Source organism: Dipteris shenzhenensis, chromosome 15, assembly GCF_047967505.1.
Source record: "Dipteris shenzhenensis isolate YYH24624 ecotype China chromosome 15, Dip_SZ_1.0, whole genome shotgun sequence".
Lineage (NCBI taxonomy): Eukaryota > Viridiplantae > Streptophyta > Polypodiopsida > Gleicheniales > Dipteridaceae > Dipteris > Dipteris shenzhenensis.
In genome coordinates, this window is record NC_141610.1 from 16,693,353 (window position 1) to 16,748,731 (window position 55,379).

Below are 55,379 nucleotides of genomic sequence, written 5' to 3' on the forward strand. Positions count from 1 at the left end.
TAGATATAATAAGATGTTATTTATACGCACTTTTATATTTCCATAGTCGTAATTTTTTGGAATCTTGCAAAGGCAAAAATTGTAACTACAACTGCTCGAAGATGTGTGAAGATGATTACCTTGATGGTTTGAACATCTTTGATCGTTGGATTGTGTACAGCTTTTGTGCTTGAATTTATCATCTTTAGGAAATTGCACATATGCTAACCAACATATCCAAACATGCAGAACATGAGGAATGCATATTGACTAATCATGATTGTTTTTCAGATTCCAACATTCTAGCAAAGAAATAGGCGACTTCTCGTCGAGCTGTTGACGTCACAAAGGATACTCCACGTAAGTAGAATGTATGGTCATTTCAATTCTGAAATGTTTCCGCACTGTCTGTTGCTCTGGTCCGCATTAATGCGCTACACCTCCAACACTGGAGGTGACTATTCGAAACGGGGGGATGGCACGTTCCCCTATGATATATAATTTTTGGAGAGACATGTGCCGGCTCTCCACCATACATTATGTATGGTTTTTTTTTTAAAACACCTCATCTTGAGCACGCACACTTCTTCGCACATTTTGTTTCCGCAAGGGAACATGACATTTGCTTGGTTCGACCAACATACTAATCATGTCTGCAACACTTCTGTTTTCGAGATGTTTGCAGCCTCCAAACGAGTGTCTTCTCCTAAAGGTACGCACAACAAAATGTATTTGCTTGATTCAAGTTATTTTATCAATTCTTTCACCTTCTAAAGATAGAGGTTCAGTCCATTTTGTTTTTCCTTTTGCATTTAGACAAAACCACGTGAGTGAAATTGTAGCAAAGTTTCGGATGGTTTTTATTATTAATCCCTGTAGGTGTTTAAACCCAAACATAAGACATCGGTTCATGTCACGATGTAGAAATGACCATCGGAAACTCCTTCGAACATGACCATTCGTCAACGCTCAGAGCAGCCAAAGGTCGAGCTATTCAACTTGATATAACATCAAGAAAGATGTCCTTGAGGCCAGCTACGTCATCGTGGTTGACCATCGCAGATAGATACAAGCAATGGGTTAGTAATTGCACGGCTATTTTCTCTAGGCTTCAAATCTGCAGTGTCTGTGGCATAACCACGCTACTGTCTGCAAACCAAAGGATCATTTCTTCGCAAGGCATAGGCATCTCGAGCCACAGCGCTGCACTCGGAAACATGATACTTTTGGATGCCTGCGAGAATATGGGCATGCAAGTGACATACTGGAAATGCCAAAGCTGCACACGAGATGCCCAGTGGAGCAGATACATTGTGCGGTTGATGCCACAGTACTCTCGGCAGTTGCTTAAAACAAACCACCTCCACACGCAACTGCTAAGCATCATAGATATATCCATTTCAGTTACCACGACTGCAAATGCGATTGCTCGTGGCACACTCGATCGAAGGTCACTTCTAGACAATCCTCTGATATCTTGGCGAAATGTCCCACTAAGCTTAGCTCAAGAAATCGTGACGAACGAGCTGTCAGGTGTGCTCGCATACAACATCGAGAACAATCCAATATTGCGCAAGTACAATTCTTTAGCAGAGCATGCGAACATCGAGATGGGTATGTGCATCTTGAGTCCTCAAACCATTGCAGGTATCTTGGAACTACACGATGAGACAGCTCCCTTCGAGTTAATGTCAATAGTAGAATCTCAGCCTGAGCTCCTACTTTTGCAAAACATGGTGGAACCCGCGAACCGTCGCGCCTTTGATGCAAGGGACAAGCATGAGTTTGCCTCCATATAGCTACGGGGTACAGAAATGCTTTCAGAGAGGGTCGCTTCATTCCACGTCGACGGAGTAGCAGCAGCTGGCAGTGCGTGCGTTGACATAACCATGGAGTCAGCAGTGTTCCCCTTCCTATTCCCTTTCGAACGGGGCTACTATGATGGCTGCATACAGTTCAGCAACTATGTGAAAATGAGAATATGCACCTTATTCTCTATCTACATGCTCTACAAGCCGTACTTGTTGATCATGTTCCAGTTAAAACAAGCAGTGATGATTGCCAATTCAAGCAACTCTACATGCTTGCAACGAGACATCGACCAATATAGGAAAGCCAACCCTGCCACGACCGATGAAGACGCAATGAGACACGTGCTTCGCTATAGCATGCCATCAACAATGCCGGGGTCCCCATCGTTGCATCGATGGCAACTGAAGGACCTCATAACGATGGTCGATGCTTGGGGCCTCCCAGATTTCTTTCTGACATTCACTACAGACGAGGTCATCGATACACGGTGGCAAGAAATTAATGTGATCGAGAGCATCGCAACACATTATAATGCGCAATTCACTTGGAAGGACTGTCCTATTGAATGCATGGCACTTTTCCACGCACGCTTCCACATGTTCATGCGCAAGCATTTGCTTTCATCCGATGGTCTGCTTGGCCGAATACAATACCATGTCGTTCGTTATGAGATAGAAAACAGGGGCTCCCTACACGCCCATGTCATATTGTGGGTCCACCATGATGACCGTCAGCGAATTGCAAATGAGATTGCGGCTTACGTCCCCAGGGACGAGGCCCTGGATCCTCAAAACACAAGGCTGCGAGAACTAGTTCTCAGGAAGCAGTTGCACGTATGCAGAAAAGCATGCTACGTCGGACCGTCACACCACAGTTGCAAGCACGGCTTGCCTTTCGTAACACAACCAGAATATGAACCCATCCTCGACCCTCTGACGCAACGTTGGTTGTATTACCGGCCGGGACATGAGCACCGAAACGTCGTCCCTTACCACCCTTCCGTGTTACTGTTGTGGGGTGCACACATGAACATACAGCGGGTGACAAACTCTTCAATCTCTCACTACCTCCTCAAGTACGCGATGAAATCTGAACCAATGGGCAAACTGAACATCCGTTCAGAAGACGCCTCGCGTTTGGGGTTGCAACATCTCGACGAAGTAAAGCTGAAACTCATCGCCGCGAGCCTCCTATCAAAACCAACCTCTCCAACAGAGGCCGCGCTAAATGCATGCAGATACCAACAATCACAAGGAGCGAGACCGTTCACTATGTCGACTCCTCGCCACCATCTCTAAGACAACGCATCATCTCGCGAAACAACAACGTCACCCTGCACCCGGTCGACATATACTGCGGGAGACCGAGCGTCATTGAAGATAGCACGTTCTACGATTACCATAGGCAATATGTGATCCGAAAGCCCAAGGAAACGCAACGTGGAACGGTCGGTCTTGACCTCTTAGGCAACAGGATCGCAAAATGTGAGCGAGTAGTCAGATTCACTGACTACCACCCTGGACATCAACCAGAGGGGTACTTCTACAACGTGCTCTTGCGAAAACTCAGCTTCAGGAATGAAACGGAGCTCATATCACCTGCCAACACAGCTGGATCCTACTTTGTCGAATGCCAAATGCACGGCCTCATATTGAGCAACGAGGACCTCGAAATGTATGTGACCGAATACACGCAAAGGAACTTGCTAGCGACTAACCACACAGACCAATTGATCAATATGATATTGCAAAAGGTTGCAATCATCCGAGACTGCCCGATGGAAGCGCCTAACATCAACCAGCAAACCGTCGAAGGGCCAACACGCGCGAGGATGTTGGAAAAAATGGCCGAGTTTCGCACCGTCGCCAATGCCGCATTGACAGTAGAACAACAAAGAGTCTTCGAAAGCTTAGCTTCAACAAGCTCGGGGCTGCACGTTGTCTGTGGAACACCAGGTAGCGGCAAAAGCTTCTTGATACGGTACTATGTTTCGCATCTGGTAGCGCAAAACAAAACGGCAATACTCTGTGCATCAACAGGGGCGGCTACGATGTGGCTGAGCGGGATTGCAACCACTGTTGTACACTACCAATTCAAGATCCCTGTGTGCAGCAGTCAGTACCCACTAAACATCCATGAGACGGATGAGCGACACCTCGCAATCAAGGAAGCCAACGCGATCATCATTGACAAGATGTCCATGCTAACAAGGATGACTTTCGATCTTGTGGTAAGACAAATCGTCAAGATTGGATGCTCCAAAGTGCTTACAAGATCCAAATTTGTGCACCTATCCAACCCCTCTTCTGTGTAACCTAAGTTACTACTCTCCCAAGCAGAGAGTGGCCCCAATACTTCATCTTCTCTCAAATTTTTAATATATTGAATGTCAATCAATAATAAATATTCTCTGTTTTCAATCAAAATATATAGAAGGGTTTGCATCAAAACCTCATTTGTCATACCTTCTTCCTCCTCTTTTTGTTCTCCTTCCTCCTCCTCCTCTTCTGGTTGTCCTGTGGGGGATAATGTCCTGCCTGCTTTAGGAACCATAACCAACTCTGTCATCTGCTTTATTTCTGCTGTGCTTTCCCTTTTCCAAAGTTGCTGCACTAGACCAATCTAGAGCAACGGCGGCTTCCACAACCACATCAGGATTCTCCTCAATGTCCACATCTTGCCCTGCTACTGCTAGAAGAAGAGGTGGCTCTACATTGATGAATGGAGGTGCATCTGTGTCCTCCATTTCCAAAAGAATTACACAATAGGCTATTTCCAGGGATACAAAACGAGTTCCTATAGGACCCGCTTTCAAATCCAACTCTTCATCCTTGGAGATCCTTTTCGACTAAGGGATTTGCAAATTCTTTGCATTAGGCGTCCGGAACGCTAATGGCACATTGCATGAGCCGTTCAGACACAAAATGCTCATAATTTTTGGTGACCTGGCGCAATTACCGCCAGTCTGCAAACACCGCGAGGATCTCTGCGAGCCGTGCCACATCACGTCCTCCGCGCACTGGGCTCAAGTGAAAATGTACCACATGCAATTCTCGATGCGACATGCACGAGACATGCCGTTCCTGGCATTCTTGCATACCATAAGACTCAGGACGCCCACAACTGACGAGATTTCTGACTGTTTGGGGCAGTGCATTGTCGACAAGGAAGGTGCATGCCACTTCATCGATGCCGAAACAACCATCATTTGCATGCACAGAGTCGATGTCGCTACCTTCAACGATGAGCTTGTGGAGAAATTCAACACTCCCGAGATGATTGTGCATGTTCAAATACACAGTAACGCCACGAGCGAACCAGCTCTCAAAGAATGGTTGGAGGACAAAAGCTTCAACGAGATAGGAAAAATTTGCGTGGGGGCGAAGGCAATGATAACGGAAAACATCGACCTTGCAATAGGTGCCGCAAATGGAGCAATGTGCAAAATCAAGAGCATCAATGCAACTAGCAGGGGAGAAATCAACGGTATCACTGTCATCGTGGACACAACAACGGCCGTGCTCACATTACGACGCTCGAAGCATCAGCGAAAGGCAATAAATGGAAAATGGTTCCACAAGTCCACATTTCCACTAACCCTAGCATACGCTATCATGGGACACAAATCCCAAGGCGCAACCATATCCAACAAAGCGCTGCTCATATTTCGAGGAGTGTTTGCCCTTGGCCTAGCATACGTGATGTTGTCCAGAGTGACTGAGAGAACGAGGTTGCGCATACTACATTGCCCACATCCAGACATATTCAGACCAATTCCACGAGAGTTCTCACAGCCGACAACACAACCACGCGCATAAAGGTATTCACTACCAGAGATTGAAAAAGGCAGAGACAAGTCATGAATATGTTACATCAAACATGCGTGCAAGGAAAATGGTTTTAATATCTTGTCTGTTGTCGAGAACAGGTGCAGAGAATCAGAAAGATCGGGACATTGCAGCATAAGTCATGGACGCAGACAAGGTAAATTCCACCAACATGAAACAATCTTTTTTTCTTGAAGATTTAAAAAGACAGCTCATTTGAAAAGATGGTGTAATAAGTCGTGCTTGCAAGCAGCTATTTGAGCTATACAAAAGCAACGCGAAGACAGCAAAACCTCCACCAGCAAAGAGGAGGTTCTTCCTAACCACAAAGCAATTCCGGCTAGCAAACAATGCAGGAGAATGTCCGGGAGCTTACATCAACGGCTTCAACATGTATGCGGAACTACGCGACTTCATTGACAACTGCAATAGGCGTTTGCCAGCTAAAAGAGAGCCGGGAGGCTTGAGATTCGCAAATGGTACGTAATGCTTCCGAAAATTTAAAAAAACCGCAACAATTGAGAAAAACAATTAACGAGTTGCAAGAACAACAAACTCATCATGGATTGCACTTCTCCTGCAGGACTCCTCAATCCTTGTCGAGCTTGACATTGAGTTCGATGAGACCGATAGGATGATGGAAAGTTTGGAGGGGCAGAAGCTACTAGACACGAAGACGAAAGGGATCACAGCGTATGCGTGCGAGCTGCTGCATTACAGGTACAATGTATCCTTGGAGTTGTTGAGGGACACGACGCGCGATCAAGGAACGGCTATACTTGAACAATTCATGGAACAATTTGGAGGGACGCACGACGCGACGCACCCGGTGACGACAATGGAGAAGCTTACGTATATTTTCGACAGGGACTTATACGAGGAGCGCTTCGGTATTGGAAACGATCCTTTAACGCCAACAGAGAAAAACCAGGGCAAGTAAATAAATGCATTCTATTATGGATGTTAAACGGAAAAAAAAAGACCGAAAACCTCGATGACTAACGTAATTGTCAATGTTTACGCAGGTACGACATTGAAAGACGCGAGCCTCCAGATGAAGGAGGAGCCTCCACTGAAGCGCCCGCGCAAGGGAATCATGCGAGCCTCGTCGTCTACTGCATCACGTGCAAGCCCAACAACAGAAAATACATAGGGAGCACGACAGACCTGCCGCGGAGGATCAAACAGCACAATAAAAAACCACTGGCGAAAATGAAAGAGGACTTGCAACGTTACAAGCCCTTCAAAGAAAATTTCAAAATCAAAGTTTTGGAAACAACAGACACTGTAGACAAAGCACGAACTTTAGAGCAGTGCTACATAAGGAGCCACAACACAGTAGGTCCATTAGGTTACAACACGCTTGAGGGCCATCCGGCTAGAGCGTGGAAGTACTATTTCCTAAAGCGTAGGAACATAATTTGACCCAAAAAATAAACATTTGTGCCTTTGAAAAAAGGGATCCAATGAAGTTGCAAATGGTGTTGGAACTTTTGTCATACATGCAATGCAGCTTTGGGTTTGGATTATTCCTATCATAGTTGCATGCTTCTGTCTCAATTTGGTTTTGATTTATTATTTATACATTTCTGAAATACATCTCCCCGTCGTTCGCTCGAAGTGGAATGACAATAGATTTGCTTACAGTGCAAAGAATAGGAATTTGTCTTCCTCCGAAAAAAAGAAAAACTACGTTTTACTGTCGACATGAACAACATCAAGTGCAAGCAGGACTGGATGATAACAAAATCTCTACAAAAGGTTGCATGCAATTGAACATCAATCTTCTGCATCATTTCTGACAATGTGACTCATGTGAACCTCAACAAGATAGCAAAAGAGAGAAGTATTCATCAAGAGCCCAGCTGGCCAAGCAATCTAGTTGAATGACTCTTGCAATGCTAGGGCATTATCAATGGAGAAGCTGCATTCATTAATGAGAGAGTCTTCCAACCTTGTAAGAACCTTGTAAGAAACAGTGCACGTTCACATCACCGTGTTTAATTAAAGGAAAGAAGATGGCGAGTTTGTCCTCCTCGCCCCCTCACCTCGCCCCCTACCCCCCTTTCTCCTCGCCTGCCCTCCTCCCACACAATCACACTGTCGTTCATAGACACATGGGGCACATTTGCTAATGGCCTAAAGTCATAGGCAGCAGGGGGCGTCGAAAGGGAATGGAATGCAGGAAGCCGGCTTAAGAGGCCAATTGTTTTTTTTAAAATAAAAATGTGTGTGTGTGTGTGTTGTAAGCGGCAACAACGCCCCCAATAAGAGAGAGAGAGAATGAATGCAAAGGAGAAAACACGAGGATCTCGCCATCTCATCTCATCTCATCTCATCTCATCTCTTTCAATGCACACGACAAAGTCCAAAATTGGAGCTCTCAATCAATGCTTCCCTGCTTACCATTTCACCTCCCAACATCGCTGCTTTTGTCACTCTCAGTAACAATTCTTTAGATGGTTTTTGAGATCTGAGCTTGCTCGATCCATCGCCGCAGTCACCCCAGGAGCTTTCCCTTGCTCCGAGTCTGCCCAGCATCCCATTGCCATCAAACATCTTTCGACATTGTTGCGCCTTGGCTTCCTCCGTGGAAGCTCGCCTGCCTGCACTCATGGTATGGTAATGAGAAGACGAAGCGGATCGCCATGTCGATTGCTCTCGGAGTGCCTGTGCTGGAATGCGTGTACCTGCTCGCCTGTGCCCGCTGGGCCTGGAAGAGGATCGTGCATTCCGGCTCTCAGGACAGTGAGCGGTGGGGTTTGGCTGCGCCGGAGGAAGTTGAACCTGTTCCACGCATGTGCCGACTGGTGCTGGCTGTCTACGAGGAAGACTTGAGAAATCCGCGATGGGCTCCTCCCGGAGGGTACAGGATTGACATCGACTGTGTCGTGAAGAGGGCGGACTACAGCTATACTCAAGGACGGGCTCCTCCATATCTTATCTACGTAGATCACGAGGAACAAGATATTGTGGTAGCCATCCGAGGCTTAAATCTGGGACGCGAGAGCGATTATGCTGTGCTGTTGGATAACAAACTCGGGCAGGAGCTCTTCGATGGCGGCTACGTGCACCACGGTCTGCTGGAGTCAGCTGGCTGGCTGTTGAAAAAGGAATCGGAGACGCTAAGGAATTTAATTCTGAAGTATCCTTCGTACACATTGACCTTTGCCGGACACTCCTTAGGCTCTGGTGTGGCAGCCATGATTACGATGGTTGTGGCAAAGCATAGGGACAAACTGGGCGATATATCGAGGGACAGAATCCGTTGTTATGCAATCGCTCCTGCTCGGTGCATGTCTTTGAACCTAGCAGTTCGGTATGCCGACATTATCAATTCGGTCGTGCTGCAGGTACATTATTGCACTCTCTTATTTCCCTCGGCGTGACTTCATCAAGCGTTGTGACAGTCCAGCTCAACCATATACAAGTCTTTGTGATCCTCGCTGTCTATGTACAAGGTGAATTGAAAAGGCCTCTAACGAGACTCCCTGATTGCAGGATGATTTTTTACCTCGCACTGCAACACCCTTAGAGGATATTTTCAAATGTATCTGCTGGTGAGGTAGTTATCTATTGATAGTGAACATGCATTCTCCTCTCTCTGGATACATTTCTGTCTCCATATGCCATCCTCATAGTAAAATACTTTTGTTCTTTCTTGCCCTATGCGCTGCTGGTGTAGAGTTTTACTGGGTTCCAAGTCTCACAATATAGGTTCTTGGTGTCGAGAGCGAGGCAGTTCCTCTAATTAAAAGAACGGTCAATTAGCTTGTAGTTCTATAATTGAGTACAGTTCTTTGTTCTTTTTGGACAGTTTGCCATGCCTGTTGTGCGTCAGATGTATGAAGGACACGTGCATTTCGGAAGAAAGGATGCTGAAGGATCCAAGAAGGCTGTACACACCTGGGCGCTTATACCACATAGTAGAAAGGAAGCTTTGCAGGTATGTAGGAATCCAAGGTGTAATCTGTTTCCGAAAATGGCAATTTTGTTGAAGTTTGTGAGAAGTATGTCAATGTCTTTGTTACAGGTGTGGGCGCTATCCTCCAGTTGTCAAAACTGCAGTTCCAGTAGAGGGCCGATTTGAACACATTGTCCTCTCTTGCAACGCTACTACGGATCATTCAATTGTATGGATTGAGAGGGAATCCCAGAAAGCATTAGAGGTATGGTCAAGGCTTTAATGCCATTGTGGAACGTGACATCTTAAATCTTTTAGCTATGAAATGATCCGAAAAGTAAAGGATGCTTGCTGCCTTCTTCCTGGCTGAAGTTTGGTTTGTTAATTTTTGGTCAGATTCATACAGATGATCTAAATCAGCTGATGAGGATGTATTACAGCACATCATATGCGAAATTCATTTGGTAGTGTTTATTGTCGAATTTCTAGCTTAGAGGTCAACCCCTACACACCATTAGGAAATGCTGTTCTGGAATGAATGTTCTACCTCACAGCAGTCTGATAGTCTCTACTCAACTCGTTCAGGATTTGGATGTCCTTGATCCATTTCTGGGGTTTGCCAGTGAAAATGAATTTGTAAAGTTCCATTTATTCATATGGCAGGTACACATGATGTCATTTTCAGCCCTGTGGGATAAAGGAATTATGCCGACTGCACGTTTAAGTTGATACTTTAAAAGGCATCACGTGTTCGTCTTTCTGGCTCAGGTTAGTATGTGCATGTTCATGTAAGTCTTGCCCTAGTCTGTGGGAGGGGGCTTACTCTATAGGAAAGCCATTTTCCTTTTCTTTGACGTTGCTGAGCTTATCTCAGGCATTCTAAGTGTCTCAATCTTGGTCCAACCTACAAGCTAGAAAATGTGTTACACAGTTCCCACTCTTTGCACTTGTTCCTTCATGCCAATTTATGACAGTTTGGAATTTTTGTGCAGACCAGATTTTGACTTTTGTACATATAGACTGGTGTAGAATGTGTACAGCATGTACATGTTGATTCACGAATCACAGTACAACCATGAATGACATTTTTGTCACTCCATACAGTTCTGCTCTTACATCACAGGTTGGTGGGTAGAGGGGCTCAAAGTACAGACAGCATTCCAATTCCTCACAGCATTCAACAGTCCACACGGCAGGGATTTGGATTTCTGCGAGTAAGTTGCCTGCTAGTTTTGTGAATAGAGTCATGGGTCCAATATATTGAGGTCCATGTGGCTGCTCCTTCATAGATCTCCCCCACCAGGAATCCCTTTAGAAACCTAAACCTAATCCAACTTTTTTTTGGAATCAAGCTATTGTTGAGCTTCTCTCATTGAGCCTTTCACAGTTATCATTGTACTCTCTGCTGCCCGCAAGCATGTGAAGTCTCCTGCTGAGCGATTGGATGGTCCCTCACTCTAGCAAGAGACTGTACTAGAACATCTAATGAGTCGACTGCTCCCACATAGATCTCCTTGACTAGGAAACCCTAAACTAAATCCCTAGATCTGTATGGCTGCTCCCACATACATCTCCTCCACAAGGAATCCTTTTAGAAGCCCTAAACCTAATCCAACTGTTTTTGGAACCAAGCTATTGATGCGCTCCTCTCAGACTCGACGTTGAGTCTTCCACAGTTATCATAGTACTCTCTGCTGCCAGCAAGCTCCAAAGTCTCCTGCTTAGCCATTGGATGGTCCCTCACTCTAGCAAGAAATTGTCCTAGAATGTGTAATCAATTGGCATTCCCAAGGGGGCAAGAACTTCCCCAAGGTAGTATTTGTTCCATCCTTGGGCTTTCATTTGCTCTCCAGTTCATGAGGTGTTTAAGCTTGGCACTGTGGAATTTGTTGAAGACTGCTTTGTGGCCATGAGGGACAAAACAATTGTGTCCAATGGCTCGTTTGGGAGCGACTAAAATAAAATCGTTTAGACTTCACAAACAGTTTAGACTTTGTGGCCATGAGGGACAAAACAATTGTGTCTAATACCTCGTTTGGGAGAGATTATAATGAAATCGTAGCTTGAATGAAGAGATTTTGGACTATAATTTGATTAGCTTTCTCCTTTAGTGATAGCCTTCGCCATGGCTGAGTCTGCCCTTCATCTTCGAAGTGCCGACAAAAACTCAGTACAAAGACTTTGTATCAATGGATGCTCAACTACGTGTGGGGGTGTGGATTTGTATGTGTGAGAGCATATTTTTATACTATGGTCTACACCCTCTGTTTGGCGCCGATGACGTCAGTGGGGATGTCATAGTAGCTAGTCCTTGCTATGCGTGATGGAGTTTATGGTTTTCAACCTTATGAGTGACTATCATGAGATTGAAACTGCACTATCTTGTGTTTTTAGCGGATGAGTTCGGGAATGTTTCTGGATTCATCTAGGTATATGTGTCTAATGGCTTGGAGGAAAATGGCCTCTACAAGCTCACCGCTCTCTCTTTCCTGGAGCACCTCTTGGTTGTGGCATTTCATGTATGGTCACATGAACATGGATGCATTACGGCGTGCTGCCTGGGTGCACATGGTGTTGGAAAGGTCACCTCCCCATCTGTAAGCCCCCAAATGAGGAAAACGTGGGGGAGGGAGACCTAGGGCAGAAGATGCCCAGAGAAGAGAGAGAGAGGGGGCTGCCACATGGGCAGCACCTCACAAGAGAAGGCGGCTGCAAAGGACGGAACCTGTGGAAGGAGCAGAAGGCGGGGACAGCAAGCCCTAGATCTGACCTGGCAGGGCACGATGACATCAGCAGAAGTACGGTTCAGTACAGCGCTGCACACGTGGCTGGAGAAGAGCTTGGCAGAGGGCAGAACCAGCAGCAGCAGGGTGAACAGGCGCTGACATGGCTGGGGCCTGGTGGAGCAGCAAATGGGGCTGCCAGTGGGCAGAGTCATGCCTTAAATAGGCTGGGCCCTTGCCTAGATTGGAGGGCCAAAAGCCCTAGAAGTGTGGGCCAAAGGGCCCTAGTTTTGGAGCCCTTAAAGGGCTGGTTTTGGGGCTGACTGGCCCAAACAGACCAGCCAGTCGGCCCATTTAGGGCTGGCTGGTTGGTTACTTCAAGGGGCCCTTGGGGCCTATAAAAGCAGAGGCCACAGGCCTCATTCCATTATCCAGCAGCCAGCAGTTCCAGGGCAGAAAGGAGCAGCAGGAAGCCTACTCTCTGGGCCTATCTACAGGAGGTGAGAGAATGCAACAGGTGCTGCAGGCTTAGCTCTAGGGAGAGGCTGGACCTTGGCTGTCTTCTAGGGCAGCAAGGTGCTGAGATCATCACCCCTTTTGGAGCAGCTATTCACAAGCAGGTTGGAGCAGTGGAACAGCTATCTTGGGGCCCACATTCAGGAGGACCAAGGGGACCTGTGTGCTGCAGACAAAGCTTGGCAGGGGCTGCCCACCTAGGCTGATTCACAGGCAGTAAGGTGGAGAAGAACACACTGGACGGAAAGTCTACGTACGCTCGAGGTGGAGCACGTGGGCTCGAGTCTAGAGATAGCAGAGGACCACACCATTGGTGGGACTCTGGATCTATCTATTTTGTATTGTGTCCATACTTTTGGATGGAAATATATATTTTGGTGGTTTCTCTATCTGGCTGGTTCATTGTCTATTGATGAGTCTGCACATTTATATTATGCACATTAAGTTAAGAAGTTTGTGATTCCACACCCCACACGCACATTGTGTGAGCTCGTGGGCATTACTATAAGTCTTCCGCTGTGTGTACCCTCTGTTGGGTCATTTCTAACACATAGGTGATGGCTTGCCTGATGTGGGCAGCAAGCATAGTCACATGAAAACGCGTTTCGTCCTGTCGAAACATGACGAAACGTTTTGTCACAAAACATGACGAAACGTTTCGTCACGAAATATTTCAAAACAGGATGAAATGCTATTTTGCCCAAATCCTTAAAAAAAATTTTGGACAGTTTTTTTTGGGGGTTTTGTTAATGATTCAATGCTCTTATATCTAGATTGTAGAATCCATATGCTTTTCAATCCATAAATATTGTTTTACCTGAAGTTGAAACTTGAGAATCAAGATTGAACGCTTGAAATAAATTTGAAGAAAGTGTTGGTGTTTTAAATCTTCTCTTTAGGTGTCTTGACTTGTATTCCTCTTTGTTCACTCTAAACGTAAGTATATCGTATCTTACTTGTCACTATCCTTTCAATATATTAAGTATCATTTCGAAACCTATCCGTTTTGTTTGAAAACACCAACAAAACAAAACAAAATGTGTCGAAACGACGAAATGGCAAAACAGGCAAAACATTTCTTGTGACACTTGCAAGCAAGCAGCAGAGACGCCTTAGCTGATAGGTGGGCTTTGAAACCCCTAGGAATGATACACACGGATTTCTGTGGTCCTATGCTGATCCTGACTCTAGGTGGAGCTCTTTGCTTCATGTTGCTGATTGATGATTGCAGCATGTTCACGTGGGTTTATTTCTTGGCTCAGAAGGATTTGGCCTTTCTTCGGTTTCGAGAGTGGTGTGCTCTTGTTGAGAATGAATCCCAGCTGCATCCGTGAAAGTTCACAGGCTTTTGAAAGATTTTGCGTTGGAAAAAGGCATCAAAAGAGAGCTTGCAAACACAGGAACCCCATCCGAGAATGGGGTGGTTGAAAGGAAAAATAGGACAGTGTTGGAGATTACACGGACCATGCTGGAGCACCTTGAGTTTCCTTTTTTCTCTGGGTGGAGGCTATAGCAACGACAGTCCACATCTTGTCCTGCAATTAACTCCTTATGCAGCACATTTTGGCAGAAAGCTTGATGTGTCTTATTTCAGGCAATTGGCTGCGATGCATATGTCCAGATTCCAAGAAGCAGAGGGAAAGATAGATGCAAAATCCTAGAAGTTGGTCTTTGTGGGGTAGAACTCTCAATTGACCAGGTTAGAGGTTATATGACCCTGCGAAAGAGAGATCACAGTGAGCAGAGATGTGATCTTGATGAGCAGGTACCAACTTCTGTGGTTGAAGAGCCACCAATCCTTAAAGAGCTAGGTGACAATGATTCTTAAGCTATTGTTCTTCTTGAGGTAGAGCAGGTACCAGAAGATGATCCGGAAGACGACCCAGATGCTGCTTAGGATCCCTTGCAAGATGAGGAGGGTTCGAGTTCTCGCTGTGTACCCAGGTGATTGATAGAGACGTTGCAAGATTTTGGGGTGATGGATGTTCCTCATGAGTGGCTTGAGGGAGAGGAAGGTCCACGTAGATCACACTCTGGTATGGAGAAGTCCTAGAGGCCACACCCATGTAGGTGAGTTATGCCGTGATGTGTCAGATCATGCGAGACAATGACCCGAACTTGGTAAAGGAAGCTCTCTCTCAAGATACATGGAAAAGAGCCATGCAGGTAGAGATGGAGTCGATTGAATGAGACTTGGAAACTGGTCCCGCGGCCCTTGCGACAGGCTGTAGCTTGTCATAGGTGTCAAGTGGGTCTATAAGACCAAGTACACATTTGATGGAGCTGTGGACAGATAGAAAGCTCGACCTGCGGCCAAAGGGTACGCACAACGCCTAGGAAGATGCCTTGCCCCTTCCTCACAGATGACTACGATCTGAACAATTATGGCAGTCGCTTCTCATCAGGAGTAGCCGATCTATCATATGGATGTCAAATTAGCCTTTCTGAATGAAGAGGAGGTATATGTGGAACAGCCCCCCAGATTTGAGTTCCAAAATTAGAGGGGATGGTCTACAGGTTAAAGAAGGCACTGTATGGTCCCAAGCAGACACCATGGATGTGGAATTAGAAGATTGATGCTTTCTTTCTTCAAAAGGGATTTCGGGGGTCATGAGCAGATCCGCCGAACCTATACATCTTTTGAGAGAAAAGTCTGGTTACCTCATTATACTCTACGTCGATGATCTAATCTTGGCTGTTAGTTATGTTGCACACATTATTGAGACAAAGGCTGCCTTGTGGAAGGAGTTTGAGATGATGGATCTACGATTGCTCCATTTCTTCTTGAGCTTGGAGTTCTCGAGGTCCCTTGTAATTAGGCGCAAGGGAGCTCAAAATAATGGAAATGAGGTTTTAATTCTCAAGATCTCATCAGATACATCAAGATGCTCAGGTATATCTTTCAGCTTTGTGAGATTTGAATGGCTGCTCGTACTAATCATGTTAAAGCTGTCTTGGAGTATCTTTCAAGCTTGTGATGAATACTCTGAACCCATGCTGTAATTGATCTATGAAAACTTCATGTTGCTAGTGCTAATGGACATTTTTGTTTACTCTGCATTTCCACCTCTTCAATTTTTCTCACTTTGCATTTCCACCTCTTCAATTTTGCTATCGTCTACAATAGGCTTTGTGAGTGTGCTCTTCACAATGTTCGATGGCCTTTTCCAATGATAATCATTTTTATAGTGAACTCCTAGAATGGAGAGTTCATTGAACTGTTCTCTCCCCCGTGAGTCATGTAGTATCTCCATGAAAGCAGGATAGATACAGACACAGATTGTGAACAATACCACAATAAAATTTAACAAAACCTTCCATAACTTCCTTGCCACCAAGTGGCTCTACAGTCCACCTTCCAACTAGTTTTAGTTATTCCCGTCTAGTATACCTACTTCTGCAAAGTTTAGGATTTGACCCGGCTACTGTCTGTAGTTTGCCGATCAGTCGTACAGTTTGATGACTCTATACTAGGCCTATGAAGAGACCTTGAGTAGCCATAGACCTTCTGCCTGCTGCTCCACATGCATACCATGCACCTGCTCCAGCCATTTGTACCTTGCCGTCGACCTCTACCTCCTGTCCTGCCGGCCCATGTCCTCATTGGGGGCTCATAGGTGGGGAGTCGACCTCTAATCTCAATTCTAATCCATCATAGTAGGCCATTTGATGGCCAAGGTGTACAAACAGTGCTTGAGATACACATTAGTGAGCATGTCATGCGCAAGATCCTAAACATATGGTATAGTAGTTGAACCACATGCTGACTCATTTTTAAAATTCAAGAGGATACTATTCAAACCACAACCGTTACGGGCATTATTCTAACAATCATCCCACAATGGAAAGTAGTTCTGATGAGACCAACTTGTTCTATAAAAATTTATTGTTTATAAGATTGGATATATTTAAGTCTTGTGAAGGTATATATATATTGATTCTTAGAGACTACATTATATGCATAGTTAACATCAATATTGAATCGGCGGTGCAATTAGTGCAATTAGTGGAATGGGAGCTGGTCAACTTTAGGACTCTCTCCATGTCATTGTAGTGGATGATCTTTACATTTCTAATAGTTAATAGGTCAACCAAAGCATCCAACGTGTTGTTATATACCAAAGATGTTTACATGGTAGTGTTATCGGATTACAAATGTCCCCGGCTTTTGTAACAAGAAGTTCGAGTGATGAGCATTGGTGCTAGATTGCGTTGAAAGTGTCAACAAGCTCTTCCAAAATCATCTATCTAGGTGGAGAGGAGGTAAGCCTGCCAAGTATCCTAGTGCATGTTAGAGGAGACTTAGATTAGTCATTCAACTTGAAACTTAGGTAGGGTTAGCACAAAAAACGAGAAGGAAAAATAAAAAACCATTGTGTTTCTTTTGACATTTGGCATTCCTTTTAGTCAAGAGATTTATCAATTACTAAGCAACCCATATTCTTGGGTTAATTTCAGTAGTAAGCAAAGTGCTAAAAGTTGAGAAAACAGCTTTATGCTTTGAGTTTTTGTGGCTAAATAATAAAGATCATGACATCGGTTCTAAAAAGAAAAGATACACAAAGGTAGTAAGTGTTGAAGATGTTTGTTCTTGGATAGATTTCCTTTTAGATAATCTTTACATCACAATAGGTGATTCTTTGTTTCAACAAATTATAGGAATCCCCATGGGCACTAATTATGCCGTCTTTTTAGCAAACTTTAATCTTTTCACTTATGAATTTGAGTTTATGCAACGTCTTATTTCTATCAATACCTGCCCTATCATTTTGCACAAGCTTAGCCAAGTTAGGCGTTTAATAGATGATTTATTTGTACCATATGTTCTTGACTTTCAAGACTTTATGTACAAAGATGCTTGTCCTTTTGGAGAAGGAATCTATCCTCCTGACTCTTGTGAACTGAACTGCACGTCAAGAGGGGATTCTTGTGTTTTCTTAGATCTTAGACTATCTCAATCTACCATAGGATTAGAGGTTGATATATATGATAAACGTGAACAACCGGAATGTGTTGGTTTACACATTATAAAAATGCCTCACATTGATTCAAACATTTCTGATTTGGCAAAATATGGAGTCATTTCTTCCCAATTCCATAGATTTTCCCGCCTTTGTACAACTAAGGAGTCTTTTATCACTTTTTGTAGTAATTTGATCACTTTACTTTTACACAAGAGGTATAATCCAAGGAAAATAATGAAAAAAGTATGCACAATCTTAAATATGAAGTCTTTTATCTATGATGTATTGGCCTTAGGTATGTTTAGAATGATTGAACATAAGCTGAAAACAAAAAGCGAGGAGCTGAATAGCCCATTTTTCTTTTAGTTTCAAAAGAGAGTTTGATTGAGTATGCTTGTGCTTTCTAAGTTAGGATTGTAATTTTGCCTCTTTATAGGAAGCGATACATAAGTGTAAAGGGTCCATTTAGATTTTTATTTTATGTTTTAAATAAGAGAGAGAGAGAGAGAGAGAGAGAGAGAGAGAGAGATTTTATTCCTGTTTTTTTGGAAGATTTTGTTTCTTGACTTGCTTGTTTATTTTTGCTTAGTCACCTTCTTCCTTTCTTGTTTTCTTTTTCATTTGTTTATTTGATGTATTTTAGTAAGCATTGGGTTTACCCAAGAGACACTGCGGGTCTTTAGAGACCCAATATAGCTGCTTATGCTTGGGCACTGATGACGACGTAAGTGTTGCTTTGCTTGCTAAGTATGTCTTCCTTTTTTTTCCATAAAAGTTTTTGTTTAACTCTTTTTTCTTCTCTTTCATTTTCTCTTTTATTTTTTGTGTAGATTTTTGGTCTTTAGAACAACATGAAATCTAAATTTGTATGATCGGACATATTCTAGTCTTACATATATATAGGATTAAAGGTTGACTTGGTCTTAAACCTTATATCTAAAAACTTTCTTTTGGATCCCTCTATAGTGCAACCCAATCAATCAATTGACTCAGTTCCACCAACCTTAAAAGTAACCAATTTAAAGACTTATAATCGGACTTAGAAAACTAAGTTTGACCCCAAATATTGACCAAGCTTCTACCACTATGTGCTAGCAAGGTAGGCTCAAGTGAAACTGAGAGACTCTCGAAAGATAGAATAGTTTGGTAAGCCATGTACATGGGAACACAAGTTAAGTAATTAGCTTCTAGTGTGTCTTGTTAATTCTCTCTCCCTCAACACACCAAGGCTTACCTCAAAAGTGCAGTTTGAAAACTCATCACTACGTTCAACTTGATAATTCTCTCTCCCGCACACACCAAAGCTTACCTCAAAAGTGCTTGTTTTGGAATGTATGTGAGAACAGAGAAGTCATGTGGCGAGCATTTTGCATGCATGTTGTATACATGACAAGGTGAAAAGTGCATTGCTAAACTAGACATGAGAGCCCAAGGGCATGGAAGCTCTTAAGGCTAGGCATGTCACAACTCCATAATCCCATATAGTGGGAGCTCTAGCTTAAAACTCATCACTACGTTCAACTCCATAATAATCTCTTCCTCAAAAGTGCAGTTTGAAGAAGGTGTTCAAATGTATGTGAGAACAGAGAAGTCATTTGGTGAGCATTTTGTGTGCATGTTGTATATATGACAAGGTGAAAAGTGTATCGCTAAAGTAGACTGAGCCCAAGGGCATGGAAGCTCTTTAGACTAGGTATGTCCCAACTTTATAACCCTGTATAGTGGGAGCATAGCTCAAAACTCATCACTACTTTCATGGAAGGGAATATATGAGGCTCTCAAAACTCGTCAATACTGTCACAGAAGGTAATATATGATGCAGGATAACTACGGCCTGGTGCATGTGGGAGGAGCTTAAAGCAATCACACGTGGACTTCAGAGACATGTAGTTGGTCAAGATAGATGGTGTCGGCTGAGCAGGATTTCATTGTCTGTAATCGGTCTAATGACTTAAAAAAGAACAAGAAAATTGGTATATGTTGTAATATAGGAATATAGCAATATAGGCGATCATTTGGCATGGGGTTAGGGGATCCTAGCATGCAGACAAAAGGATAAAAGGTGTGTGGATCACTAAAAAACAGACAAACTTTGTAAAGCCCATAGCTTTTGATTACCAAATCTGACTGGGTCCATTTTAGATACTAGATCAAATGGCAAGGCATGATCTACGTAAAAGTTGTAGATGTTTCATGCAATATTTACAAATATAAACATTTTACGAAGGTATGCCTGGTTTGTATCCCCAAACCAGGGTCTCGAGGAGACAAGGTCACCCAAAAACAGGGAGGGGGTCGCCCACGTTAGGCTATTGTTCTTGGAGGGGGGAAAGAGGGGGGGGGGTTGTTTATCGTTTTTTTTTTTCAAGAAAGTTGTTAATCATTTTCAAATGGGGAACTGCCAAAATAAACACGGGTGATAGAAGGACAAAATATCATAGCTTCTGGGAGGGTGTTTTTCTGTGAAAATGATGACTTGTGCTGCAGATGCTCCATTATGGCCTATCTCCCTGTATATAGACAGAGATTAACTGCCATGTTAATTTTTGAGAGAATTTGCTATACATTTCCTATGCTGTGCAAGCTGTTTTGTACTATGTTATCTGCATGACCACAATGAATGCTTGTAGGAACTCAACTTAGTTCCAAGGATATCTTATCTAGACAGTTGCCAGCTGTAGCATACGTCAAATTGTGTTGCTTTGCTCTCCATTCAGGGCATTGTTTTTCAAAATTTTACCTTAGCTGTAGGATTCCTAGTAGGTTTATCCATCTTTGATTCTGCTCTCATACGTGCTTGTGCATTCTTTATTTGCTATGTTGTTCTCTTATCATCCATCTTTTGGAATTCGGTTCCCTGCTAAGAACTACAGATCTTGTCAACACAACAATGAAGCCAATGTTTGGATGGTGACCAAACAATCCTTGGACTTCTGAGCGAAAGTGATTCTCTATTAAAGTGCTCTGTGTGCCCATTTTTATCTCAGATTGTAGACCTAATGTATCGCCAATCTTCCTATAACAATACAAACAGAGTTGGCATTTCAGAGCAATGAACTCGATGTATTTTAAACAGTGTATAACGATTGAGATTGAATCTAAAATTATACTGGACTGATGTGTTAGCCAGAACTCGGGTATTTTCATTCATTGTGGTAGGTTTCTTAGATGCTTCTCTTGTCCACTGTAGAATGTCTGAAATATTGCTGTATGTGTGATAAGACATTGTGATGCTTGCAGGTGAAATTTCTCCTAGATTAAGTGTAATTGAAACTGCAGTTTGCTTTCATCACTTTTGGCGTCCCCTCTGGTCACTTGATTATGAAATCTCATATTTCCTGAATCATTGGACCATTAAATTTTGCAGCTAATGATTGAAAAAGAAAGTAAGATCGATGTTCCAAGGCCACAAAAGATGGAAAGGCAAGGGACTTTGAAGGAAGGGCATGTGGAAGAATACAAAGCAGCGCTGGAGAGAGCAGTGTCTCTGAATGTGCCTAGTGTATTTTCACCTTCTTATGGAACTTTCGAGTCTGATAGATTTGACTGGGAGGACAAAGAGCAGGATGCTCCCTTGTTAAGGGAGGGAGGGTCTAGTGCTACCGATGTAGGCGAGCCATCACAAACCAATGAAAAGGGGTCTAAAGGAAGGACCAATTGGGAGTCTCTTATCAATAATCTATTCGAAAAAGATGACTCTGGCAAGGTGATATTTAAGAAAAGGAAAGATGGTGCTGATTAGGTTTTCGGACAATTTTTGGCCCATATGCAAATGCATGCGGTATTGTGCAGTTTATGTAAACCTTATGTGTGCTGAAGGCTCTATTTTGAAGGATATTGAATATGTGCACCTGCCCAGAGAGAGAGAGAGAGAGAGAGAGAGAGAGAGAGAGTGCTTTACAACAGGCATTCACACCAAACTGAATCAGTTGACTCCTCTTTCTTTCTCCTTGTTTGTGTATATTAATGTTGTGCCAATGTGTGTGTGTGCACCATAGCAAGTTTCTTGGTTCTCGGGGGCATGTACACTAATGATGTTTCTCATCACATCCAACATTTTACTTTATCAAGCCAAGTAATTTTTTACAAAACCTTGCATGTCCTTCAACACATTAAGCAACTGAGTGAAGGCTAAGAAAAAATATTTTAGCAGGTGGTTTGGAAAAATGACCATGGTTTTATATGTGCTCTCTCTTTGTCTTCCTTGAAACTAAAATGAGTCTGACAAGAAAGCAGATGATGGTTTCGTAAACCAGAAAAGCAAGCAGCTCATAGAATGCTCCAAGAAGGTAAGCTTTTTGTGGATTTACTGCTAGCAGCTATTGAATGCTCCTTTATTGGGTTTCTGTACATGTGATCCTCGAAAGTGAGAATTGTTTCCTTGGAGTTGTACCAATAATAATCACTATAGTTCAATACCAGTTTTACATTTCCCCCTTCTTTCTAGTTCTAGTCTTTGATTTCTTGTAGCACTACTTCCCTTCGGGCCACCTTTATTTGTTTTTAAATAAATTGTGGCATTGCTTATTTTAAGCATAAGGTTTTCTTTCTCTCTCTCTCTCTCTCTCTATATATATATATATATATAACCCTAATTGCATATTACCCTAACTGTGTTTAGTTATGTATATATATATATATATATAACCCTAATTGCATATTACCCTAAGTGTGTTTAGTTATGTATATATATATATATATAACCCTAATTGTATTTAGCTTTTTATTTACACACTTACTACTATCTTTACTAGTATAATAAACTTAGTGAAGTTCCCACGCACCACTTAGAACACACTCCCTATAAGCCACTTTTCTTATACCTTATGGTACTCTATCTTACTATATTTACGTGCATTACTCCCTTGCTCCCTTACTTCATCTAGCTTTTCGGTCCACCTTAATGGACTGCCACCTCAACGGCTTCCACCGTGCACTATCTCCTCCCTTGCGTAATGGCTTGCATGTGCTTCACTCAGTGTCCGCTACTTAAGGCCATGCTCATCCACTTCTTAACAGTTACGTGTAGGTGGTCTTCTATTGTGACTCTCTTTCACGGAATCGCAGTTACGCTGGCTACTCCGTGTTCTGCTCCTCGACTCTCTTCATCTACCGTGACCCTTACCTCCCAGCACGACTCAATTGCCTCTACGCTACTGCATCTCCCTTAGAGGGTCGCCTTTGATGGTACCTGAGCTCTTATACTCACTACCTGAAGCTCAAGCTCTCTTGGACTTTACTTTCGTATGTTTGTGTGCTTAGATGGCTCGTTGATTAGTCTGAGAACCCTGACGGCGGCTCCGCTACGAACTTTACGTGTTAGTTGCTTCTTAAGTTCACACCACTTCTTTCCGTTCCATCCGTTTCAACTCTACAGAGTCGGTCCTTATAGTTGCCGAGACGGGCTCGGGTCTGTCTAGCTTCCGCTCGGCTTCGTACCTTGCTCAATGACTTACGTAGACCAAGATGCGAGAAGTGTCAAGGGGAAGCATACTATGCGACTTCAAAATCCTTATCCTCTCGCTTCTGTTTGAGTATATGGACTGTAGCCTCTTTCGTCGTCCCGCTGGCTAGCTTTATTCCCCCGCTTCTTTCATTCCCCCGCTTCTTTCATTGAATCCATTGCATGGCAGCTCTGTGTAGTGTACTTACGTATGCCTATCATGTGTGTGCCTTCGTGCTCTTGCGCAGTCCACCTTATGGTCGACTGTAGCTTCTTTAACCAGAGTCTTTTTCGTAGGTTACTTCAACTATTCTTCCATAGCTTCCCTTGTTAGGCAGGTGGCATTGTGGAATGAAAAGGAATTCTAGCTTCTCGTTAAGCCACGTGCCACATTTTCAAAATTAAATCTCAATACTTTTTAAGAAAAAATGAAGGGCAAGAAAATGCTCTAGCCCATAACCATTCCGCCTTGTGCCCAGATCTAACCGCATTTCTTTTCTCATGGCTTTGCAAAAGCAAACCTCCCGCGAATGAAATTGTTATTGCACTTTCTCCCTATAGCGAAGATGTCGCTAAGAACAACCAGCGTATTGACGGAGTTGTGGAACGGTTCGAATACAATGACCTTTCCTTTCCTCTTGCATGGGTGAAGCACATTATCAAGTTGAACAAGGAAATTCGTGTCGTGGTCGCAAATGCCAGCCATTTTTTGTCATAACTTTTCCTCCAATGTTTGACCCGAAATTGCCTATGGCTCGGTGCCGAGAAGAAAGCACAAGACCATTTGGTTGCCCATGTTGCCACAGCTTTTTCTCGAACATTTGACCCAAATTGCCTACGGCTCGGTGCTCAGAAGAAAGTGCAAAACCATTCAAGTTGAGGATAACAAGAATGGAATTAAAGCCGAGCGTCGTGTAGATGATTTCCTGCATGATGCTTCGGTGTTCGATACTTCAATTTCTATCACTATATTGTTTCTCCTTTGATCGATGCGTCTGTTCATCTTCATCGACCAATCCATCTTCCATCGCAGAACTCATCACCTTCCTTGCACATTAGCCATCCTTCCTCATCCACATTCGTGGCATTTCCATTCGAATCACCCTCTTCTTGTCACTTTCCATTTTGCAATTTTCCTTTAATTGTCCCTTTCCTGTAGTTTTATGTGACATGATCCTCTCCTTCTGCCGCTACCTGCATTTTTATAGTGTTCCTTTTAAGTGTATCTCAACACAGGATCCTCTCGCTACATGATCATCCACTTTCTAATAGATAGGTTTTGTTTCAACGACACTATGAGATTGCAAGTCGATGGATTCCTGGATCTTCAAAGAAGCACGATCTTCTCAAAACTTATTATTCTGCTACTAAACTTTGTGATTTTGCAGCATTTGAGTACAACGGTACAGAGCATCTTCGCCTAAGAGGAGTGAGTATGTACAACAATGTACAACAATAGAAGGTCACCTATCCAATACCCATGAGGTCTCGACAGTGTGCAAACCTTGCTGAAGCTAGACTCTTCGTAAGAAGATCTGCAGGATTGTTGTCTGTATGAATCTTGACAAGCTGGATGAGCTTATCACCAAGTACTTGCCGTATGAAATGGTACTTGATATCAATGTGCTTTGTCTTGGCATGGAATACTGGATTTCGGGCCAACATGATAGCACTGTGGTTGTTGCAGTGTAGCATTGGAATCTCTTGTAACATACCTAACTCTGCCAAGAGACGAGAAAGCCATATGGCCTCCTTTGTGGCCTCCGTGGCTGCCACATACTCTGCCTCAGTGATAGAAAGGGTAACACAACCCTGTAGACGAGAGACCCATGAAATTGCACCACCTGCGAATGTGAACAAGTAGCCTGTAGTCGACTTCCTACTCACTGGACAACTTGCATAATCAGCATCTACATACCTATGTACCGTTGAATCTGTCTGCCCAAAGCATATGCACATATCTTGAGTGCCTTTGAGATACCTCATAACCCCTTTCACTGCTTCCCAATGCCGTTTGCCAGGATTCGCCATGTATCGGCTCACTACTCCCACTGCATAAGCAATGTCTGGTCTAGTAGCAACCATGGCATATATCAAACAACCAACAACCGATGCATAAGGTATCTTGGACATTGCAGCCCGCTCCTCATCTGATTTCGGACTATCCTCTTGAGAAAGTTTGTAGTACGGAGGCAATGGAGTAGAAAGAGCCTTCGCACCCTGCATATGGAATCTCTGCAAAACTTTCCCAATGTATTCCTTTTGAGACAGGTAAGGCAATCGCCTTTGTCTATCTCTCTGAATACACATGCCAAGGATATGGCTCGCAATGCCCAAATCCTTCATCTCAAATGCCTTATGTAGTTCAGCTTTCAAGGCATTTAACGACTGCTTACATGTTCTGGCTAGAAGCATGTCATCTACATAGATGAGCAAAATAAGAAGGCTGCCATCTTTGGCCCTCTTTACATAGAAACAGTGATCCTCTTCACTCCTGCCAAAGCCTTGCTTTCTCATGAATGCATCAAACTTGTGATACCACTCCCTCGGAGCTTGTTTCAAGCCATATAAGCTCTTCTTGAGCTTACATACATGACAAGGTTTCCCTTTGTCAATGAACCCCTCTGGCTGCTGCATGTATATCTCCTCATAGAGATCACCATGAAGAAACGCGGTCTTCACATCCATCTGATACAACTCCAAGTCATCTCTAGCAACCAAAGCTAAAACAGTCTGCAAGGTAGTCATCTTGACCACGGGAGAAAAAACCTCATCAAAATCAATCCCATGTTCTTGCTTGAAACCTTTTGCCACAAGCCTGGCCTTGTACTTTCACCAAATCCCATGTGCCATTCTTCTTGAGAGATGCCATCTCGCTCTTCATGGCCAACTCCCACTTAATCTTATCTGCCCTCTGCATAGCCTCTTTGTAGCATGAAGGCTCACCACAGTCAGTCACCATAAGATAGTCCAAACCTGGCTGAAACGTATCAGGAGGATGTGACAGTCGAGTACTCCTCAGCTGAGGGGCGGGCTGCTCATGTGAGGCTCATTGCCCATCAAAACACGGCTGTTCTACATCGTTATATGGCTGAAATTGTGGTATATGTGGACCTGTAGGCGGTTGATCTACTTGACCACCATCCAATACATTTTCGGGCTGATTTCGGGCTGAACTGGAGATTGTTCTATCTCCTCCTGTACTTGCCTAACTGGCTGTCCAATGTATGTGTCCTCAAATATGGTGCGTCTCACCACTTCTAGTCTATCAGCTGATCTTTTTGGCATAGAATGATCTTTGAAGACAACGTCATTGCTGCGTACTATTTTATGATGGCTAGGATCCCAAAGTCTATATCCCATCCCTCCCTCCTCACCATAACCAAGAAATATGCATTTCTGTGCTTTTGGATCTAACTTGTTGCGATCCTCTCTGCGTATGTGCACGTACGCATCACAACCAAACACACGCAAGTGTTTATAAGACGGAGGCTTGCCTGTCCACATATCTTCAGGCACATTGTAATCCAAAGCACGATGAGGGGAACGGTTGATTAAATGTATAGTAGTTTTTACTGCCTCAGCCCAAAACCCATGAGATAAAGCAGCATTACAGCATGTGACAACATTGAATGGACTCTATCCTGTATAGTCCTGTTTAACCTCTCAGCAACACCATTTTGTGATGGGTTGTGAGGTGGAGGGAGTTCCCTTTTGATACCTTTCAAAGCCAAGAAGTTATCAAACTCTTTCGACACATACTCACCTCCATTGTCAGATCTAAGACATTTCAATGACCTGCCTGTTTGATTTTCTACATATGCAAGCCATATCTTGAAACTCTGAAACACATCATCTTTCTGATGCATAGGATACACCCATGCCTTTCGTGTAGCATCATCAATAAAAGACACAAAATACTTGCCACCACCCAAAGAAAGCTGTGGCATCATACACACATCTGTATGTACCAAATCTAATGGCAAGAGCTTACGCATAAGTTTCTTTTTGTGAGGTAATTGAACTTGCTTCCCATAAATGCAATGTTCACAACCAGCAAATTCAGAGCCACTAAACACAGGCAAGTAGCCACAACGAGATAAGATTTCCATTCCTTTCTTGCTCATATGCCCTAACCGGCAATGCCACAACACACCTATTGGCAGCTCTGTGGTAGCATGAGCTGAACTACATGAAACAGTACAAGAAAGAGGGTATAGAGAATCAACCAATGATCCCTTTGTCATGACCAAAGATCCTTTACATATTTTCCATTTCCCATGCCCAAAAGAGAGTACATGACCACTCAAGTCAACCTGACTTACACTGATGAGATTCTTCTTTAGCTCAGGTACATGCCTTACATCATGAAGTGTAAAAATGCGTCCATGACCAGCCTAGAGATCAATATCACCAATGCCTGCAATACGTAGCTCATGATCATCTCCAAGAAAAACCGGTCCCATGTCACCTACCATGTATGTTGTGAACCACTCACGATGTGGAGTGACATGAAATGAAGCTCCCGAGTCAATGAGCCAAGTATGCATAGCAGTGCCCATGCTAGCTAGCAAGTGCTGGTCATCATGAGAAGACATATAAAGTATCTCCTGTTCTGCTACATACTCATCCACTATGTTATCAATCTCCTCAATGGTAACACCACCTTGGCGTGTCACACCTCTATCATGAGAACCTGGAGAAGCATATGAAAGAGCATTTGCTTCAACTTTGCCCTTCCCTTTGTCCTTGTTTTTGTCATCGTCCTCTTTCTTATCCTTTGACTCCACTTTGAAACCTCGTTTTTTTGCGAGAAGACCACGCTTTGGAGCAAGTCTCACGAAGGGAACTGCTTTTTGGTGCATTTTCCAGCCTGCTGCAGCAAAAAACGACCACACGTGAGCATTTACAGCATTACGAAATATCAAACCTATAAAAAAAAGCCCCGTACATGCGTCAGAAATTGTATGAAAATTCATACACCTGTCAGAAATTGTACGAAAATCTGTACATATGTCAGAATTTCCGTACTTCTGTCCAGTTTGTCAGAATTTCAGTACATTCATTGCAGTATGGGGTGCCTCAGGGTGCGCGCCAGTCATTTCTCAGATTTTCCAGCATTTCAGAGCTGTCTCGAGCTATGTGCTAGCATCTCGGAGCTGCCTCAAGTTGCGTGCCAGCATTCAGCCTATAGCTTATGACATTGACTCTTATAATGCCCTTTTTTCTCACAGTAAAGCACACAATGTCCTTTTTAGATCTAGATTTGCTTCTAGACTTGCCTCTTTTGTCTTTATCTCTGTCCTGTTGTCTACCTCTGACATTCATAGCACTAGAGGCTTTGGAACCTGCTCTATTCTGCCTATTCATGTCCTCCTGCATGATGTCACCCTCTACATCAGCATAGACCTGCAAATGATGAGAGTTGCTAGTGGCTGTGACAAATGTATCCCAATTGGGAGGCAAATTGACCAAGAGCAATGATGACTTAGCCTCATCATCCAAATTCAGCCCATGCTGAATAACATGAATAAAAGTCTTATTAAACTCATTCAAATGAGTCAATACAGATTGCCCTTCTCTCATTTGCAATTGCACAAGCTTCTTCAACCAAAAAACTTTGCTAGAAGCGCTTTGCTGTGCATACAATGTCCCTAATCTTTGCCATGCATCCCATGCAGTGTTCTCATTCCGAATGCTCATAACAATGTCATCGCAACATGTCAACATAATAGTGGCTTTAGCAAGTGTGTTTAGCCTCCACCATTCAGCATCTGTCATAGACGTAGGCTTCCTCCCTTGCTCTTGAATGGGAACATATTGGTCCTTGAGATACAGTATGTTCATGCATTGTGTCTGCCACACATCAAAGTTGCTAGTTCCCTCTAGCTTTTTAATGTTCATCATAGATGACGAATCTGCCATAATGTCCAAGCCACAACAACAAGACAATAATGATGCTCAAACGCTTAGCTCCTTGCAAGCAATCAATGCCACCAAAGAGTGAAATGCACTACAAGTGCACAGCCTGTACAACAAGCGCCCACACTTAAACCAGTGCCAAAACCTTCAGCAACAAGTGAAGAATCCTTGCATACAATTGCATTGACCCAACATGGCATATGACATCCAAACTGTTGCCCAAAAATTCACTGCATATGGCATCCAAAATGTAGCATTTACTAATTGCAACTGTTGCCCAAAAATTCACTGCATATGGCATCCAAAATGTAGCATTTACCAATTGCAACTGTTGCCCAAAAATTCACTGCATATGGCATCCAAAATGCCTCAAAAAACCATGCTCAAGTTTGTACTTTACGTTGTGTCAAATTTGTGTCCTGCACCAAACCTACCACCACTCTACCAAATGGCAAGTTCTACCACCACATCCAGTGGGCCATGCCAAGAAGAAAATATTGCAACAAATGCAAAAAACAAAATAAGGTAGAGACAAGTGCAAGAAATAGCCTCTTACTTGGTCCTTCACCGAATTGTGAAAAAATGCCAAATGACATGCCAAAAGAGCGCTATATCTCACAAAGTAGTGGTCGAATGGCAAAGCAAGGAACAACAAACTTGTAGCAAGTTGGGAATACTCCAACTTCCCAGAAGTGAGCTGAGCCAAATTCTCCAAGGATGAGAAGATATGGCAGCTCCAAAAGTGCCTGTCAAGAAAAGTGACTGTCACACAAAATGTCTGCAAATTTTATGAGCAGGTTTCGCCAGTGAATATCTCCCAAACGGAATGTCGGATGGACTTATTACAGAAGGCAAACTTGTAGAAAATCCAAAAATCTCCAAGTCTTGTGTTGACCATGAGTCCAAATTACTAACAGAAAAAGAGATACACCAAACATACAAACTTGCCACATGGCAGTTTATTTACCAACCCCCCTAGACCTATGCTTGACCAACCCACTCAAGGTCTCAAAAATTGCTGTCCAGTAAAAAATGAATGTCTGAGAATTTTGAAACAGCAATTTGGGGTTGTAAACGATCGAATTCGGCCAAAAAATGGTAGACCCAGGTCCAAAGGACTTGAAATTTCTCAGAGCATCGAAATTGAGTAGAATAGAGTATTTGTTTGCAAAATTTCGACGTCGTGACCAAAAACTGCCTGTAGAAGGGAGGACAAGCCAGAGATTCGTCTCTCTTATCCTCAACCACGACCAGGGTTCTCCCTCAACACACTAGAGATTTCTTTTCCATAGCTGCAAGTAGCTCAAGGGTCTCTCACTCTTCACCTCTCTCTCAAACTCTCCAGGAAACATAACTCCTTACTCCACTGAGTGGCTCCGGTCTACCACCAAGCTACTCAAGGTCATCGGGCTATCACCAAGCTTCCCAGAGCTCTGATACCAGTTTGAAGGGGATCGGGGATAGCAAAGGGCAACAAGAAGGAGAGGAGAGCACACAATGTGGGGGTGCCAAGAGACACGAAAGAATAGGTATGCATAGTATATATAGGGGAAGCATAGTATACTATGCTCATGGGACTGGCCACATGGCCTTTACCCCAACATGTTGTAGAGACTAGTAGCGACAATAGTGGCAACAAGATCTTCAATAACAGAGATGGTAGCGAAGAAGTGATGTTCCCAGTTGTAAAGGGCACCACAATCCAAATGATCGAATCTTTTTTACGTCTTGCATAGCACAAATGGAAACAGTTTGGTTGCTTCTTGGCCAAAGAGGCCTAGGATGTAGCAGATGGATCTCAATGGGACAATCAATTCAGGCAATAGAAGAAACAATTTCCTTCAGAAAAGAATTGTCGATCAACCACAAGAATCAAAAAGTCTAGATCTTCCAATTGATTTTCTGGAACCTATGGAGCCCCATGGAAGTTTCTCTCTTCAGATTGCTCCATGTAAAGTGTCGGGGCCATCACCCTTAGCAAATTTTGTCCCTAGCAGAAGTACAACCAGAGTTTCGAGGCAATTTTGGAAAGCAAGCGACTATGAAATCGACCAAGCTTGGCAAAAATCCATGGAAAGTGCAATGGATCATGTCCATGTACACCCCAAATTTCTTCATTCACTGAAGAGGCATTATTGGCTTTTTGAAAGCTAATTTTGTAGAGCCTGCTCATGATAAGAAAGGCTTTGAACAAAGCATAGTCCTTGCAAGGCTTGAGGCCCACTCCTGGCCCACTTACTTGAAATGCAGAAGGTTTATTGGCAAAAAATTATCACAGAGTGGGTTATATGAATCATACACAGGAAACTGTTGACGATTCTCTCGAACATTGGTGCTCAACAAAGTGCCTGGAGAGTAAGTTTATCCCATCAAGTTTGCAACCAGGTTTATTTTGGATAATTGTCTTTTCTTGTTCATTCTTCATCTCAAGTCAAATGTTTGTTTTTGAGCTTTGCATTTACCAAAAATGATTATTGATTCCCCCGTACTGGTGGATAACTACTACTTGAATCTTCTTGACAAGAGTTGCAAGAATGTTTTGCAATTACTTTAGGGATAACATTGTACCTTTGGGATGCAAAGTCCAATGCAATCAACCAATTGATGCAGACAACAGATGGAAAACATATTATAGTGGGATTCAACATGTCAAAGTTCAAATATGGGATGCTTGTAAGGGGAACCAGGTTCCATTCTTGTTTTCCATAGTTCTCAATATAAATGCAAATATGGGATGCTTGTAAGGGTAACTAGGTGCCATTCTTGTTTTCCATAGTTCTCAATATATAAGGTGGTATTCTGTTTCAAAGTACGACTAACAATTGTAGCTTTTTCTCATTTTCTCTTTATTATCTTGCCTCAAATTAACAATAAAAATGCAATTATCTGGCAAATGTAGGTGTGATGGATGGGAGGTCACTCGGCTCGAGTTGGGAGCCTTTCATGGAATGGTCCTATCCTTTCATATGGAGGATGAGATAGTCAAACTATCAATCATGATGGTATGTCTCCAAATGTTGAGCGTGATGTCTATGTAGCATACCCACACATGCATGCATGCATGTGCAATTCAATTTGCACTCATATAAATTACATTATGTACCAAGTGTTATTGGTAAGAAGCGTTAGTTACATCAAACACTTCAATTTTATTCATATTCTTCTATTTTAAAATCACAATGGATTATTATGCTCAAAATCTTCATTGGTTAAGTGAGTTGTACATATTTCCTACACTTTGGCTACTCGATTCTTAGGACAAGAGGTGTGAATCGTGTCTTCAAAGAGAGTTGCTAGAATGATGTGGATTTCTGCCTTAAAAACAAGTTTCTTGGTTGGTAATCTTCCCATTCAATCCTCCTCTGTTCGAGGTTGATTGAATCAATTTGCCACTTTTGTTTCATTGGCATATCCCTTTGTTGTTACATGCTATGGCAATAGAACATGTGCATTACACAACTTCATATGCTCTCTCTAGTTCCTTGTGTGTTCTTTTCTTGACTTTCCCTACTTCTAAAGGCCCTCATGATCTCAGGGAGCCTAAACCTCAAAATGCAACAAAATTAGACCAAACGAAGGTTTTAAATGTATTTTTGCTCTCCTTACTCCAATGTGTAGGGAGGCAAAACAATTAATTTGCATTCCTTTTATGCATCAGATGCTCTAGCTCTTTGTATGAATGTCTTAAAGAATTACTACAAAATTTTATAGGTGAATGGCCTTTAATGGAAGCCATGAAACTAGCTTGTTTACGCTAGTGATGCATAAAGATATGCATGCCAATTCTCCTCCCACACTACAAGTGGTACGTATTAAATGTAAAGCAACATTACAAAATGCAGTTCTAGGTACCAAATTAAAATTGCTATATGCTAAATGCAAAATCAATTTAAAGTGCTATGGGCCCAAGAAAGGGAACTTTCCTTGGTTGTATAATTTTTGGAGAGGAAGTTCCCCAAACATGTGGGGTGATGTCCTAAATGCAAAGTACTATGTGCCAAACTCAAACTAGATGTGCAAAATTCAAATTACTTTGTGCCAAATGTAAATTGAAATGAACCCAAGGAAGGGCATTTTCCTTGGTCTTATAATTTTTGGAGAGGAATTATACCGACTTTCCCCCCACACAAATGTCAAATTATGTGCTAAATGACTCAAATTGCTATGTGCTAGATACAAATTGATATGAATTCAAGGAAATGCATGTTCCTTGGTCTTAAAAATTTTGGAGAGGAAGTTTGTCAACTCTCTCCCCACACAAATGTGTGGTTATGTCCTAAATGCATAGTATATAAGCCAAATGCAAAGTGCTATATGTCAGATTCAAAATGCTATGTCCAAAATTAAAAGTGCTTTGTGGCAAATTCAAATTGAAATGAATAAGAAGACTAATTCTACAGAAGTATCCAACAAGCACAAAGTGCTATGTACCAAATGCAAGTTGCTATGTGCTAAACTCAAATTGCTATGTGCTAGATACAAATCGATATGAACCCAAGGAAGGGCACGTTTCTTGGTCTTATAATTTTTGGAGAGGAAGTGTGCCAACTCTCCCCCCACACAAATGTGCGATTATGTACTAAATGCAAAATACTATAAGCCAAATACAAAGTGCTCTACATGCCAGATTCAAAATGCTATGTGCAAAATTAAAAGTGCTTTGTGCCAGATGCAAATTGAAATGAATAAGAATATGAATTTTGTAGAAGTATTCGACAAGTATGTACCAAATGCAAAATGCTAAGTGCTAAACTCAAATTTCTATGTTCTATATGAAAATTGCTATGTGCTATATACAAATTGCTATGTGCTTAGATACAAATTGATATGAACCCAAGGAATGGCACGTTCCTTGGTCTTATAATTTTTGGAGAGGAAGTGTTCCAACTCTCCCCCTACACAAATGTGTGGGTATGTACTAAATGCAAAGTACTATAAGCCAAATGCAAAGTGCTATATGCCAATTCAAAATGCTATGTGCAAAACTAAAAGTACATTGTGCCACATGTAAACTGAAATAAACCCAAAAAAGGGCTCATTCCTTAGTCTTATAATTTTGGTGAGGAAGTGTGTTAACTCTTCCCCCACATAAATGTGTGGTCATGCGCTAAATGCAAAAACTATGTGTAGAGTGTAAAGTGCTATGTGTTGAATCCAAATTGGTATGTATTGATTCAATTTTCTAAAACCAAAATGTGTGGTTAGATACTAAGATAACAAAATTCAAATAAAGCATATTCTTAGTCAATACAACTACCTGCCCAGATCTAGTTCCCTTTTTAATGGGTTTTTCTTATTTGGTTAAATAGTCTTCTAAGTATATAGACATTTGTTTGGTCTTTGGTTCTTCCCTTTATTTTTTTATTTATGCTCTTTGGTGAGTTTCAAGTTTCTTTATTTATTTTTCTTTATGTACTATGTAACCCTTGTAATTTTGTTAAAAAAGAGGGTGAGATTGACCTCCCTCATTCACTCTTTCATGCTTTCTCAACCAAATTTTCCATGTTGCTTGTCTCATTTAATTTGTGTGGTTTTATCTCTTTTATTATTGGTTTATTTATATTTAGTTGGCTTGATTGTTCTTTGTAGTTCTTTTTTATCATTGTTCTATTTTACTAATGTTCCACTTTATTGCTTGTTAAGCTTGATTTCATTTTTTATAGTTAGATATTTACCTTTTATACTTCTCACACCCTTTAAAGTATTGACTTTTCTCTATTTATTTCTCTATTTCTTTTCTCGATTGCCTTATATATATATATATAAAGGTTACCTTCTTCTCTTTTAATTCTTGTAAGCATTTTAATGTAATTTTTAGTTTATTACCTCTATACTCTTTAATTAGATTGTCTCTGGTTCTATTAATGGGTTTTTAGGTTTGTGCTTTCTAGTTGGTCTCTTTTTAGATTGTCTCTTGTTCTTTTCACATTTTTGAATGATACTTATTAGATGGTCTCTTTTTACGATCTCTTATTAGATCTAAGCCTCCTATGTTATGGTTTATTCTAACTTTTGTACCGTCTATTGGCCTAGTTAATCCTCTTTGCTTTCTTAGAATAGGAGTTCATTTTTTTTAGTCATTCTTTTCTTAGGAGGCTTTTACCATATACTTAGATAAGCAATTTTTCACTAAGGATTTGTTTTAATTGGTTTATAGTCATCTTACTTTTTTATATCATTTTATTACCATTTATGATTTGCTTTTGAATTTAATCAAGGATTTGGAATACCCTATTTGATTAGTTTTATCTGAAAATGAGAAGATGTCTAATGAGTGTAGATTATCCCCTAAGGATTAAAAAAAAAAAAGATGTTGTCACAATTGGGTGTGGATTATCCCCCTTTTAAATTGGCACATACATATGCACATATGCAAAACTAGTTATTATGCCACATTTTGTGTTTAAGTTATCATTAGTGATATTTCATCTAGGTTTTGTGAGTTATGATAATTTTCATTAATTTAAAAATATCTTTGAGAATTTTGAGAGGTTTGTTCATGTTCTTTGATAAAGTGATAACAAGCCAGGGGATACAGGCCTTACCTATCTACTCAAATTCAACTTCATTGTTCTAACAATTGGTTGGTTTAGATGGTGGCATGTAAGTGGACCCTGACCTCGGGGCCTGGACTACCTGATAGATTCCACGGTTTTTTAGCAATTTTTACTTTAAGTATACTCATATATTAATACAATGTTTTATCCACCCTTAGTAGAGCTTCGTGTGTCGTGTTGTTAAAAGGTATTATTTTTTAAAATCACACACACACACACACACACTATTATGCCTGGTTTGCACTTTACCAATCGACACTTACATAACACACATTCTTTTATTTGGTTTGTAACTAATGCTCACACTTACATTGATGGATACATTTTATGTGTTATACAAGCTGCCATCACTTTGATTGATGAATGATTTTACTAGATGAACATACCTGAAGGAGTGCTATCACTAAGATTATTGCAAGGAGATTTTATTTATATATTCTTTGGAATTGTTAGGATTGTCCCTTTGAACACTAGTGGCAATAATTACTTTGGCCTTCTATTTCCTTCTAGTTTAATAGTCTTGTGGTTCAAGATCCTTTGGTATTTAATTTGTTCCTTTATAACTATATACATATAAATTAATTCTTTCCTTTTATAATAATTAGCATATAGTTAAATTGTCTCTTTATTTTTTCCCTTTAAATATAATTATAGAAATATAGTTTAATTATGCTCGTATTTTTTCCTTTATAATTATAGAGATTTAGTTAAATTATCCATTATAATTTTTTCCTTTTAAAATTATAGGCATATAGTTACATTGTCTTATTTTATCTTTTAGAATTATAGACATATAGTTAAATTGTCTTATTTTTTTCCTTTACAAAAAAAATATTGACATATAGTTAAATTGTTCATTTATTTTTTCCTTTTATAATTATGTATATATAAGTAAATTTGCTTGTGAATAATGTTAGCTCTGGATTAACTATGGTCACATTTATGCTTTTTAGTTTATATTTGAATACTTATTGATGAAGTTTTACCATGTGGTGAGTACTAATTAGTAAACTTAAAAGTAATAAGGGTGTGTTACTAAGATAAGGCTTGGCATAATGATGTCCTCGTGGAGATATGTTGGCAAAGGGTAGTGGTATATCTTGGTGGGAAGGTCACACCCTCGTCCATTGAATTTGATGAGAATCTCCTTGCCCCGACCCACCTCAACCCTTATCTTTCTTGCTCATTCTTGGCCACCTCCTATGTAGTGCTCAGACTTCTTTGGCATTTTTTGGCACTCACACTTACGTTCCAGGCCTCTATTCATGTGCGGCGACTTCCCAGGTATAAACTTACTCTATGTTGTCTCATGAAGGTGTTTGTGGGCTCTATCTTGATGGTGGTCTCTGCTGTTGGATGGAGAAATATTAGTGATGCTGATGCTTACCAAGTTGACTCTTTTCGATCGACATGTTCGTAATTGTCTCCGTTGATTCAAATTATTGCCAGCAATGTATATGAGTTCTGTAATGGCAGCTCCCATATGTTAGGTATACACGGGTCGACAATGGAATCTTTTCTCTGACACCCAGGCTCGTCCGCTCCTGTGCTTTTACTCTCACCCTTCTCTGTGTTTTTGGCTTGCCCTGTGGAAAGGGTATAGGCAAGGTTTGTATTCCTGGAAATGTAAAATATTTTGTTTTCGATTTTTTCCCAATGGCCACGTGGCATTTCTTGGTTGGTTGGTTGATTAGCTGGCCTGCTTAGGTTTAATTGTTCTTAAAATCTCTTCTTTGCAACAGCGCTTCCTTTAAGCACATTCGTTAGCGCTGTTGTGTGTGGAATTTTGCTATGAAATTGATGGCATATTGGACTCTACTTCTTTTGATTGGATTTGTGCATTCATGAAGAAGATTCGCTTGACGGCGGCGAATTGCAGCTGTATCGCATGGTTTTCTGCAATAAATAAATGCATAGCAATCTTGTTTGTCGTCTGTGGAATTCAGATTTTTTTGTTTGTCGAATTTTGATTTGTTAGTATGGCTGACAAGGAAGAGTTTTCACATGCGATAGAAACGGAACACCACCTTTCGGAAAGGTAAAGTCTCCTTTTAACCTTCATCTTCTCCTTCGTCTTCATCACTTCGTTTTTCAGTTGTGGTATTTTAATATATTTTGTACAGCCAATAGGATGGTGTCTTTCTACTCATCACTATGTATGATCAGTATTTGTGCACTTAAACATGGTATCAAAGCTGTATGGTTTAACCTAGTAGGTGAGAGTGACTAAGTAGAGATCTTCTATAAGCCCTTATGTGAAAGGTATAGATCTTGTTTTTTGTGTCAGCACTTAGGTTCACTGACAGTGTGCTAGATGTGGGAGAGGAGTGTTCAAATTCTATGTGAATAACAATGTGCATTTCCCTTCCTTTACTGTCTCATTTTTGAAAATTTCTTAATTGAAAGGTCCCTTTAAAAGTGTATTTGCAAGGTTGATGAGTGAGAGCTTGTTGTAGAGGGTGTGTCCCTCTAGTGGTGAAGGTTTTGTCATCTTGAGATGTGCAGGTGTCAGTTCCAGTTGAATCACTTGTGCAAAGCTTGCAACAACAAAAGCTCAAAGTAGAACATTGCACAACAAGTAGCAACGAGCAAACCCAAAAACACCCCAAGAAAGTTTTGTAAAGGAGCTGAATTGAAAGAAAGAGCAAGTTAGTTATGAAGGAAAGAAACTTGATGGCCAAGTAGATGTTCGATTAGCTTGCAAGGCATGCGGCAAATGTCCAAATGTGTAAAGTTTCATTAGTCGGACAAGAAGAAGCAGACTACCTATTAGGTGTTGCATGCAGGCACTCATGCAAATCGGGCGCTATTTCTTCTATTCATAATAGTTGATGGCGCGCACGTTTGTTTGTTGCGGATTCTGCGAGTTCGGGCAAGCCTATGAATGTAGAGCCTCCATTTCCTCACGCCTCTCCCTCTAGTCCTCTATTCGCTACTTCATCCAAACCTCTTTATCTGGAGAGCCTGGGTGTTTTCTCCTTGTCGTCCTCTGTTGGCAACCAGTCAAGGAAAGCCTCCAAAAGATTCGTACCTGCTCAAACAATCTACGCTAAATAAATCCACAAAGAAGTCTTTGTACAAATCGTTTCAAGCAGCTGCAAAAGCTGCATATGCTGAAGGTGAGCGTCCTTTCGCTGTACCTGTGGATTTTTAGTCTATTTTGCGTTTGTTTTGTGTTTGCATGCAAGTAACGTTTGGTGGAAGTACAGACTCTCTGAAACCATGCGCGCTGTTATGTAATACGATGCTCTGTAGAATCAAGTGAATTGTGCATATTAGCTCATAGACTAGGATACCGTTCTTGCAGGCGAATGAATATACACTAAAAATGTGTTATTGCAGCGAAAACACAGCACGATTCACTCGAGAACTTGATTGGTTTTAAGTATTCGAATGCCTGACGATCTCTTTTCTGCTTTGGAGGAATTCGTTTGCTATAGATCTAAGTGAATTTATTTTTGCGAAATTGTTGAAGGGCCTATGCTGCAAATCAAGCGAATTGGTTTTTGCGCACACGTTAAAGGGTCTAAATTAATTTTAAGTGATAGAGTCACAAATAATTAAACGTTACAATAGAAGTTAAGAACAATTTTAAGCACAATGTTAGGCATTATTCCTATTAACGATTACAGCATTTTGTAGCAAGCAAAGTGTCTTCAACATCACTTAAAAATTCACTAGATGATCTTTCATTGCCAAATGATGATGTTGTGAAAATTTTACCATTGGATAATGAACATGCAAACTCGAAAGCAATAGTCCCCGCTCAGAACAACGCTTTGCAAAATCCCAACTTACTTCCAGTGCTATACATATGGCGATTGACTGATTGCATAAGTCATAGGTTTGCCTTTGAAGGAAAACTTTTAGCCAAGTATGGGACATACGAAGCCAAAGATCCAGAATATCGCATTGTGTTGAGAGCTGACTTTATTGGATCAGCACAATTGTGATACAATCACATTTGTTGTCCCCCATTCCTATGTTGAGCAATTTAAAGACAAATTAGAAGTAGATTGCTTCTATAGGAGTGAAGAACCTACGGTGGCGAAGAGGGGTACTCGTGAAGGGGAAACTTGTCAATTTTCACTCCATCTTGATGCCACAACTAGTGTACTCAAAGGGGAGCCATTTGAAGGGACTATCACTTTGCTAAACGACCACAAGCTTTCAAAGTATGTGACTTTCATCACGAAAAACTATAGGTCTCTAAAACACATCAACATGGCAATGGGCACAATATCATTTATTGTGATCAAGGTTGACAAGGATGGGGGAGCAATTGATCAACTCATTATTGCGGATGGTCCATGAAACAAGGATCGAGCAACGGTGAGCGCCTTTGCAAATTAATTTCTCTTGGTTTGAACTAGCCTACACTCAAATGAATAGCTAACTTATGAAAACTGTAGCTCACTTTTATGAATGAGTGCAAAGCACTCTTCACAGCACGGCTTGTAGAAGAGTACAATGAAGAGGGCATTGTGATGTACACATTGAAGAATGTGTCATACATGTTTGTGAGAAACCCTTGTGTGTATTCGATTTTACAATCTTGGCCAATATTCTAGATGGACCAAAGAAGGATAAGCTCACACAAGTATTTGTTACCCAAGTTTTAACTGGCGAACCTTGGCTACGATCGTATGGTAAATTTCATTCCTATGTCATTTCAAAGATTTGCAACTATGAATTTCTTAATATTCTTTTGAACACGCTTTGTAGGTGAGTGGCCCTCTCCAATTCACAAACCTTAACTCTCAACTTGTGGAGTTCTCTTGTGAAATGTGTGTTCGAACACGTGTTAGCCATGGTCTTCAGCAACCTTTCTGCTACAGCTATGTTGCAACCACGTGCAATCTATTATCCAAACTCTTAACTTGACTAGAAAAATAATCCAAAGAGGTGGGGAAGAAGTTACAATTCAGCTCTGGGGCCCTCATGTTGATAGCATTCTCTCATTGGAAGCACCTTTTTTGCAGCTTCATAGTGAAAGTGTCCTTCATGTCCGCTCAATGCTCCACTACATTAAGTGTAGTGGCACCTTCATTGTAAATAGTTTTGGCCATGTCATAGGCTTCGAGGGAAATGCTTGATGCATTGAAGATTTGTATTGCCTTGTTGAAAATGAAAAGTTGAAGTTTCTGATCAAATTCCCCTCTTTATCTTCATTGAAATTGCATGTTTGCTTCCTAAAATTCTGTGCAAAAGCAATGGGCATCTCCTTTGAAAAAGAAAGTCATTTGATGTTTCTAAGAATTAAAGTTTTTCCCTAACGCATCGCCATAACACAAACATTATCACAAGTTTAATTGAGCTAATTCCTATGCAAACATATTCATCATTGTTGCAAATCATTGTTGATTGCGTCCATCAAAATTTCAACTCAAGTGCATGCCCTTGGAATGTATTTCACCTCACCCATTTGATTGGCAAAATAAACTTGGTTGTGTGGAAGAAATTGAAAAGATGGTTGAAAACATCTCTTCTTCATCTTCGTTAATTTATAGTTGTCTAACTAACCTTTTGCAAATCTTGGGTTGTTCATTTAAACTAATTTGCCGAACTCCTACACATGCATACAAATCATTCCATGTTCAAAATGTTCAAAGCATAGGCTTTCACATGATTTTTCTTGATGAAACAACTATACTTATGCAAATATCACCTTTGTTTGAAGCTTGTTGTAAACGTGCATACTTGACTTGGGATAAGCAACATGAAAACCTCCTCTTTTCAATTCTTTAAAGCAACCTCATTGTTGTGAGTGCCAAGGAAATTGCTATGAAATTCATAAACACACATAACAACACATGCTATACTATACAAGCAATTATTCGTAAGATATATAGAATGAAGAAGGCAAACTTTGCACCAACAAATGGATTGGATAACAATTGCATTTCAAACTAAACAATACAAGCAAATGGCAAGAATGAAACAGATAAGTGTAAAAGGACTAGCAACATTGTTCAAACAAAGTACCTAAAAACTATACAAGATCCCCATGACATGCTATGCTGCTCAAGTTTAACGTTTCTTTCAAAGCTATCCACCATAACATTCTTGCTATAGAATAGTATCATTCAAAGTGATGTCACTACAAAAGAGAAATGCTTGTGCTCAAACTGTTTCAGACACATCAAAAAGAGCATTGTGCCAATGTTTTGCCATAAGAACATGGCCCTTGCAGTGCCTACAAAGCATGCAAAAACTTTGGACGATATTGAAGCACATTTGATATCAATTCGGATTCCTTTTGCACAAGTAAGAGAACTGTCTTTCGATGGGCAATTCGACCTCAAAGGGAGCATTATCAATATATTTGCAGATGTCGAAGAGAACATGCTCTATGTCTAGGTTTTATATTGCATATTTTGCATTCAAGATGTGCCCACGCAATTGCATCTTATGCATACGTATCCATGTTGATGATAGAACTTGGTGGACCAATATTTTCATAGCTTTGAAGAAGAGGTTCTCTATGGACAATGCGAATCTATGTTCTATGTTGGTTAGCACCCACAGTGCAATATGTTGGTATGAAGTACATTCTGAAGGAATATTGTACGTTCGTGAGTGTCCATAGAAAAGCTTAGGAAATGCAAACTGCTCATAATGTTTATCCTTGAAGATGCATAAAGGTGAGAATCCTTCTAAAGGAGTGACAACAATAGTTTTGTCCTCATAGTCAATGACTTTGTTGGCTTGTGTAGATTCTATGTGTTAATGTATCGGTTTGATATTCATCATTCTGATCATTGACAACATTTGTTATTGGGAAGTGTTCTTCTAATTGTTGTGTAATTTCAACTTCTCTTGCTTGTACAGTGGTGTAAGCAAAGCTCATTCATTGCACGCATTGTGAGAGTAGGCCTTACCAATCCACTTATATAGTAATGTGAGTACTCAAGTTTGGATACCGTGATTTTGCTTCTATGAAAACATCATCTGACTATAAATTGAGGTTGCAAAAAAACTTGTTTGCAATGATACACCAACTAGGATCACCAACTTTTTTAATTACTTTCTCAGCACAGTAGAAAGACTATGGGAACCTTTAATCAAATTCTTGAAAGCACTACGTGAGGCAACAACACATGAAATTATCAATACCCCCAATAGAAGCACACAACATGATACGTAATGATCCAATAACATCGGCACAATACTATGTTCATAGATTCCAAGCTACTAAATGCCTACTAAAACAAGATTCTTCCATCATAGGGAAGGTCATGGACTTCTTCTTTGTTACAAAATTCCAAAATCATGGAAGCCAACATGACCATGGCTTGCTTTGGATTAAAGACGTGCCTATCTCTATGGTACTTCAACTAATGAAGAAAATAGAGCACTTTGTTAACAAATACATTTGTTGCTGTTGCGAGATAAAGCAAAGCTTCACCTACCTAATCCTAAAATCCAATGTCATAAGCATAGGAAGACTTGCAAAAGGAGAAACAAAAAATGTCATTTTGGTTTCCCACACCCACCCATGTGTAAAACCACGGTGCTTATAGTACTGAACGTGCAAGACATAGAAGGTTCTCATAAATACCAAGCGAAAATTATAAGCACAGTATTAGAGAACCAAGCAACAGTTTAGCTAAACATCGAAGAGTTCCTAGTACAAATCAAGCTTACTGAAGAGCAATGCATAGCCGTGTTACGATCAATTATTAGCCAACGTATAATCTTCTTGAAGTGCAAACCAAAGGACATTTTCCCAAACAATTTCAATCCAACAATATCAAAGCTATGGGAAGCAAACATTGACCTTCAATTTATCTTAAATCCACATGGAGCTACATCATACTACACATCTTACATGACAAAAATGGACAAAGAAACCATCGACGCAGTCATAAATGTATTCGTTGAATGTATGCAAATGAGCGCACCGGCCAATGAATTCATTCGCAAAGTTGGAAATGCAATTCTCAACATGCAGTAAAGCATCTTTATGTTTATCCCTACCTTTACCTTCAACTACAAGGGAGTTCTCTTATATCAACACAAGCCCACTTGATGAAAGGACTTACTTATTGAAGCGTAGGGGAGAACTAGAAAAATTGCACCTTGAGAGCAATGACATATTTTTCGTAGACATCATCACAAAGTACTTGCAATGACATTCATCCTTACATGATGTTTGTTTGGCATCATTCGTAAGTGTATATGGCAGGAACGAAGGTGCCTCCAAAAAACGCAAATGCCAAAAAATCAATATGCTTTAAGAATTACAATAAGGACAAGGACCCCGAAAACATTACAGAGAATTATGCTTGCTCTACTTGCCCTTCCTTCAGCAAGAGTTCTCGCTAAATGCAAATATTCTCACATGGTATGATTTCTACATTGCAAACATTGACTCAATAGAAACCAATAGAGCCCTCTTTACCAAACTCATGGTACGTAAGCCAACTTTATCAAATGAAACTTTGTCTACCTCTAAGTCATCTCCAAGCTACAATAATCGCTCCAAAAAAACAAGAATTAGACTTAGGGATTGAGCTTCCTAAAACACAAAAGCATAAACAATTGACTGACAATACACACTTTCGTACAAAACTCAACCAAATGATCAATACCACGCCTCAATAAGAACTTTGAATTTGGAACAACACGTGATAGTTGAGGATATTCTTTTGAAAAATTCGGCTTCTTCTAACTATGCCATTACACATATTCCTATCTGGTAATGCGGGCATGAGGAAAACATTCAAACTCCTTGTGTTAGTGTTAAGATACTACAATCATTGTGACACAATTGATGCAGCTTTACCAAGAATTCTTGTCTTAGCATACACTGGAAAAGCAGCATTCAATATCGGCGACACAACAATACACGCTGCACTCACTTATGACTTCCACATACAAAGCCCTTTCCTCTGAAACACTACAAACTCTTTTAGTACTATATAAGCATTTAGACTTGATAGTTTTTGACACAGTTTCATTGATAGGGAAAAATACATTCATCACTGTAGACATACGAATGCGTGAGATCAAACACAATCATTTGCAACCATTTGGGGGTGTCGATATCATACTTTGTGGAGACTTATGCCAAGCAAGCCCACGTATTTCCCAAGTGTTTCAATAAACTACTCTCAAGGAAACTATTGTCTACTTCTTGCTACTCTATCTAATTGTAGCACTCATAGAGAAAACCTAGTAGATCTCCTATCTGAGATACTACCAACCTCATTCAAAAGCTTAGTGACATACAAGCAAGCTCTATTCATCATCGTCCCTCTTTAAATGAGAATTTGGGTGGGATGCTACCTAATTTCTAGTTTATGTCGCCAGAGTTCGATTAGTCATTAGCTATGTTTTTAGAGTTGGTTATAACCTCTGGTTATATTATACTTAGTTTGGTTTATGGTTGTATAAGAACATAGATCCCTGATGCAATTGATACCACCTTATGAGTTAGCTCATCCTCCTTGTATACGTGCACTATTTCTACACACATTCTAAAATTCTTGGATGGTATGAGAGAAAAGACAACCCTAGTCGCTACTAGTGAGCACCACATGTCTTCTTTAGTGATGCAAGTTGACGTGGCCCTCCATAGTCATTGTGGAGGCCGACACTTCCTCCACATTCATTGTTAAGGCCAATAGTTTCATCCACAATCCATGTGGAGTGTTGAGAGCTTGGAACCATAGTCATATTGCAAAGATAGTGCATCTGTAGTCCCCCAAAGGAAGGTCAACTTGCATTTTGGAGGCTAGACCAAGCTGTATGTTGCTTTCCATATCTTGAATATGACCCTACATTAAAAGGTGACTCTATATCAGTAGACTAAAGGTGTAGTCTCCAGAGACCTACAAGTAGTGTGGTAAAATATATTAAGCTATGGATAAATCTTGATCTCAAGCTATGTAAATCTTGACCTCATTCTTGAAGAGAAGTTGTAGAGGACTTTGAGAACTACAACTTTTAATTTTAGATCAACTTGATCAGAGGTCTCTAGAAATAGTTATCGTGTCTACAAGCAAAATTCCAATAATACAACATGAGGAGAGGTCCTTTAATTCAATCTAAAGCCTCAAATTTCATTGCATTGATCTCAACTTTCTAGTCCATTTTTATTGTTAAATGTGCATATTGACACTTAAAAATACTATTTTCAAGCTACATATGTATTTGTGCAACAAGCAAACCCATAAAAGCAACACATCAAAGAAACCTATAAAATCTAGCATACAAAAAATGATTACATACATGCTAACAATAAACCATTTACATAGTAATGTGATACAAAGCATATAAAGGTGCCACATTCTTTCTGCAAATCTTTGTTAGCACTTAAAAGAATCTGAAAATGTACCCCATCGTCACTTAATTTAATGGTGAAGGCTACAAGGATCAGATTCATCATCATTGTCTTCATCTTGTTGATCTTGCTTCTCATGATTGTTGTTTGGAAGACCAATAAGGTCATCCTCATCCTCCCTTTCCTCATTGTCCTCATCGTTAGTATCACCTCCTTCATTTAGCTACTCCTCAATTGTTTGGATTGCAATGGTAGTTTCATTGATAAGAGGAACCTATTCATAAGGGGTGGAATCATGAACAGCATCATATTTTCATAAATATATATAAGCTTCTCAACTTGATTACAAGAAATATATACAGCTTCTAAGCTTGATCTTCTAGGAGTTTTTTCCTCAAATTATTGTGGATCTACTTATAATGATTCCAATTCCTTTCCACGTGTAATTGGAGGATAGCTGTGCCAAGAATCTCGCCGACATGTGGACATAGGAGTTCACAACTAGCACCATTCGTTATTGATAATTTCCACAATGCTTGTACATTGCTAGATGCAAGCAAACCCTCCTTGCATTGATAGTTAGCTAGCTCTTTTACAACACTACTAAATGCAACATCCTATGGATGATATGCACAAACCACCTTATGGAAATTATTCATGACACTAGGAACCTCTTCAAGTTTCATGTTCCACCACTCCTGATCAAGGAGGTACCCAACACTGTGCCATGGACTATGAGCTTTCCCATGTCACTTTCTAACTTAAACCCCATAGCTCCCTGTGTTCAATTGCATTGAAGTTTTTCTCATTTGAATGTGTCAAGGGATTTTTTAAGGCTTGCAACCTCGTGATTACAGTCAAGTATATTGATGACACTTGGCCTCTCTCAAGGCTTAACAAGGTAAGGCTTGTGGACTTAGATGGCCTTTCCATCAAGCAATCCTTAAAAAGATGGTCCACACCACACCCAGTGCATAATGGCGGTGGTGTATTAGATGCTGGTGCACACGTGATTGGCTGCTTAGATTGCCCCTTATATGGACACTCATTGGTTGTGTGTGGCCCTTAACACATATGGCATTGAATGGATTGTGTCTTGGTTAAGTTCATATATCCCGTTTTTTAAGGAATCGATGTCATCTAGTAGACCGCAATGTATTGGTCACCTTGTATAATGTAGTGACTTATAATACTAGACCTATTTACATTGTCACCATTTTGGGGATAGTTGTGAGAATTGAAGGTAGGTCTCGAGTCTCCCCAATCACTAGGTAGCTCTTCCACCAATACTTGATTCAAGAGAGTATTTTGTGGAGGTGGTGGTTGAGGTCCCAGTACTGGCGAGGGTAATGGAATATTTTGAGCCCTAAAATTGCCCTTGATTGGTTGATGTGGCTCCTTGTATTGCCAATTGTGCCTGATTGGATGGATTGGGCAGTGCCGGCAATGGTAGATGCAACCTTTGTTGATACATGGGTTGAGGAATCACCCTAGGATAATGACATTGGGATGTGTCATGATTTCCCCAATGAACACAATGGTTCAACTTGTCTAATAGATCTGTGGCCAACTCTTCCATGTCAAGCACCTTCAGTGTCATGCTTGCATCCTTAATTGCTTCTAAGGTTGAAGCCTGTGCTATTTGGGACATATCTAAGGAAGCTAAGGATTTATCCTTTTGCGGCGTCTCCCTCATGTTATTCCCTAAGCGTATCGCCGTCTTGTTGCATAGCTTAAACGATGTGGGATTCATAGCAAACAACAAATGATCATGCAGCTTAGCATCCCGTAGCCCTCTGAGGAAGTGTGGCAGAAGCTGCACATCACTCATCCTCTCATGGGGTTCACATTGCAAGTTCAAATGTTTAATCCTAGTGATATAGTCTCTTAAGGACTCGGTGTCCTTCTGCTTCACCTCATAAAGCTGGTTAAGCGGGCTCCACTTGGGACCACTGGGGGCAAACCCCACAATGAAGGATTTACGCAATGTGTCCCAACTTATTTTCTCCTCAGGGTTTAAGGCTCCAAACCATTGTTCAGCCTTGCCATCAAGACTCAAGCTAAAAGCATTGACCTTGTCTACATCCCCGATATCACCAAAGGTCTCACAAATTTGTTCAAATCTCTCAACATGAGAGACTAGGTCTCCTCCTAGAAACTTGGTGATTAGCTTAGAGATTGTGACAAGCTTGCTGCTTGAGGGGAGGTTGGTATCCCTTCCTAGAAACATTGGTGGTGGAGCGGCGGCCCCCCTTCCTAGTGCTTGCACTAGGATCCTCATAGCTTCGTCTGTAAGGACCGTTTGCGAATATAGGAGGAGGTTGTGGGATGGTGGGCCATATCCCATACATTGGTGGTCTTGATGAAGGGTTCCATGGATTAGATGGCACAAGGTTGGATGGGAGGATCCAGGCCCACTAGGAATTGGCATTGTGACTTGGGTTAGGTTGGGCCTAACAGGTTGGACTGGAGGTCCTCTAGGGAGTGGTATGTCCCCTGCAGGCATAGGCTTATAAGGGGCACTGGGTAGTGAATATCTCCCATGTTTTGTTGCCAAGGAGGCATCATAGGGTCGTCTGAGGTGGAGGGTCTTAATTGTGAGCCTTTAAGGATACTCCTCTGCCCCCTTTGCTCTAGCATTTGGGGCCCTTGGGAGCATGTGGGTCGAACTCCATCCCCATAGGATTGTCTATCATCAAAGAATTGGTACGACGGGGGTTGATTGCCATTAGGTATCGTGGGACTTGGCTCCTTGAGTATTGCTTCTGACCTTGGTGGTTGGGTCGGAATTTGAGCCTTTGACATTTCCCTAGTCTGTCTAGCAAATGGGTTTAGCCACTCTACTAGGTCTGTCAATTCAAACCTTCCCATGATATTGGAAAAGGTTTCCCTTAGTGTAGCTGTAGATGGGGTAGGAGAGTGGAGATCAGTGGGGGAATGGAGTTCAAAGCCACTGAGGCTTTAACATTAGGGGGTGGTTCACCCATGTCTTCATCCTGACTCAGGGACTCTTCTGAGCTAGATAATTCACCTGGTGGCGGTTCTTGCAATGAGTGAGAACCAACTTTTGAGCTTACCGACCATGAGGATGCCAAGCTAGGTATGGAGGTCGACAAGATGGTATTTGAGGCAGAGTCTTTAGGCTCAAGCTGAGCTTGTAGGACTCTTCCTGATCTCAAGATAATGTGTTCATTGGCACGGTTGAGGCCTCAATTCTAGGTTGAGTCCGCCTCGACGTGGGATCAAGGGATGGCAGTCCCTTATGGCTTATTTCAATGGGATTTATTTCAATGGCTTTTGTGAAAAGGGGTTTATTTCAATGCAATTTGCATGAAAATTTATAGCGCTAAGGTGACGGGTCAATGCAAGTTTAATTGATGGGATAGAGCTATGGTGATAGGTCAATGCAAGTTATACCAACGAGATAGCAAATGACCCGTGGGGATAGGAACACACAATTTCACCGACTAGTTTTTTATGATTGTTGATGATTTAGAGGTTTTTGTTCATGTTTTTTTGTGATGGGGGGATGCTAAACTACCTAATCTACCTACCCAATGAAAAAAACTTGAAAGAAAAACAACATTTGAATGTCAAAATGCAAGATTTCTTAAGGGGTGAGTGTTAAGACACAAAACAGCTTCAAAATTCAGCTTGATTCTTCATTCTTAGTTGTTTTTTATGAGTTTTGACATCATACACTCCTTAGCAATTTTTCAAACTATCTTCCTACCAACTCAACACGCAAAGGTCTCAACGTTACTAGCATACGTTTTCTTAGAAATGGGTATATAGTCTTCCTTTTTTAGAAGCTAGAGATGGCAAGAGAGGTAGTCCAAAAGGACGCCTAGACTATTAGAAGTCAACCCTTATCTGTCTAACTATGGGAACCTTCATTTAGCCCTGAGTCACTGCCTCCCTCCAAAGCCCCAATCTGGGTAGAGTTTCTTGATCTTCCACTCTCTCTTTTTTTGCAAGTAGAGGCTCTGTGTTCAGGACAGTCCTTGGGTCTGGAAACTAAAAAGGTTAATAAGCCTGGGGGGGAACCCACAAGCCTGTGTTTTGATGTACTTAGTTGTTGAGCCACTAGACGCTATTCACATGTTGGATGGAGATGGCACAGAATTGATCCAAAAGATCTTCTATAAGAATATAGAAAACTCTTACTTTCTGTGTGGGTTGGGTGGACACTTTATTGAGGACTATCCTTCCAGGAATAGTCATAGACAGGAAAAAGCAGAGGAACCTACTCCCCCTTCACAGCCTGTTCAAGCTCCTGATGAAGAGGTTCTAGCAGCAAGAACAAAAGGTAAATCACATGAAAGGGATAATGAGCAGTGGAGGGAAGTAAGTAAAGAGAAAGATCATGATGCAGTAGCGGTCTCTGAGGAAAAGAAGGTAGATAGCTCAAGGGAGGAAGAGGAATTTATAGAGAACACAGAAGACTTTGAAGCTCAGTACTAATAAGCTAAGCACATCGCATTAGGAAAGGAAGACTGCCTTTTTACCTTAGTGAAAGGGATAAAGGCTATCCAGACAAAAAAAAGAACTCTACGTTCGGGTACTTCGGGTGATAAATCAAAGGACCTAGATATCACAGAGAGAGAAAAGAGGAGGATGTCGAGAGGGCTTTGCACTCATGCCTCAAGTTAGTCTGATTAAATTCAAGAATAAACTAAATAAAAGCTCTACCCAATCATGCAGAGTCAAGATGAATTTTGTTTCCTAAGTGTAAACGTTCAAGGAATGACTAATGACCTCAAACCCACAATCTTTTAAAGATGGTTGCATGCTAGAGGACTCAATCTTGATTTCTTAGCTATCCAGGAAGCAAAGTAGGAGGACTAAAGCTAAGGTGGCAACTTAGCCAAATTGATGACAAGAGAGTGTGGGTCTATAGAACACGAAGAGGGTAGAGGAGCACAGTGTTGGGTATTGCTAAGCACTTGGCTCAAGTAGTCGGCGGGGCTCTAACCACCTTTGGCTACAATGGAGTAGGGGTAGAGTTCATTCACCCCAACCTAGTGTGTCAGATATTTTCACTCTAGGCGCCTAACTTGGCAAGAGATAGAGCACTCCTCTAGAGTGGTAAGATCCTTCAAGACAATACTATTCTTTTGGGAGATTTTAATATGGTTGAATGCAGAAGGGATAGATGGAATGGGATAGGGAATGTCATAAGGGGGAGTGAGATGACCACTTGGAACAGCCTTAAGGATCAAGCTGTCTTGATTGATGCCTCAAAGAACACATCTTTCACTTGGTCAAATAGTCAAATAGGTCATCTCCACATAGAACAGCCTTCAGGATCAAGTTGTCTTGATTGATGCCTCAGAGAACACATATTTCACTTGATCAAACAGTCAGATAGGTCATCTCCACATAGATAGTCAAACAATCAGATAGGTCATCTCCACAGAAAATCACGATTGGAAAGAGCTTCTTTCACTAGAAGGATTTTGAATGATGCACTTTGTCATAAGAGTAGTGCTTTAACATCCCTCCCTTTCTCTGATCATAAACCAATTTTAATCTCCCTAGAGAAGGGTGAAGGGAGGACTCTTAGATCCTGGTTCAATGTGAATCCTTTCTTATTTCAGTTGCCTTATGTGCAAAATAGATTATAAGGATTTGGCACAAAGCATTCTGAGGAACATCTCTAGCATTTCAGACAAGTGCGTGAGAGCCATGGATTGCACTAGAGACTTCTTGAAGGCTATAAAACAAAGGTGAGGCAAAGCTAAGACTCATAAGGAGCCAGAAGTTAGAAGAACAAATAAAGGGGCTTGAAAATGACAACTCAATTGAGGGACAGACACAACTAAGGAACGTAAGAGAGACAAATTGAGAGCAAAGGTAGAGGTTGAAGCAAGATAAGCCAGAATCTACATGAGACAGTGGTGGGCAATAAAGGAGATAGGGCTAATGAGGATATGTTCAGAAGCAAGCATGCTAAGGAATCAATATATGCTCTTCAGAAGGATGGCAGGATTGTGCAAGGCCCAGACGAGATCATGGATATAGTCTTGTCCCACTTCTAGAAACTTCTAGGCCAGGCAAATATCCTCTCAACAGAAAAACTCAGAGCCAAAGATCTATGTCAGCAGGTCAGAACCAAGCAGATGGCCTCTTTTGATTGCCTTTTCTAAGATAGAGATCTATCATTAAAAGAATCGAAAGGGGCGGTTGATGCAATAGCAAAAGGCAAGACTTCAAGTGAGGATGGACTCCCAGTAGAATTCTACCAAGTTTTTTGGGAAACGGTTGGCCCCTATCTAATGAAGCTTTGGTAGGAATTGAAAGATAAAGGGTTCCTTGATCCAAGGATTAACACATGCATGATATAGCTAATTCCAAAAGGAGGCCCTAAAGATGAGATTAAAAACTGGAGACCATTGATCATGTTGAACACCAGCTATAAAATATTTACCACAGGACTAAGATGTAAAAGAAGATAAGGGGCCATCAAGCATGAGACTAAGATGTAGAAGTGGATAAGGGAAGAGCAAAAGGGCTTTAGTCAAGGAAGGCACATCCTCAAGGTGATCCTTACCCTCTAGGAAGGACTTGAACTAGCTAATAAAACCCAATATGGCATTTGCTTCCTCAAATTTGACTTTGACAAAGCCTACAATAGGATGGAATGGGGTTCCATCTTGTCTTCTTTAAAGGACATGGGAGTAGGCCCTTTTTTCATTTCCTTTGTCGACATCCTCCATGTAGAAGGGGTAGACAAATCATATGCCAATAATTTGTTGACGATACTAATCTTACTCCTCATAATGACGAGCATTCAGTGCCTCACATTATTGAATGCTTAAATGTGTTTTGTTGAGCCTCTGACTCTAGAATCAATCATGAAAAAATAGGTATCTATGGAACCAGGAACCCACCGTAGTAGATTCTTATAAACAAAGGTTGCAAAAGCATAAGGGAGGGAGGGGTCTTCAGGCTGCTAGGAATTCCAATGGGTTTTAGACGTTCAATAAATGATCGATGGGACTGGGTACTCAAAAGAACAGGGGCAAAGTCACCAAATGGCAAGGTCTTCAGCCAACTCTCACCAGCAGAAAGTTTGTCTTAAATCTACCCATCGATCTTGTACTTTATTTCCTACTAGGCTTTCAACTAAAAGAGCCTAGTGAAGATTATCAGCCTTTACTAAGAGCCTAGTGAAGATTAACAACCTTTACTGGTCCTTCCTGTTGGGGTGGGGACAGAAAACTTCATAAAATGGCCAAGGTAAGATGGCAATTCAGTACGCTACCCAAAGAGGTAGGAGGGATGGGGATAGTAGATGTAGAAAAATCCTCTGCTAGATTCATGGGCCAGTGGATAATCAAAGCATTTCTAGAACCAGATTAACATGGGCTGCATTGACCTGCTGGAATATACAAAGTCAGGTTCAGAAGATGCAAACATTGGAAGCAGATCCCTTTTGGGGTAGCTCTTTTGGGCAAGGAGCTTTGTGTCACCAAAGGATATGAACTATGGAAGGGAATGTGGCAGGCCTGGGAGTCAATGAGAACACATATCACCTGGAAGGGTTTTTCAAGAAAGACGGGCATGTTTTGTAGTCAAGATTCAATTTAGTTCCCCCTAATCTGGCCAGACTCACAGGTGCCAAGAACGAGGATCTGAAAGGGGTGTTACACCTCAACAAGAAGGGAATAGGAGTTTGGGGTGATCTTTGGAACCAAGAACAGGGTAAATGGATGGATGCCAAAATGTTGATAGCCATACTTTGACTCAACAACTTTGATTTAAGACTAATACAAGAGAGGCGAAATCTGTGGTTGAGGGGCAATCTCCCATGGATGGGAGGTCACCTCAAGCCTTCCCTCAAGGAATTCAGATGGGTGGTACAAACATAGTTAACTCTGGGTAGAAGGACAGGAAAAGGTAATCAGTCTCCTCAACCTAAAATGGCATAGGAGAGACTCGAACAGAGTATGGGCAAAGAGATTTGAGAAAGTCTGGGATAGGAACATCTTAGAGAAGCATTCCTGTCTCTCTGGCTAATACTTCACAAAGGAGTCCGGACAGCCAGTCGAGCTAGGAAGATAGGCCAGGGTGATGGCTGGTGTAAGAGATGCCAATGTGCGCAAGAAGATATCCCGCACCTCTTTCTAAATTGTAGTTTGTCGAGAGCTCTGTGGGATTCAATGCAAAATCATATAACCCATTTCTTGTTTAATTATGCTTACTTGTTGTTGGGAGATACTCCTAACAGAGCCCCTCCCAGCTGGAACGTTATCCATAGTTCTGCGTTGTGGTCCATTTGGTATTGAAGATGCACAAAAGTTTTTAACAATGCTCATGTGGATGCTAATGATTATTGCCTGAATTTATGTTTGAAACCAAGAGCCAATTGACAATATTCAAAAAATTATCCAAATCCAAACTAAGCTTTAGGTGTATTGTAAGAAAAAAGATAGTTTGGCAAAAGAAGAAAATACAAATACGCTATTGGCTCAACTACATCTCCTTGCAAAGAACGAGGAAAAGGAAAGAGATAGGATGTGAAGACAATCGCAAAATGCTTCGGCAGCCCATGGACCTCAGCCAATCCTTCCCACTCATGATTTTGTCCCCTTTCCTCTCATGCCTTCTGTGGTGGTACCTCCACTCGCTACTATTGCGTCGCTGCCCGCTTCGAGTACCCAGGAAAAAGCCCCCTTTCAGACACCACTTATGCCCTCTTCACAAGCCCAGTAGTCTATCGCTCTCCCAGTGCCCTCAGAAGCTTCACCACCGCCACTCACCTTCAAGAGACCCATCTCTTCAGCTGCAAGTGCATCATTTAAAGTGCAAAATGAGAATACATCAAGGGATTTTTTTCTTGAGTCCGGCTTTACGTAGAGCCAGTTGTAGCCAATCAAGTGACATGTGAGTAGGGAGAAGAGCCAGATCCCGTGGCTTCAGCTCTGTTTGTTTTGGACGAATATCTTATGTTACTTCTCCCCGATGGTCTAGTCAGAGATAGAGAACTTTTGATGTAAAAACTTCTCTCTTTTTGACTTCATAATACAAACTCGCAGTCACATAGATTGATTGTTGCAAGCTCCCATTCTAGGCCGATGGACTTATGTTTTTCACTTGCATTATTTTTCGATAAGGAAAGAGAGCAAGTCTCTAGGGAAATGAACGACAAGGGGGTGGCTAACTTGAACACCATTGACATTTTTCAGAGACAAGTAGATGGAGGTGGAGAGATCTGAAGAAGAAGAAGAGGTGGCGGTAGTTCCTAACTCCAAGTCTTTGAGGAGTAGCTAAAGGAAGTATCCTTTAATGCTTTCGGGGGGACTAAGATTAGCAAAAGAAAAGGAGTCCAATTTGGCAAGTAAAAAGTCTTCTAATAAATTGTGTTCTAATGTGGCCAAGTTATCAGATATCATGAGAATGGGAGAAAACTTTCAAGGTAGCTTGATTCGGGCAATAAAA

At 41.3% G+C, this 55,379-nt stretch overlaps 1 protein-coding gene across 1 annotated transcript; it reads left to right on the top strand.

Annotated features, from left to right (window-relative positions):
* Positions 1–7,988: 7,988 nt before the first annotated feature.
* Positions 7,989–21,814, top strand: LOC147893454 (alpha/beta-Hydrolases superfamily protein). The gene is made up of 5 exons (XM_087385922.1): positions 7,989–8,971; positions 9,120–9,178; positions 9,436–9,564; positions 9,652–9,787; positions 21,093–21,814. The coding sequence occupies exons 1-5, from the start codon at positions 8,267–8,269 to the stop codon at positions 21,465–21,467; spliced, it is 1,404 nt and encodes a 467-aa protein (XP_087242048.1). The 5' UTR covers positions 7,989–8,266; the 3' UTR covers positions 21,468–21,814.
* Positions 21,815–55,379: the final 33,565 nt, after the last annotated feature.

Excerpts from the sequence above, each read along its gene's own strand:
- LOC147893454 (XM_087385922.1), top strand. The coding sequence starts at position 8,267 with ATGTCGATTGCTCTCGGAGTGCCTGTGCTGGAATGCGTGTACCTGCTC. Across the intron at positions 9,179-9,435 it reads ATTTTCAAATGTATCTGCTG|TTTGCCATGCCTGTTGTGCG; the intron begins GTGAGGTAGTTA and ends CTTTTTGGACAG. Across the intron at positions 9,565-9,651 it reads GTAGAAAGGAAGCTTTGCAG|GTGTGGGCGCTATCCTCCAG; the intron begins GTATGTAGGAAT and ends TCTTTGTTACAG.